At 39.4% G+C, this 72,089-nt stretch overlaps 1 protein-coding gene across 3 annotated transcripts; it reads left to right on the plus strand.

Moving 5' to 3' along the window:
• The first annotated feature begins 5,398 nt into the window (after positions 1–5,398).
• Positions 5,399–40,367, plus strand: LOC105035862 (uncharacterized). Of its 3 annotated transcripts, XM_073256674.1 has the most exons (5): positions 5,399–5,749; positions 11,038–11,142; positions 11,522–11,695; positions 39,211–39,554; positions 39,652–40,367. In XM_073256674.1, exons 2-5 carry the CDS (start codon positions 11,100–11,102, stop codon positions 40,159–40,161), a joined length of 1,071 nt encoding a protein of 356 aa, XP_073112775.1. In that variant the 5' UTR covers positions 5,399–5,749; positions 11,038–11,099; the 3' UTR covers positions 40,162–40,367. The 3 variants fall into 3 exon arrangements, with proteins under 3 accessions (XP_073112775.1, XP_019703024.1, XP_019703025.1); XM_019847465.3 differs by lacking the exon at positions 11,038–11,142 and having other exon boundaries at positions 5,404–5,749; positions 39,018–39,554; XM_019847466.3 differs by lacking the exons at positions 11,038–11,142; positions 11,522–11,695 and having other exon boundaries at positions 5,404–5,749; positions 39,018–39,554.
• Positions 40,368–72,089: the final 31,722 nt, after the last annotated feature.

Consider the following 72,089-nt stretch of genomic DNA (forward strand, 5'->3'; position numbering starts at 1 on the left):
AATCAGATTTAATTAGAGAATCAAATCTGGAGCCTATAGAGGTGCCATTAAGGAGATTTGGTAGAGTACTGCATCAATCGAATAGATATTATGATTTCTTGATCTGGAGTGGTGATCCTATTGAACTAGATGAGAACGACGAGGATCCGATCACCTATATAGATGCCATACAAAGATTTGACTCTGAAAAATGGTTTGATGCCATAAAATTCGAGATGGAGTCCATGGAGATCAATGGTGTATGAACATTTGTTGATCCACTCAAAGGGATTAAACCCATAGGGTGTAAATAGATTTTCAAGAAGAAAAGAAGAGCGGATGGAAAGATGGAGACCTATAAAGCCTGTTTAGTTGCTAAGAGATATCGTCAGCATTATGGTATTGACTATGACGAGATGTTCTCTTCTGTAGCAATACTCAAATCCATCCAAATTATGCTTGCAATAGCAGCACACTTAGATTATGAGATTTGACAAATAGATGTCAAAACTGCTTTTCTTAATGGAGAGTTGGAAGAAAAAGTGTATATGATACAACCTGAAAGGTTCACATTCATAGATAAATCTAAAGTGTACAAGCTAAACAGATCTATTTATGAACTGAAGAAGCATCTAGGAGTTGGAATATATATTTTGATAAGATGATCAAAACGTATGGCTTCATTAAGAATGGAGAAGAGCCTTACGTCTACAAATAGATTAATGATTTTGTAGTCATCTTTCTTGTATTGTATGTAGATGACATACTCTTAATAGAAAATGATATTCTTGTTTTACAAAATATAAAGTTATGGCTATCGTCACAGTTCTCTATGAAGAATTTGAAAGAAGCATCCTACATCCTAGAGATGAAGATCTATAGAGATAGATCTAGAAGATTGCTTGGCTTGTCCCAATTCAAGTACATCGATATCATGTTGAAATGATTCAATATGGAGAATTTTAAAAGAGGCTATCTTTCGATAGACCATAAAATACTCTCTCTAAGAAAGATTGTCCGACAACCCCATAAAAGAGAGAGCATATGAGTAGAATTTTATATACTTCAGTAATGAGATCTATCATATACGTCATAATGTGTACGAGACCGGATGTGGCCTATTCACTAGGGTAGTGAGTAGATACCAATCTGATCTAGATGAAAATCATTGGAAGATTGTAAAGACAATCTTTAAGTATTTAAGAAATACTAAGAACTAATGGCTTATTTATGGAGACACTAACTTGAAACTTGTAGGATATACTGATTTTAGTTTTCAGTCAGATCATGATGACAGCAAAAGTATGTTGGGCTATGTCTTCACCTTGAATGGAGGAGCAATATGCTGTAAGAGTTCCAAGCAACAGACGGTGGCTGACTTTGTATGCGAAGTGGAATATATTGAGGCATCCAATACTGTAAAGGAGGCAGTTTGGATAAGAAAGTTCATCAATGAACTTGGGATGGTTTTCTCTATTGATGGTCTAATTTTACTATATTATGATAGTACTGGAGCCATAGCTCAAGCTAAGGAATCCAAGTCCTATCAGAGAACCAAATACATTTTGCGATGCTATCATCTTGTCCATGAGATTGTGGATCGAGGTGACGTTGAGCTACAGAAGATGATGGAAAGGAGAACCTGGCCAACTCCTTCACTAAAGCTCTCAGGATCAAAGAGTTCGATGATCACAAGTGGAAGATGGGTATAAGATACTGCCCCGATTGGCTTTAGTCTAAGTAGGAGTTGTTAGAAATTATGTTCTAAAGCCAATTAGCTTATTATAAATAATTAAACTTTGTATATGAATTATTAATCAATGAATAAAAATTATTTTGGTATGTTCATTATATTGACATCTTCCTTATAGAACTCTTAATTTTATGATGAAGCCCTTAGAACTATAATATAATCGATAATGATTTATCGAATAGTTTCTAAACGTATTCTCGATCAAATGATACGTCATTAATAGGATGATGATCTTTATCGAGTATAAATCATTGTGTACCATATAGATTAGTTATCCTCGTAATCAAAGAGTGTGGAGATATCGGTATGATATACAGGTGAGATGTAAGAGTACATCATCACTGAATAAGTGACTCACCTACCAAGCACTCTGCTGTCAAAGGCAGCTCACGAAAGGTATGGGTATAAGTATCTCTCAGATCTAAGATCACCATGGTGACTTACAAGTAATTCACTGTGCTTTAGTGTTGGACTATCTACATGTCTAATGTAGTAACGGAAGGCTATTGGGTACAGTCAAGTACTTGCAAAATCTGTGTGTGAGTCAAAATGGGATTGACCCCTCTTGATTATAGGAGTTAATGCATCATTATATTTTAATTTAATAAAATCTTGGCCAGGATAATCTATGTGATGAATTCGAAAGGTTGAAATATAATATGGATGACACATTCAGAGTTGACAGTAAACCCTAAGTTGTCCTGAGCATTCAGGGTCAAAGAGATGAATTATGTAGTAACCATATGCCTAGGTTCTTGAATATTGCTTTACAAATATTCGACCTATCTGGATATCGAAAATCATTGCTAGATGGTAACTTCGATTAGTATAGAAAATAGTTCCTATACTACTGGCTTAGAGTTCGAAACTATGGAGTCATGCACAAAGTCAAGCAACGTAGGAAAGAATTAGTCTAACATTAATGTATTCAATTTAGAAGTATATGACTTAATTGAATAAATAGATTAGCTTAATTGAGAATTAAGTTGGAGATCATACGAAATTAAATAGTTGACAATGTCTAGGTAGCACTGGACACGAGGTGTAGGTTTAATTTTGGAGATGATAATGATCTGATCTATGATCCAAGAGATTCATGAGAAAATAAATTCAAGTGCTGATTATTTTAGATTAGATCTGATTTCATTGGACTTAATTTAATTAAGACTAATTGGATTAAAAATCTAAGTTAGACTTAGACCTGAATCCTAATCAGATTGGGACTGACAGTCTATTCGAATTTGATTCGAATCAGGTTCGAATTGGATTCGAATTGAGTCTAATTTGGATTGGATCCATAGAGTCCCAAAATCCTGAGACTCTCTCTTATCATCGGCCAACCAAAAGAGGAGGAGGCGCTAGATATTTTCGCTCCTTATATGTGCATGCATGAAGATTGTTCGCATGAATATAAGGCATCCTTTCTTCTCTCGATTTCTTATTTGGATAAGGTTGGAAATCAATTCAAATCTGGTTTGAATTAAGAGTCCTAGCTAATTGAGTCTTGATCAAGATAGGGTGGCATCATCTATATAAAGGGGAGACCTCTAATCACCAAAGTGATGCTTTGATTTGTGCAACAAAAGGAGAGAGCAAGATGAGAAGAGAGGGTTATGCGACAACAAGAAAGGGAGGCATCCATCTTCTTGGCATGGACAGTTCTTGGCATCTTGCCTTTGGGCGTGAGGACCTCATCCAAGAAGATCTTTGGGCGAGTGATTAGATCTCTTCTCTTCCCTTGCTGCTCTTCAGAAGGAGTGATGCATCTAGGATCATCCCTCTTTCTTACAGTGCCTGGCGTGTGCGCGAAGTAGAGGATCTACACATCCAGATCTCGTGAGGCATCTGATTGAAAAAACCCTTAAGGATCTTAATCCCATCTCTGCTGCACATCAGATAATCATAATGGTTATGAAAATTTTAGAATAGGAATTTGTTTAGATGCATCCTGGCAATCCGATCTTGATCAAAAAATTTTCCTTCACATATTTTATTTATAAGTATAGGGCCGGAAGGAGAAGTGGGTAGTGGAACTCCAGTCTATCCCAGCTACCTCCCTTGAGGGTGGCGATGATAAATGCGGTGGCATTGGCCTCAGTGTTGTTGTGGATTGGGAGGTGATGCTCTCTGAATCGCCACCTCCCCTGGGTAGGAGCAGACATTTCTTAGGTGGATCATGGGCGATATTGATGACCTTGCGGGGCTCAAGCACCATTAGATTCTCCTATCGGAGCTTGACGGTGGTGGCACCATTGGTTGTGCCTTCAGCCTCATTGATTCGAGCTTCCACCTTGACCCTATTGGCAGTTTCGATGGTGGGGGAGTGGAGGGCCTCAATCTCCACCTCCAATCCTTCTCCATTGGCATCCTCTATTACCTCTGCTAGTTTATTCGGCCCCACTAGTAGCAGCAATAGCATTGTCAAAGCTTTGACCTTTAGGGTTGCAACCTGGACAAATTCTATCGTCTTCCCTCTAGGGCTGGCAAACAACCATCCTCTAGCATGCTTCGCACCGCTAGATGTCTTCTACCAAGAGTCAGTGGAGGAGCCCCTCTTAAGCTCGAGCCTTCTCTTAAGCTAGTACCAGCAATTCCAAGCACCATAGAACCCGGCGTTCTTCCTCCCCCTCCCTTAATTCGATTCCCAGCTACTGGCCCACCTTCTTCCACTCCAGCCAAATTGCCACCACCCCCTCTTTATTGACCAGATGGCCCTGAAGCCCCCCTTCTCTAACTAAGCTAGCTTGGAATTCTTCCTCTACCGTGGCCAGCCCCAGCAGCAAGCCTTCCCACTGCTTAATATCGCTCCTTTCCACCTCCAGCAGTGCCTAAGGTGACCTTCGATGGTGAGGTGGCGGTGGCATGGCCAATTCCAGCAACAGACCTTTTCATCGCTTAATGTCACTTCTTTCCACCTCCAGCAGTGCCGCAAGATGACCTTCAGTGGCAAGGCGGCTACCACCACAACCGCCCAATAGTAGTAGCAACATACATTGGTCGAGCAGCTTTTTAGGGTGGCAGAGCTCGTTGAGGTTGGGAACACTGTTAGCGCTCGTGAGATATCGTCAATGAAGACGAGACGGCTAGAAGGGGTAAAGACGATGAAAAGTGGTTGACTTTCACTGGCTTCTTTTTATTAGACATTTATGGTGATAATATTATCATTTCAAAATTCTAAAATAGTTTGAGTAACACCGTAATAATACAGGAGTGTAAGTATAGGTTTTACAAATTAATAAATGCAAGTGTAATAAAAAAAATTTTAGAATTTTTTTAATTTATTCTTGATTTTATTGGTCAATCGATTTCTTATACGATACGTTTGAAGGAACAGGAAAAACATTAGTCTAACAAATGTTCGTGTTGGTCCGGTATACATGTGAAAATTTATGTGCCAATTTAAATAGAACCCACTATTAATTTGGCAATTGATAATATAAATACCAGTCCATTGAATGATGTACAATGGGTGTAACGGCTTGAAAATAACCCCGCCCGCTGCTAAGCTAAAAGCCTAAAATCACCTACTTCCACGTCGGACTGCTGAATTTAGCAGTAACCAAGCCGGCGATCTTTAGCATTTTTTGGAAAAAAAAATAACTCCACCCGTTTTCATATACGGAGAAAACATGGTTCAGGCCTACTAGTGGAGTGGGTCCGCCGGACCCATTTGCAGGGTGGGGAGCACAACGGGTGTTGAGTTCCAGGAATAACAATTCCATGTGTACCGTAGAAGCAGCACATCCTGGGTTTATTCCAGCAAAAAAGCATTCATGAAAGGCGTAATACCTTTACCAATTCCTATCTCTATTCTCCTTTCCTATTCGCTTGTGCCGTAGCCCTCGTCCCCTCCCCCGTGGCCTCCTCCCACCTCGAGGAGACCTAACCCCCATCCCTGTTCCTCTTCCTACTCCTATCCTCATCGTTATTCTCCTCATTACCTTCTCTGAGAATATTCGCAGCGGCCGCCGATTTCTCTCTCCAACCCGCCTTCCCTCGCCGCTGCCGACCTCGCAAGTAAGGGTTCCTCCCCTTATTATTTATTTAATCAGAAGTTTTCCCGGGCTCTGACTTAGATAGAACGGTTTCAGCCTGTGGATTTTTTTTTTTTGGGTAAACTTCCACATCTTTTGACTGATTTTAGTTTTTTTTATAGTTTGAATCTTTATGTTTAATCTAATTTAGGCTGGTTGTGTTAACTGTGGCTGTTTGTAGTGGTTCTTGCTGAAAATTGGTTGAATATATGATTTTTTTTAATATATATATATAGAGTGAAACTTAGTCCTGAAATATGATTTTCTAGTGCTAACATGTTATGTTAGTACTTATAAAGGACTGTGACAATTTAGAGGCTAGAAAGATTGATACAGTTGAAAATTTGCATCATTATGGACAGCATGTACAAAAAAATGAGATTTACTATTGGAGGTGGGATTGGGTAAGACAATGTACGTCTGGAAAGATATTGGTCATTTGGCTCTCTTCCTTGCTAATTACTGTCCTATTATCTCTTTGTACTTAAGTTTAGTGATTTTTCTGGGTGGAAAGAGGACAAGTTCCAGTCTTGTTTGAAGCTGGTCTAATTTTTGTTTTGTTTAACTGTGGTGCTTCATGTCACCTTTGTTTTTTTCGAAAATACAATGGGCGTTGTTTATGTTGTTTATTTCAGGTTTGGACTCAATGTAAGCCCAATTATAGTATTATTTTTTTAGAAATTTCTTGTTCTCATTTGAGGAACTGGCTTAGTTCAAGCCTTAGTTTTTTTTTTTTTTTTTCTTTTTTTTTCCTTCCCAACCCAAGCCTCAATTTCATGTTCATTCAACATTTCTCTTATATTTATCTGCAGATGTCACATATAGTTCTTTGAACTCGTTTATATTAATCATTTCCAGTTCCCATTCTGGAAATGAGAACTGACTTGATCTGAGCCATGATTGCAGCCTAATTTGTGTCCTCAACCTGACCATTATGTGTATCTCTTTGCTGTTATCATGGCTAGTGCTGTGAACTCATTTAAACGTGACAATCTCATTTATTTTTATCTCGCCACATTGTGCTATCAGAATCTGTTCTGTTACATGATTTCTTTTATGCTGGTCATGATGCCATGTGTATATATGGTACCAAATATTAATGTTGTTCTTCTACGGCATCCATCATTGACATCTATTGTATAATCATATTGTTTTCTTTCATTCTGATAATGTTATGTGCCTTTTTTTTAAAAATGTTTTTACTCATGGCTCAATCTGTGCCTTCTGTTTCTGCTTTAACACTTATTACACTTCTTGACTAGTGATCAAGTATTTTTCCCATATCTTACAAGATACGAATTTCAGTTTTACTTGCTGTATTCCAGTTATACATTTTGCTATATAGTATTAAATTTGGAGCTCTATCTTGGTCTGCTGTCTCCGTTGGTCTTTTACTTTTCCTGAAAGTGTAGGACTAGTGATCGCAAAGATTGATCTACTGCTAGTTTCTTGGATCTTTGCAAGTGCTGCAACTGCATTTGCTACTGCCATTGGGTTATTGTCAGATGTCAAGTTCTTGAGAGTCTCCAGGAATCCCCTATCTTCTACTAACTCAACACTTATATCATAAAGTTTAGCTATAAAAATAGCTGCCGTCTTTCGAACATAAGGATCATTATCCTATTGCAATTTATTTAGAACTCATGACCAGGAAATTACATATAGCAATGCACAAATGAAGATGCAAGAATTATTACTAACTATGAAAATAATAGAGAAACCACATGTTGTAAGTAAGAAAACCTGATCTTGATGCAGCATGCTAGCATACCATGCGTGGTACATGTACCTGTAGACAAATAATACTTGCTACCAAGAATTAATAAAATTAATGGATAGTGAAAGAGCAATGGGGAGAGAGAGAGGCAGCTGAATCAAGAGAAATATAAGAAGACATGGAGACATCTCTGAAGGTGGTTGCACAGAAATTCTGTGATTTTGTCAACATGGGTGCATCTTTTCATCCTCACAGCTAAAGCTCAAAATTGTTGGATTGGCATCTTGTGATTCCTACGAAGATGATTTAATGTTATGGTTACAATAATTATTTCAAATTAATTGTTCAGCTTTGAAGCACTTGCCAATCATCTTACTAAAATCCAAAGAAATCGGCGAGAATCATTTCTTAAACCTTGATCATTTGTCCACAATCCACATACAGTACAGCGAAAAATTGGCACTCTATGAAAGTAATTTCCATGCTTGCAATGATATTTACAAACAGAATTTGGACTCTCATTCACTCACAGCACCCACATGCATGAATGCATGTGCACACCTATTGAATGAATTATTGCAATAATCATCTACAGGACTTGCACTGCCCAAAGCCTAAGGATCAGGCTTTTTGTTCAGATCTTCTATGCAATTGCCAAATCATGAACAGAATTTTCTGCCTCACGAATCATTCTCTCATGGCAGCATTTCTTTACACTCTCACTGTTAAAAATAGAAGATCCACCTTCTATCAGAGGAAAGCTTGCTTTCAAGTTTCTACTACAGGCTATAAAACTTGTACTATAAAAATGATTTTCCTTATGCAGCATCCATTCATCTGCTGGATCCCTATTTTTTAGCATTAATCTTCATCTAGTCAATATCTAAACATGGTTATGAGAAACTTGATTGGAGAGGACTTCATGCAATCAATTAACTACTTTCTGCAAATCATGCATAATGATAGGGCCTTTAACGGCAATGCTGCAATTGCTTTCACTTAATCTGTAACTCCTTTAGTTAACCTTTTGAATCCTGAGTGATCTTCTTTTCTTCGTAACCCACTTCTTTAGGTAGTTCTTTTGATCATGCAACCATGTTTCTCAGGCTACTTACATCATGTGCAGATAAGGAATAGATCACATAGTTGACTGCGGGCAGGATGTTGCTGTTGTTGCATCTAGACATGATGGAACCGCTTATAAATGCCCCCACCCCCCCAACAAAAAAAAAAAAAAAAAAAAGAAATTTAAGATTTAAATCCCTTAGTGCCAAAGATTTTTGCAACATGCAGGAAGAATTAGAAGGCAATGATTGCAAGCCTTGAAATCTAGTAAAGTTCATAATGATGCAGTCATAGACAACCTGATCAGATCATAACTGCAATGGAGTGATTGAACAATGATCATGGTGCCAGTCATTATTGAATGGTCATCATTCCTGATTGGGAGACACCTCAAGAAAATTGTACATGATGATCAATTGGCAGCTTATCAATTTGAGATCCAAGGGGATGCTTCTGTAGTTTGTATATTATTTAACTTCAAGTTATAATTTTTGAATTTATATTAGGGTCAATACTGAGTAAACTGTCACCTGACTCATTTAGGCCATGACAAATGTTTAAAACATAGATGCAACCAGTTTAAGTTGAACTCCACCAGTCATCTAAAAAGGCATAATCTGTTGGGCTAATCTGTAATTCAAAGACAAGTTTTAGCCATGGGCATCCATATGGATTCTTTATTTGATCTGAAGACCTGGATTAGTTTGGTTATTACGTTAGCTGGATCTGTGGATCGAACTTCCATATAAGATTTATCCTTTGATCAATCTTGTAGAATTTTAAGAGGGACAGGATACTTTAACAAAGAATTTACTATGCAGAAGTTGGTAAGAAACTGAGAACCATCTCTCTTTGCTGGAGAACCAAAATTTTAAGTGACAATTCTATTACTCTAGATGATGGTTTAGAGTTTATTTACAAAAGACCAGGTCACTCATCCTCTTGCTAGGCATGTTATTTATAGCTATGAGAACTCAACAAGGTATAAATTTTGTATTGTTCCTTGCTTGCAAATCAGTTCTATGATCAGTCATATGCATCCTCAAAAGCAACTTCCCATCATTTGTCATCTTCAAATCATACATACGTATGTGTGTACATACATACATACATATGTATATACGTTTCGTGTGTAGACATATGTGCGTACATATGTACATATATACATGCATGCAGATGTTCATACATACGTATATGCATGTATGTATTTGGTACTACTGCTGCTGCTAGTAGTTCCTCAACTTTGTCTGACCTTTTTACATTCCATGTTTATCATTTCCCTTTTCCTAAGTTCTTTCCCCCAGTTTAGATGAAATCAGGAGGTTGTTCTATTGTCATGTCTAAAATTGTAGATGACTTTGTTAGATCCCTTCCTCTAATCACTTGTTCCAAGTTCGACAAAAATAGATCCGTCTATAGAAGGCTTCACTTCCCTCTTTTCGTCGATGCCTGTTTTAGGGTTTCCGCCATTTCTTCATATCCTCTGATTTCATGGCAATGCTGCTACCTCCTGTCTTTTCTCTGACTAATGCTTCCTTTTGCTGACTTGGTAGCGCTATCTTCATTGCAGTCATTGTTCTCTGCAACATCAACAACCCAAACTTCCTTGCTTCACCACATCCACAACTTCTTCCAACCTCATCTCATCATTGCCTTTACACTAGCCACCAGTCTTTGGTACCTTTCTTTGATTTAGCCATGCCATGGATTTAATGCCCTTCAACATCTTTGTGCATTGTTATTGCTAGACCTACCAGTCCAAAAACACTCCACCTGTTTGACAAAATTCCTTGGTGAGGTTACTACCTTGATATCTAATATGTTTATTTACTAGTTCCACATTACACATGTATATGTAGTACTTCATTGTTTACATGTTGTGCGGCTAATATACTATGTGGGTTTTGCTTGTTGTATTCAGTGTTTTAAAATGTAGTGCATTAGGCCACATATGCGACCACATGTGTATCCTGTCCCCTACTGCACCGCATTGCTTATGTGCAGTTACGATGTACAGTCATACTGCAAAAAGGCTGAAAGGCAGTTGATTTAGCCTCACATCTATATGTGTGGCTCAATTAGCATTGTATGGCTACATATGTTACTGACTTTGCATTATGGAACCAAATATGTGCCCCATTCTTATGTGGGCTTGTGTGGATGAAATGTGTTCAGACTGATGGTCAAGTCAAATGTGGGGTCCGTGTATGTTGTAACTATTATTGTTAGTATAAATACTAAATAATAAATACTAGGTGTTAATTGTTACTGTTAATAATATTGATATTAATTTTCCAGAAAATATTACTATCTACCTTGCTGTTTTTATTGTACTTAATATACTTTTTATTTTAATATATTTACATAGTTAAAAAATACTAACTGTATACGTACCTGCATATGCAACCCATATATGGTATATGCACTATGCAGTCTCTTGACTGCCCAAATACCATGGCCACTTTTTAAACATTGGTTATGTTTAGCAGGATTGTCGTGTGGTTGGGGAAATTTTTCCATTGTTGTTCTAATCCACCAATTAGTTCCCTGCATGTCTCTTCTCAGCAGAACAGATAAGATCCATTTATTCCGAGGTGTCTTTCACTTACTAGCTATTTACATGTAAGCCAAATTTTATTTCTTGTAAATGTCCCACTCCCAGGTTACTCTGCCTGCACTGCCATGGCTCTCTTGGCCAATGACTTTATATTCCGGGAATCCAGTTATAGCTTTTTCTCATGCTATTGGCTGCTATATTCCTCCCTCACTGCCTTCCCTATAAAACCTCTGGATACTCATTCTATATGCCTTCTTCAGTCTTTGCTGCCTTTTGTTTTCCAGTTGCATGTTTGTTGTCCCTTCTCAATTTTTCACTGCAAGGAGCTGTACACACTAAGTTTCCCGATTTGAATAATATCTCTTTTTTACTGTTGGTCACTTAAGTGTTTCTTTTGGTTTTTCTATTGTTGTCAGCTTTACAGTTGTCCTTTCTTAGCTATGTTGTCTTCTTGCCGCTTCTTCGAGTTCCTTTTTTAATTCCCCTGCTGTGTCTTCTGTTGGAAATTTGGATTGGATTGGATTATGGGAGGCTGCTTTTATGCGCATTTGCTACAAGTTTAAAACCGCTTCCACATAGCTTGCTATCAGGTAACACTACACAATCTGATAGGTTATGCTTGAAAATAATCTTAAATCATGACTGCTTGCTCACCTTTTGAAAGCATGATGTTAACAAATATTTTTGTGGATTACTTCATTTGCTACTTTCAACACATCTCTTGCATTTTCATGATAACAAGTAAGATGCACATAAAATGGCTGATACTTGAGATTTGACTAGGTCTTTATGAGAAGAATATTTATGACTTATGAGAGCTCATACATGTGTGGTCAATCTTTTTGCCGGTGTTTGTGTTTTAGTTTTATTATTATAAAGTCCTTTAGTTAAGGAAAAGACTAACCAACATCTCAAACTTTATAAGAATGACTATTTGAACATTGCAATAAACAATGATAAACAGCAACTACGCTAAGAACTATTACAGATATTGTCAATAATCATATAATTAAAGAGTTCCTAAATAAGATGAAAATCTATTAAAGTTTTTTTTTGATTGGGACCTTCTTGTTATAGTGCCTAAGTCTAGACTCTAGATGAGCTACTGCACTTGATTTTGCTTCTGAGAGAACAAAAGGACATGGAGTTTAAGAGTCTAAGGCTGGCAAAATATGACCCAACCCGCTAACCTGACCCGTATTCGACCCACCATAAACAGGTTTGGGTTAAGCTAAATGGGTTTGGGTCATAAACGGATCGACCCATTTAACCCGTTTAATAATTGGGTCGGATATGGGTTTTAGATATTTGACCCGTTTAACCTGTTTAATATTCAGGTCGGATTGAGTCAGATAACCCATTTAACCTGTTTAACCTATTTCTGACCTATTTAACCCGATCTGTTTAACCTGTTTAACCCATTTAAGATTCGTTTAACCTGTTTAAAACTTATTTAACCTGTTTCTGACTCATTTAACCCGACCTGTTTAACATGTTTAACCCATTTAACCTAATTTGACATATTTAATAAACGGGTTAAACGAGTCGGGTCGGATTACTTGTTTAATAAACAGGTCGGATTCAGGTTTGAATTTTTTGACCCGTTTAATAAACAGGTCGGGTTTGGATTGATGATTTTCCGACCCGACCCATTTATGACCCGACCCGACTCGATTGCCACCCCTATTTAAGACATGTTACTGAGGTCTATAATCTGGTTCATGCTTGATGTATACATGAACTTGGGGTTGTTTGTTGGTCAAGAGGCAGTGTGATATAAATGAAACCTAAACCTGTGCAGTATCTATTGCATTGCAGTGGCGTATTTTTTCTTTCTGTTCTTTCTCTTTTCTCACATTAGCAAAGGTGCTCCAAAGTTAACAGGTGTTGGGTTATCTGAGAATGCACCCACTTGTTCCTTTTGGCATGCAGTGAGGAATGAGAGCTTGTCAAATTTGGATCTCTCCTTTGAGTCCGAGTTGTCCTATAAATCTAATCAGCATCTATATTATTTTATTAAACTGAACTACAAGGACCATATAGGGCCCCGGTCTAGCATGCCCTATGGATTCTTAAAGCTATTATACATTTTTGTTTACATGCAGATGGGTGCAGTTGGAGGTGGGACCAGCGGGCCTCTTAGGCAGCCTGTTTCAACCTACTTGGCATGGCTGTTGAATGAAGTTTAGATATATTACTTTGAGTTGTAGAGGAGTAATTCCATGATGTTTGACTCAGGAGTTCTGAACAGTCTGTCAAATAGACCCAAACCACTCAGTTTGGGGCTTACTGACCCGAATCAGTGCAGAACTGGGTTGGTTTGGCTTCTCAGTTCGGGAACCAATTCAAATTGGTCTGAGCCACTCTGAACCAAACAGAATCACCCAGTTCTGTTTGATTCGAAGTACTTCAGGTTGGTTCGGGCCATCCTATGACCAAAAGAGAGGAAAAGGCCATGGGATGCCATTCTCCTCTTTTTTCTTCAGAGAAGGGAATGGTTGGTTATATGAGGAAATGCTCATATTCGACCACATGATTAGGGGCATGATAAAAGTTTAAAGTCCTTGCCCTATTTAAAAGGCACTGAAAGGAAGATGGTCCTGAGCGCAATTAGTTTCCAATTCTGTGCATAATAAGGAAGAGTAGGACATGTAGATCTCATATAGATCCCTATGAAAGAGATTCTCTTCAGTTTATCTGGAAGAGGGATTATTGTACGCACAACCACTACATTTAATATTTAAAAAAAATCTTGCCCACCATTAATTACCTTTTTCATAATCTGTGTGCCCTTAAATAAAATAATCCGCTACCATTTGTGTTGGTTGATTGAACCATCAACAAATAAAAACACTTCCATGAACAGTGATTGGAGAAAGCAACCTCTGGTACATTAGTATGTTGAAGAACAAAATGCAACTTAAAGTATAGCCTTTCATCATTTAGGAACCTTAGAAATCCTCTTTTAACTTGATCTTTGGGTGTCAAGTCCACCTATATATTGGGATAATGTAGTCCAAGAAAATCTATTAAATGAAATCCGAAAAAAGAAAAAAGATAGAGTTAAAAATGAGGGAAGGATGATAAAAGTCAAAAGAAAAAGTTTAAAAAGAAGGTAATGGTTGAAAGAAAGATGTAGATGATGAAAACAAAGGCATATTTTTGTGAAGGTATATAGCAAATGTGTTCAAAGAATAGTGAAACCATAGAAGGCTTAAAAATTGTCTAAACTAGGTTTCATATTTTTGATATTCAAATGGTCAATATCGTATCAAGGGTGGATAGCAGATATGCTCAGAGTTGGTGACACCACAAGAGATTTTGTAGTTTGTCTAATCAAAGGATCATATTATTGATTTCTCCTGTACTCGAGAGTTGAGATTGTAGAACAAGAACACATGTAATGTTAGGAGGAAGAGAAATAGATATATAGTTTAGAAATGGGAAGATGACTGCTAATTGAGTTGTGAAACACCTATAAAAACCATTGTTGTAGGAAAAATTTGGTGAACTTCTCGTTCAAAGTTATGTCATTCCTAGCGCAGGATCAAATAAGATAGCAGCAAAATTGAATATATGATAGGTGGCTGCACACAGACTATTTTGTTAATGTAGGTTAAGACAAAAGACCTGTAATAAACTGCACCAAGAGAAAAAAGGATACGAACACATGACTTAACATAGGCCCCTGCAACCACAATTGAAAACCTTATAAAGCAAGTGCAGAATATACTAAGGAGCTCTCCTTTTAGGCCTGTTAGTTATTGCTAAATGTTGCATTAGAAAGGCCTTCTCTTGTTGATGTACATGATCAAATAATCTAAAGTTACATTGTAGAATCTTGCCCTCTATTAGTGCAATTTCCATATTGATTTTTCTTTCTTCAAAATTAAACTTTCCATCCAATCTTTACATTGCATTCAACTTAGTTTCTTATTTGGTCCTAAGAGACCATATGTTCCAAATGTGAATAAGATCCTGAATCCCTAACATCTATGGCACTACATGAGGGATTGGAAATCCGATGGGCTTTCAGTGAAACTGGCACTTGGTGGTGATGCCCTAAGGTTGTGTGAAGAAGCGGAAGCAAAGAGTAGGAAGACCTAGGTCATACCTTGGCTCTGGCAAACTCTCCGGCCTCGATTTCCGACAGGCATGGTAATGGCATGCCATGAATTTGAAGGGAGAAAAGAGGAAGAAAGAGATCCAATGATTGCTAGTGGAGAGCCATAGAGGGGAAGGGTCCTATTTATAGTGAACTTCTTAGGGTTCCACTCAAGTCTGGTAGCCCTAGGAGTCCTTTTCCTTTCCAAACTCATTGGAGAAAAACTCTCATCGGGAGTCTTCTTCCAACCTTTTTTTTCCCTTTGGGTGGGGATTTGGGCTGACTGATGATGGACTGGTCCAATGGATCAGGCCATCACAAAACTAGGAAGCAATAGCTCAATCCACATGGCCTTTTTATTGCCCTTCACATGCATAGTATCTGTTGGTTAGAGTCTATATTCTCTCTTTGAATATCTCCGATATTCTCTCCTAAAATATCTTTTTACTATATTGGATAGAGCTGATATTTTCTCCTTGAATATCTTTGATATTCTCTCCCAGAATATCTCTTTTTGAATTTTAAATTTCTGATTCTCTCCTTATATAATCTTATAATTATTTCTTTTGATTTATTTCCTTAAATATAGGGGTTTGAACCATTAGAATGGTTAATCTCTCATCTATATACTGTATTATCTGTAATCAATCAACAATACACACAATATATAGATTTCTCAACATGGTATCAGAGCGGGCATCATCATCCTAATCTGCTCACCATAATCGGCCTTTGTTGCTGAGTAGTCGACTGCCCTAGTCAATCTTTATTGTCGATTCTTTCATTGTCTTCAAAGGGATTTGGCTTGTTCATAGTCGATCCATTCTTTCGTATGCTTGACCTTCATTGTCGAGTACACAAACTTTTTGATTTGGTGATTTATTTTTCAATCCGTTATAGAAGATGTTAGAAGTTTCCAACACTTCTAACCCAATTGGGTCTGCCTTCGATCATCCTCCTAGTGGATCGAGTGGGGAACTTCAGAGTATGAATTCTTCCTATCGCCTTGATGGGAAGAATTACCTCCAATGGTTACAAATAGTGAAGACATTTCTGAAGGAAAAAGGCAAGCTAAGTCATCTGAATGGTACGGGTCCTAGCCAAGAGGATCCAAAGTTTCAAGCATGGGATAAAGAAGATTCCATGATCATGTCATGGTTGTAGAATTCGATGTTATCCGAAATTAATTGAAACTATATGTTTCTTTCAACTGCTAAAGACATTTAGGAAATAGTCAGACTGACATACTCGAAGAAGCAGGATGCAGCAATGCTTTTTGAATTGAGGACCAGATCTTAGCCACTAAACAAGGTACTCTCTTTATTATGGAGTACTACAATCTATTAAATGGTCTATGGTTGGAAATTGACCACTATCAGGATCTAAAAATGAAATGTATTGATGATACACAAACACTCCTGAATTTTGTTGAAAGTAGCAGGATTTTTGAGTTCTTAGCAGGTCCGAATGCTGAGTTTGATCCAATGAGAGTCCAAATTTTAGGCCAAGAGCGACTACCATCTCTTAATGAGGTGTTCTCTATTATTCGGATCGAGAAAAGTAGAAGAATGGTGATGCTCGAGTCACGGCCTATTGAAGGATCAGTATTACTCTCTACAAAGACAACTGATGGTGGAAATAAACATGTAGGAAATCAGAAACAGCAAGTTAATAAAGGGTCCAATAAAGGTGGCCTTTGGTGCACATATTGCAAAAAACTATGACATATAAGGGAAACATGCTTTAAATTGCACGGAAAAGAACAAGTCTTGAGTTTAATGGGAGGTTTTAAGGGACAAAGAAGCCAGGCTCACTTAGGAAACCAAGATGGAGGCTCTCAAGAGGTTTCGGTTTCCACTGATAATGATGTCCGAGACTTTAATAAAGAAGAAATTGAAAAGCTGCGAGATTTACTCGAATCTCTTTCTAAATCTTCTAGTACATGCTCATTTGTTCAGCGTGATAAGTGCCTTATTCTGATTCTATTAATATCTTAGATACAGTACATTCAAACTCATAGATTGTTGATTCAGGGGCACCATAGCCCTACAAAATTTGTTACTTACAAATCGAGCCCCGTAACCCACAAAATAAGTGGTTGATGGATCATCAATCATGATTGCTGGTCAAGAAAACATCCAGTTAACACTCTCTCACTGCAAAATGTCCTGCATGTTCCCAAACTGTCTACCAATATGATCTCCATTCATCAAATCACAAAAAATTTGAACTGTCTAATCATTTTTTTTGACACATTGTGTTTTAAGATCGAATTACGGGGAGGATGATTGGAGTTGCTAGAAAAAAGAATGGGCTCTACCATTTAGAAGACATGAAGGGAATCATGGAGAGGGAATCGGTTGATGCTATCTCATTCACAAGGTGCCCTCATTAATAATCTTGTCACTTCAAATAAATTTGAAACTTGGCTTCAGCACTATCATCATTATCATCCTCCTTTTAGTTTACTTAAGCTTATTTTTCCACCATTGTTTGAAAATATTTCTGTTAAAAACCTTCACTGTGATGTTTGTGAATTTTCTAAGCACCGTAGAGTGCTCTTTCCTTTAAGTTCAATAAAGTCTGTTGAGTCATTTTTTTTGATTCATTCAAATATTTGGGGATCTTCAAAAATTCCTAATATAATTGGGGCAAAATGGTTTGTGACATTTATTGATGGCTGTACCCGAACAACTTGGTTGTTTCTAATGAAAGAAAAATCAGAGGTGACAAACATCTTTTTAAATTTTCACAAAATGATTAATATTCAGTTTGGTGTTGGAATAAAGAGAATTAGAACAGATGATGCTAAGAAATACTTTAATCAAACTCTTCCTATCTTTTTCCAACGAGAGGGAATCTTATATGAATCCTCATGTGTGGACACATTTCAACAAAATGGGATAGCTGAACGCAAAAATAGACAATCTACTTAATGTTACTCGCTATCTATTATTCCACTCATGTCCCTAAAAGGTTTTGGAGAGAAACTGTTTTGAGAGCTACTCATCTCATAAATAGAATGCCTTCTCGCACCTTAGGAAATAAGAGTCCGATACAAAAATTGTCTGACTTTTATCCAAAAATTCATGTCACAAGTAATCTTCCACCTAAGGTGTTCAGGTGTGCAGTGTTTATCCATATTCACAAACAATTCAAAAGTAAACTTGATCCTAAAGCGATGAAGTGCATTTTCATAGGCTATTCAAATAGCAAAAAAGGCTACAAATGCTTCTTAGATGTATGCCCTAGAAGCTAATCAGGCTGACAAATTAATTTTTTCTAAGACAATTTCGTACTTGACCTAATTATTTAGGACAGTTAATTGCCATTCATGTAGTGTGTCCATGAATCGTTTAATGAATTAACAAGATAATGACACATTTTCAAAAGTTGAGAATTTGAGGCATGTGTCATTGACGGTTAATTCATAAACTATTCTTGACTGTAGGATCATCACGGAGATGGTGATCAATCCAGATATGTTGGTGCATGGATCGTTTCATTATGGATAGACGAGTCTCGAGTATACAGTATGGGGCAAGGTTCGCCATCTCGGTATCGACGGTTGTTTTGGCTGGCCGACGGTATGGTTCGGTTTTGCACCGTACCGAATCGATAGCAAACCGACGAAGGTACCAGACCCGAATCGGGAGAAGAAAAAGAGAGAGAGAGAGAAATAAAGAGAGGAAGAAAGAAAAAGAGGGAGGGGAAGGAGGATGCAGGGCCGTCGGACGGCCTTCGGCTGGCCGTCGTGGTCGTCGGATGGCGCAGTCCATGCGCGCGGCACTGCGGGTATGAAACAGGGGCGACGCCTCTGTTTCATAATTTTTTTAAAAAAAATCAAAATTTAAGTGAAGCCGGCAAACCATTTGTCGGCTTCATTGCTTTTAATTTTTTTAAAAAATCTTTTAAACAATGAAGCCGGCAAATGGATTGCTGGCTTCACTGTTGATCTTCATTTTTAAAAAAGGAGATCGTGTGAACAAAAGTGACAGTCTTTGTTCTGCGATCGCAATGCTGCCCGTGCTGCTTTTGCCACCCCTCCTCCAGCCCCGACGAGCTTGCATCCGCGACTGCGATGCCACCCACTCCCATCTTCGGTGATCTCCCCCCTCTCTCTTTTTCTCGCTCGTTTTAAAGCCCTATCGGGCGAACCGATGAGCCGCGGATGCTCCACGGCCCTCTGACGGCCGTAGTGGGCCACCACCGGCCTCCATCGGCTCCCGCATCCCTTCCTCTCCTCTTTCTCTTTCTCATTTTTCCTCTTTTCCTCCCTCCTTTGCCGATATACCGTTTGAACCGATCTAACCGTGCTGGTTCCCCAATGGTCCGGCTCGATATGTGTAGGGTTTCAGGGACAACATGCACAGCGGAAGCATAATGGATTTCAAAAAATTTAAAGTATGAAATCCTAGATATTAAATTCTTAAACCAGCACCTTCTTGATGATTAACAATCATATATAACATATTCATAATATAATATAAGGTATAGAAGAATATCTGCAACGCTTATTCCAAAATTCCGATAGAACCTCCACTAGGCACCCAAATGTTCGCCCTCCAATGGTGATCCACACAGGGCTATGGTCAGAACACCAACTCCTTAGGATGATTCCTCCAAAATTCTCACTCTAAGAATTTTCTTAGACAGCAAAACCTCAAGACCTTCCTCTCCTCTTAGCCTTCCTATCTCTACCTTTCTAGTCTCCTTGTCTTTCTTAAATCTCTTTCTAGGCCCTTGTCCTAAAATCGGACTTGTCCTTACTATTTTTAGACTTATCCTAATAAGGGAAGAGACTAATTGGACAATAGAGAGAGGATGTTAGAAAGAAGAGATAGGATTAGAAATCTGAATAAATAAAATCTCCAGCGCCGCTCCCTTTAAATAGTTAGCGACCGGATGCATTCAGATTTTCTCGCGCCCTTTCCACACGACATCTCGCGCCCATCCAGATTATCTCACGCCCTAAGCCAATTTTCCATGCCCATCTAGAAGCATTTGACACATGGCAAACATCGGGAAAGGAATCTGAGAGATGCTTCGTGTAGAAAGACTCTTCGGAATAATTTTTTCGATGTTTCTTCGATGCATTACGAGGCTTCACTGGGTGCAATTTTTCTCCACCATTCATCAATGCTTTTTGGCCATCCAAGGGACCACAATTGAGGCACTAATTCCATGATGGCGTGGAGAAAATTCAGATATGAGAGGAGGCGTGACAATTAGATAAGAGTCCTTAACAACATGGACTCTTTATTAGGTGCATGGATTAACTTGGCTAGGTTTTCAAACTTTAACAAATTTCCTCATTTAAACCACGAAGTGTTTTAGCCACAGAAGGACTTCTCTGTGCCTAAAATCAGATCATAATTCTTCGAGTATTTTTTCAATGTGGAATAAAAGGGATAAGGATGAGGGAGATGGGACGCCATCTGGTCTTTTGTGCTAAAAAACAATCCCATATGCAAGAAAAAATCCTTGGCGCATGGGAACCTGGTTATATGGTGCCTAATCTCTGGTTCATCTAGCCATGGTTTGACCCAACTCAAACCCAAAATTGGTTTGAATTAATTTGGATTTAATTAGCCCAATCTAGAATCAATTTCGAATCCGATTCGAAACAAAGAGCTAGGATTTACAACATGTGCTAGCATGTCAATTTTGCAAACATGATCTAATCCAATTAGACCCCTGATCAATTCTCTATGTGTGACCTATTGGGTTCCACATCTAGCCAGCAGTGGGTCCGAGTGCAAGTCGATTTGATTTGATTAGAATTTAATCTAATCGATCTAGGTCCAATCGAGCTAACCCGATTGCAGCAACTAAAATTTTTTCTAATTGACAATCGAATTAAATTCTTTAATTTGATCAAACCCATAAGACAAGATTGACGTCTAGCAACGTATCATATCTAACTAGAAGATATGAAATTTTGATAGAAATACCAAAAATATCCTTCAGTGAAAAGTTACCGTGTAATTTGATCCTGCGATCATTCTGCATCTCGAATATGACTCTGGATATGGAATGATGTCAAATCCAATATCATATTTATATTTCTCTTAATTTTTAATGATGATTCGATTAATGAAACATTAAAAATTCTTTTTAATTTTCATCCTGCTTTGATCAAAGACTTCCTGAATCATCAATCGATCAGAGCAAGTAGGATGCGATCTCCTCTTATTAGGAGTGATCGATTCTATGTTGACTTACTCACAACCTTCATACACATTCCATCATATCCAAATCACCTCCCGTACATGACTAAATCATGAATGAGTATGAACCAAAATACGGATTTATGTATACAAAGTTCTATGGTAGTCTCAGGTCAAAGGATTACATGCATAACTCTCACTGTAAGAAAATATTTTTTGATGGGTAAGTAGATTTCATAAGATGTTTCTTAAGTCGGATCAATTCAGTGAACTCATTCTCTAGTGAGCATCCACATCCTTGTATTAGTGTCTTACACAAGTAGCTTATGAGATCAGCCACCTTCTCTATCGAGCATATATAGGAAGTGCAAGTCTATCCGAAATATTGATCTCCTACTCAATATTTCTATGATTAGAAATATTTTAAATTAAAATTTTAGATCTTATAGGTATAATCTCATCATAACCCTAAAGTCATTGTCCTGATTTATGGAGTTCATCATAATCATTAAAAATAAGATGCAGCATATGACGAAAAATAAATGCCTTATATTTATAAAATGTCGATTATATGAGTCTGGAAGATTACAAGAAAAATCCATCAAAATATAAATTTCGATTGGCTTGTAGGGCATATTCTTTTCAGTATGGAGTGTACTATCCGGTCCGGCTCGATACGGGGTGTATCGGTTGGTCCGACACGGTACAGCATTTCATGGTGGGGGGACATTAGGGCAAGTGTAGATGTTTGTTAGAAAACAAAGATACCAAGCATGACCAACACGAGAAGTCACTTGGATGTCTACTCACTCGTCAGTGATATTCTCGATGCTGTAGTAGTGTGAATAGTTCTTTGACTTGCGGTGCTTTGGTTGTTCATCATAAGGTTGCTGTAGTTTGACTACATAACTCGATCTCCTAGCTATACGGAGTCTTGAGGTGTATGTTGGCTGCAGTAGGTTCATTGTAGGCATAGGGTGTACATTAGATGGGATCTATCGACTTTGGTAGAAAAGGAGAAGTCCTATGCGATTCGCGAGATTGAGTTTAGAAAGTTTATGGTCAAAGCAAGTGTGAATACTGAAAAAGAGTTTTATAAAAATTCACAAATGAACTTGAGTCGAGCTAATCTTACATATGACAGATGATGGAGTTTGACGAATTTTTCATAATCTTCATCTTATCGGGACACGATAGAAGAACTGAATCACACGGTAACTATATCTAGAGGTTTATTATTTTCATTATGTTGAGTTGCCATTACATACTGCTAGGTATCACTGGTGGATCATGAGACTCATCAAACGTCGTCTTGATGATCGATGATCTTTGATGGATAAAGTTGGAATTGTACCAATTCATTGAAAGGAGTTTCCATGATATTTTGATGGAGATCAAAATATATCTCACTACCAGACAATAGAACCCATGAGGTTACACATAAAAGAGGTACTGACTAATCGGAATGTCGAATAGCATTTTGAATCGTAATAAGATTCAATTATCAATTTGATTGATGATTGGATTAATATGTAAAAATTGCATGAAGGACTTACTAAGAGTTAGTAAGTTATCGGAGGACTTAATTGCAAATATTGTTAATTATTTGATTTGTCAAATGTGGATCAAATTAAATCAGATCTAATCTAATTAGATTTGGTTTAATTTGGGTTTTCTAGTCTAAATAGGATTTACACTTAATTCCTAATTGGGTTTGACTCAATTTAGATTTGAATCAGATTCAAATTAGAATGAAATTGAGTTAGGAAACTAGAGTCCCATTGGACTGAGATTCTCTTCCCTTATCCATGCCTTATAGGGGATGCCCAACCTGGTTTTACCATGGAAAATCAGATTAGTGTGGAGTTAAGGTGCTAAATAGGATGGCGCACAATGTAGGGGCGGCACAAGAGTCCTCTCTAGAAGGACTCTTAACAAACTCCACAAAATCGTATTTGATAAGGTTTGAAAAGGGGGTGCCTCTACTAATCTGTACGTGGAGAGCATGTTGGCGTGAGAAAAAAAAGGGAGCATGGCATGAAAGTGGTTTGTGACGCACAAAAGGAAGATGAGGGCGTGGGGTTGTTGTGACTTCTCCTCCCTTCTTTCTTACAACCAATGGTTGTTGAGGGATTCTTTCATCTCTCTCTTTTGTCCAAGAGTTGGACATGGCTCTCTCTCTTCCTTCTCCTTCATAGATGTCCAAGAGTTGGATAAGCTTCTCTATCTCCTCCATAATTATTAGTCCAAGAGTTGGACGGGAAGAAAAAAAAGAGATTTGATCTCTTATTCTTTTCTTTAGATCTTCATCTTTCTCTTGAGAAGAGAAAGGAAAAAGAAATCATATTAGATTTGATTTTTTGATCCTCCTATAGATCTCTTTGATTCTTTGAGAAGAGAATCAAAAGAGACATAAGATTTGACAATCTAAGGAGCGATCTTTGCAAGAGAGCTAGCATCTCAGTGAGATCGAGATCTTCTGATCAGATCAGCTTTATGTGGATATCTGTAGAGGTCAGATACTTGTGCGGCTTCAAAAGGATCTTAAAGATATCTATAGATCATCGGATCATGGCTTCAACGGATCATGAAGATATCCATGGATCATCGGATCGCAGTGAAGATCTATCCACGCAAAGATAAAAATCAGATTTTTATTTTTGCTTGTATCTTAATCTTGTATATATGATGATGCCTGGCTTTATATTAAGATATGATCTCTATGTATGCTTGATTAGATTAGATCTAATTAGAGATTTGTTTTAACATCGTTCTGACATAAGATTGTTCTGGCATAACGTTGATACGTTATGTTGCATGGTTGTCTTAGAATGATGTTGAAAAAATTTTGAAATTCCCTTACGTTGCATATTGAAAAATTTTTAAAATCTCTGCATACATACTGGATCTCCATGTGATGGTGTTTCCTAACAATGTTATCACCCTCAAACCAAAAATTTTTTCATCTCAATGGATGTGACATTTAATGAAGTAGAACCCTTCTTTTTATCTTTAGACCCTCATTTTCAGGGGAAGAAAATTGTGCAGAGAGAAGATGAGGGCATGGGACAGTTTCTTCTTGACTCTGCACCATATGAATCTGTCCGGCCTTTATCTGAATTTGTTTAATCTATACCATCCAAATCTCTCCAGCTTTCATCTGAATCTATTGAACTTGTGATTGCTTTATCTCCTATTGTCCCATCTTCACCTGTTGAACCATCACCTATTTTGGTTCAACAAGATCAGCAGTAGGCCGATCAATAAGATCAGCAATAGATCGGTCCCGTCTCCATGCCAACTTCCAGACCATCCTTGAAACAGGTCTACACCAGAAGAGAGAAGCCCATTCTGGATCAGAAGCAACTTCAAGAATCCGACCCGATACAAGGTACAAAATCCTTTCACTCTTCAGGTTTCCTCTACGAATAATTCTGATTTGTATGATCTTAATTTACCTATTGCCTTGAGAAAAGGGATCAGAAAATGTACTCAACATTTCATATCTCAGTTTGTGTCTTTCCATAGATTATCCTCATAACGTAAAAATTTTCTTGATTCCCTGGATTCTATTGACATTCCAAAAACTGTACATGAGGCATTAAATGATAGGACTTGGGTAAATGCCATGGAGGAAGAAATGAGTGCACTTGAGAAGAATAAGATGTGGGAAATGGTTCCTCGGCTTAAAGAGAAGAAAGTAGTGGGATGTAGATGGGTTTATACCCTAAAGTACAAAGTTGATGGGATATTGGAGAGGTATAAGGCAGGGCTAATCGCAAAGGGTTACATACAGACTTATGGAGTAGATTATCAAGAGACGTTTGCTCCTGTGGCAAAGATGAATATAGTAAGGGTCTTATTGTCATTAGCAGCCGACTTCGATTGTGACGCAGATGTCATAGCGATCAGATATATAGATTTGAGGGATCGGACTTGAAAGAGTGTGAAATCGACTTGACAGTACCGATTCCTGCAACGTTCTGACATTGTTGAGCTAGAACGGCCATAACTTTGTCATCCGATGTCAAAATCCTTATTATGACCCCATTTCAGAAAGCTCTTTTAGAGCTCTACGAGGTTGGTGCTTCGCCGCCACTATGAATTTCGGAGGTAATTCAATTGTCTAACAGGTCAATGGGAGCGCGCAAGAGCCCTAGTCTGACATGGAGTCTAATTTTGATTTATTCTTTATTTTATTTTGTTTCGAATTCTTTCTTTTAATTGAATCAGGACTTTTAGTCTATATATAAGGCCCTCTGGCCAACGTTGTAATTAGTTAATTCGAATTATTGAAATAAAATTCTAGAGAAGAGAGAGTTCTTCTTCCCTATTCCGTTTTTTCCTTTGTTTCGTGCATCTTCTTTCTCCTTTCCCATCGAAACGTGGCCCTAGGCTGCGTCAGATTGGGATTTGCAGCAATTTGATGTGAAGAATACATTTCTACATGGAGATTTGCAGGAGGAAGTGTTTATGGAGCCACCATCTGGATTTGACACGAACTTTGGTCCGAACAAGATTTGTCGCTTAAAGAAGGCTCTTTATGAATTGAAGCATTCTCCGAGAGCTTAGTTTGGAAGGTTTACAAAGGCAATGTTAAGGATGGAATATAAGCAAGGTCAAGGAGATCACATTTTATTTACTAAACATTCGAAAGAGGATAAGCTCATTGCCCTTTTAGTCTATGTGGATGACATTATTGTAACAGGAGATGATATGGTCGAAAGGGAACGCTTGAAAAAGCAATTGAAGCAAGAATTTGAAATAAAAGATCTCGGGAGGCTTAAGTACTTGAAATTAAAGTGGCCTACTCCAAACAAGGGATATTTATATTCCAATGAAAATTTGTGCTTGATTTACTTAAACAAACAGGGAAACTTGGGAGTAAAGCATCGAGTATTCCAATTAACCCGAATCATAAGCTATGCAAAAAGCGAGAAGCAGTTGATAAGGGCAAATATCAAAGACTTGTGGGAAGACTAATTTACCTATCTCATATGAGGTCAGATGTTGGTTATGTAGTTGGGTTGGTTGTCAGTTTATGCATGATCCGAAAAAAGAGCATCTAAATGCAGTTTATAATATTCTTCAATGTCTTAAAGCTACGCCTGGAAGAAGAATTCTATTCAAGAAGGGTAGTGAGTTAACAAAGGAAGCTTCTACTGATGTAGACTTTGCAGGGTCATGATTGATAGGAGATCTACCACAGGTTATTGTATGTTCCTAGATGGGAATCTAGTAACATGGAGAAGTAAGAAACAATCGGTGGTTGCTAGATCTAGTGTAGAAGCATAATTTAGAGCAATGGCACATGGAATTTGTGAACTCTTATCGTTGAAAATAATTCTGAGTGATCTCAAAATTGGAAGAGAAGGACCCATGAAGCTATATTGTGACAACAAGTCAACCATTAGTATTGCTTATAATCCAGTTCAGCATGATTGGACTAAACACATTGAGATAGATAGGTATTTCATAAAGAAAAAGTTGGAGAATGGTCTAATTACAATTTTCTGTATCTTCAAGTAATCAGTTAGTTGATATACTAAGGGGCTGCCTACAGCACGATTTCAAGAAATCACTTGTAAGCTAGGAATGGAAAACATCCACTCTCCAGCTTGAGAGGAAGTGTTGGATAGAGCTGATATTCTCTCCTTGAATATCTCCGATATTCTCTCTCATAATATCTTTTTACCATATTGGATAGGGTCGATATTCTCTCTTTGAATATCTCCAATATTCCTTTCCAGAATATCTCTTTTTGAATTTTAAATTTCTGATTCTTTCTTTATGTGATCTTGTAATTATTTCTTTTAATTTATTTCCTTAAATATAGGGATTTGAATAATTAGAATGGTTAATTTCTCATCTATATATTGTATTATCTGTAATCAATCAACAATACACACAATATACAGATTTCTTAACAGTATCTATGCTTTGTTGCTTAGAATTTTTGCTAAGAAATGCATGGGAATCTGCATCCTGAATGGTGGTCTTGCTTTTGATACATCCCTAGAGTCTTGCTTTTTTGCTGCTGAAGGTCTCAAACATAAATGCAATCTGGTTGCCACCTTTTCCTACTGCCTCTTTGACTGACTAGCTCTTCCTTTATCCTACATTTGCTTTTGTGGACATGCAATTAGAATCCAACTTGAATTGTGAGGATCCAAATTGAGCCCTATGCTTGGCAGCCTCCTGCCTCTACCATTGATCATTTAGGCTCTTCTGTATAGCAGCCTAAATTTGCACCTCCTCCATGCCATCTATATTTGATGCTTCATAGTGCTCCACATCCCTAGAGTACTATGAAGGTAATTCAGCTGCCCAACATTTGATTTTTGCTCTAGACTTGTATGCTTGCTCTCCTTAAAATTGGTGAAGTACTTTTTAAACATTTTACAGACCTCATGTGGACATTTTCCATAAGCAATCAAATTGGGATAACCATCAACCAGATGTTGCTTCGACCTCTTCACCCCCTCTCCACTCCACATTGCATCACTTGCACCTCTAGTAGTGCTGGCTAAAAATCATCAGCTTGTGCTCTCAATCTATGCCATGCTCTGCTTGCTTTGTCTTTCATGGATCCATTGCTGCAAGTTTTTAATGAACACATATCATATTTTTTTAGTTAAGATAATAATTATTTGAATAATTATTTTAAATAATTGTTTACAAATTATATAATTTATATAAGAATGCAAAAATAGCTGAATTGCCTCAGAAAGTAATGCAATTTCTGTACATGATGCTAATTAATCACAAATTTTGTATTTTTTAAATATTTTTAATTAATTTTTAATTAATAAATTAATATTTAATAACAAATATCAAGAAAATTAGTTTTAGTTATAGTACCCTATCTGGAGTGCTATATATATATATATAATTTTTTTATTTATTTATTCAGACCATGGGTATTCGCTAGTCACCATATTTTTTTAAAATTTATTTAAATTTAGGCTTCAGTTTGCGTAGCCATGGTCATGCCCAAATTTAAATAAATTGCAATCAAATTGAGATGCATTCAAGTATGCTACTGATTTTATAGTATTTTTTGACTATTATTTTATTTTCTATTATTTCTAATCCAAAAATATAGTTTTAATCTAAAAATTATATGATGAACAAAGAATTTTGATTTATTTGATTCTTAGGTGGGACATTGAATTGATGACTAAGTCCAGGTGGTTGGTGGGTGGGTGGATTCTTGAAATTCGATATTGGTTGGCTCAACAATTGATCTGGTTCTCTCCTTATGATGGCCTTAGCTAACTGTCCTATTTGAGCTTCTAGTCTGACGATAGATTGCTGTTAGATCATAATCAGTTGTTGAAGTTGAGTAAACCTATCGTCGGCTAGATTGGTTTGTTGAGAAGGTGGGTATGATAGCTGATTATAATATGGTAGTTGGGTAGGCTGACTAGGCTGACCTCTATTATAGGCATAATTCTAATATTGAGATCGAAAAAAAAATTTTGCACAGGAGGAATTTGGGTCTGAGCCTGAGTCGGTTGGGATCTCCAAGAAAAATTAGGATGGTTCTTCTAATCTGGATTATATGTATTCGCGAATGGATCATTAACAGGCTTAGCGTAGCCTTGAGTAGCTTAACTTGTTCTTGGATGAAAGGTAGAAACTGGACAGCCGAAGGAGACAATACTAATAGCAGCTGAAGAAGCAGCCAAATTCAGATTAAGAACAACAACAGTGGTTTGCCAAAGTGTACGATGCTGCATACCAATAGTACTAGTATACACAATACCAATAATCCAATGATCACCCAAAGAAGGGGTAATAACACGAAAAAATAATTTATTGATCAGAATGGATGAGATCTAGAGCACTAAGATCTTTATGCCAAAAATCCAAAATGCCACTCGATAAGCCAATAGAGGGCAACATAAATAAATTCCAAGGTGGCTCTAAAATATGCTCTACCCTAATCCTAGTTACATTAGACAAATGAGTTTTCAAAATATGACAAACATCGAGCCGATGAATCCGAACAAGATTCTTAAGATAATTAGCAAAGGGACGCTTAGGAGCTCCCCTACAATTGAGAATGCCAAAGTAATTTTCGAGCTTAGAAGTGGTAGGATTCTTAAGGACCCATACCAAGACCAGGTGAGAGAGGCTTGTATTGATACTAGCCAAAATGTGAATTTAGAAAAAGAGGTTAGTATTGAGACTAACCACATAGAAGAATCTGAGTCCGAAACTGATACTGATGCTGGTTCCAATCTCAGTGAGAAAGATAAAGAAAAGAAGAGAGCGGATGAGTTATTCAAGACATAAACCTAGAGTCCCATTTCCTACGGTCCTCAGAGTTGGTTCTTCCTTTTTAGAATCACCACCTCCAGAATTGAAGTCGTCCTTAGTCACACCTGAGTACGTATGTTTAGAATCAAGTGACATCCTTCCGGTATCCATTGCATCAAACTCAACTCCTAATCCAAAAACTCAATTCATGAGCATTTTAGAAGAACAAATAGAAAAAATTTTCCACAAACAAGGGTCTGCGAATGGGTTTATAAATTATCTTCTTAATATTGAAAAGATGAAACAGATTAAAAATGGGATCGTGAGCTACTTTTTGGAGATTGGCAACAAAATACTAAAATTTATCAATAAAGGGATCGTAGGCCTTCTTCTTGAGATTGGCAATCCAAAATCATTGAAATTTGTCAATCCAATATTTGACATAGGATAGGTAAAATCTACATTGTGTTTGACTGAAGACGGTACACTTAACACTTTCTGGGAGACAATCCAGTTTTTATTTTTTTGATATCTTTTGCATTTTGTTTAGGTTAATCGAGTCTTGCTTAGTATCTTTTGTAGGGATTTGAAGACAATGTCGGTTAAGTTGGGAGAAGAATCAATTTTAAAAAGATTTTTGGATCAGGTGATATCTCTCCTTTGTCTTTTTCTTTGTATGCACCCTTTATTTTTCTACTCCATTAAGGATAATGTCGATTAAGTTGGGAGGGGATAATAATTTTTTTTTAAGTCTCGAATAAGTTAGTATTTAGCATTTATTACGCTTAAGTATCGAGTTGAACCAAGTATTTTTTTTTTAAAAGTAAATTGATACACAGATAAGAGAGTTTGTGAGATATCGAGGGATCAAGTATTAAGAAAATCCACTAAAAAGTTAAGTTTAGAATATAAACATTTTTTTTGAGCATTTCTAAATCCTCCTACTAGTATCAAAAAAGAGTTTACTTCCTATGGGCTTGTGTAGGATTACTATATATTTTTTCATACAAAAAAAAATAAAAAAGTCTTCCAAAAACTTTATGCTGAGTTACCGGGTCTCTTTGCCTAAGCAAGCATTGAGTTTCATGTCAAAAGGTATTGTTGGGTATAAAATACCCCCCCAGCCGAAGTTCATGACAGGAGTGACCCTCCAGGGGTCCTACTGACACCCGACCTTCGATGACATCTTTCCGAACCTCTCCGGCGGCCGAGCCTCCGCAACGTTCCTGAGCTCTGCCGACGGATGAACCTCCACCAGTGGGAGCCGGACTCACCACGACGGGCGGACTCCACCCAAGTTCAGCGGTGGTCAACTGCAAGAAGACTTCGTCCGGACTCCCACGGGAGCCGGACTTCGTCCCCGACTTCAACTGCTGGTAAGCTTCGTCCGGACTCCTACGGGAGCCGGACTTCGCCCCTGACTTTAATTACAGGTAGACTTCGCCCGGACTCCTACAGGAGCGAGGTCTCGCCTCCGACTCCAGCTGCAGGAAGACCTCTGCAGGAAGACTTCGTCTGGACTCCCACGGGAGCCGGACTTCGTCCTCGACTTCAGCCGCAGGGAGACTCCGCCCGGATTCCTACGGGAGTCGGACTTTGTCCCCGACTTCAACTGCTGGTAAATTTTGTCCGGACTCCTACGGGAGCCGGACTTCGCCCCTGACTTTAATTGCAGGTAGACTCGCCCGGACTCCTACGGGAGCCAGGTCTCGCCTCCGACTCCGGCTGCAGGAAGACCTCTGCAGGAAGACTTCATCCGGACTCCTACGGGAGCCGGACTCCGTCTCCAACTTCAACTGCAGGTAAACTTCGTCCGGACTCCGTCTCCGACTTCAACTGCAGGTAAACTTCGTCCGGACTCCTACGGGAGCCAGACTCCGTCTCCAACTTCAACTGAAGGTAAACTTCGTCCGGACTCCTACGGGAGCCGGACTCCGTCTCCAAACGTCAACTGCAGGTAAACTTCGTCGGAACTCCTATGGGAGCCGGACTCCGTCTCCAACTTCAATTGAAGGTAAACTTCGTCCGGACTCCTACGGGGGTCGGACTCCGTCTCCAACTTCAACTGCAAGTAAACTTCGTCCGGACTCCTACGGGAGCCGGACTCCGTTTCCAACTTCAACTGCAGGTAAACTTCGTCCGGACTCCTACGGGAGCCGGACTCCATCTCAAACTTCAACTGCAAGTAGACTTCATCCGGACTCCTACGGGAGTCGGACTTCGTCCCCGACTTCGACTGCGGGAAGACTTCGTCCGAGCTCCTACGGGAGCCGGACTTCGCCTCTGACTCCAGCTGCAGGTAGGCTTCATCCCGGCTCCCACGGGAGTCGGACTTCCGCCCTGAACTCCTGTTGCAGGTCTCGGCCGAGATTCTTCGACAAATGATCCCCATCCGGGCTTCTGCGGAGATCGGACTCCAATCGAACTTCGGCCAACAAGTCTGGACCCTTTGGCAGGCCGCAGTAGCGGCCACGACTCTGCTCCACTCTCTGCGGCAGATCCTACACGGCTCCATCACTCCCTGGCAGGCCGCAGTAACGGCCACGACTCTGCTCCACTCTCTGCGGCAGATCCTACGCGGCTCCATCACTCCTGGCAAGCCGCAGTAACGGCCACGATTCTGCTCCACTTCCTGCGACGGATCCTGCGCAGTTCCACCACTCCCTGGCGAGTCGCGACAACGGACGCCGCTCCACTCCCCGCAACTGACTCCACGTGGCATGTCCCGAGGATGGCCACGATCCCACTCCACTACTCTTCGCAACAAACTCCCCCTGACCCTGGGCAGTCCACCGCCAGACGGTTACAGACATCGCTATCAGTCTGTTGCCCCCTCCGCTTAAAAAAGGGGGACCCCAGATACGTTATTCTCTAAGCTTAAAATTCTATCCCAAAACTCTGCTAAATTTTTTGTTCGAGCACTCCATTCTTGTTGAGGCAGAGAACTGACTTGAGCATCGGAGGGTCTTGCCGGAGCAACCCCAACTCCGGTTTAGACTTCTTTTGCAGGTCCCGGCAGGCGACCGCGACCCCACGACTCCAGCTTCTCCGACGCAGGCGGATTTTTGCACCAACAGGATTGGCGCTAGAGGAAGGGGCTGTGTCTTCGCAGCACCCTTGTTCTTAAAGGAGCGCTCAACGGGACCGCCTCCGGTCATCTTTTCCAACATCCACTCCTCCTTCCCCCACTTGATCTTCGCTCGATGCCTCCCCGCAAAGCATCCACACGGCCTCCGCGGCCAGATCTCAGGCTCCGGCCTCACCTCCAGTCTCCCAGCCTCTACCCCCTCCGGCAGTGGCGGTTGGCGCGGAGCAATTCGACCTACTGGTACAGCAGGTCAGAGGCCTTACTGAAGCTGTGCAAGCCATACAACAGCAGCAGCAGCCACAGGCATCAGTGCGACCGGAAAGAGCGTCGCCGGAACTCTAACATCCGGCGGTGGGACGGGCCACTTGGGCCAGCCGCCCTGTCTTTCTCGGAAAGACGAATCCAAGGGTGGAGAGCCCTCTATCGGACCACGATTCCACCCCCGGAAGATCTCTGCCTCCATTCTGCCAAAAGACCCTCGAGACCCGTAGTCGAGAGGATTTTCTGGACCGGAGGCTCCAGGAGATGAACCGACGGATCGAAGAACTCCGCCACGCTCCCCCCGCTTATGGTGAGGACATTTGTACTGATCCCCCTTTTTCTCAGATGATCATGCAGGAACCGATCCCGCCGAACTTCAAGCTCCCTCAGTTCGAAAGCTACGACGGGACTTCGGACCCAGTTGACCACCTGGAGGCCTTCCGGACAATGATGCTGCTTCATGGCGCGCCCGACGCCATTCTATGCCGAGCCTTCCCATCCACCTTGAAGGGAGCGGCGAGAAACTGGTACTCGGCACTGAAGTCGGATACCATCTTTTTCTTTGATCAGATGAGCCACCAGTTTGTGGCTCATTTTGTTAGCAGCCGACGTCCCCGGAAGGGTTCGGAGTCCCTCATCAACATCAAGCAGAGGGAGGGAGAGTCCATTCGGGCCTACATCAACCGTTTCAACATCGCCGCGTTGGAGGTCCGAAACTTGGACCAATCGGTAGCGAATGGGTTTATAAATTATCTTCTTAATATTGAAAAGATGAAACAGATTAAAAATGGGATCGTGAGCTACTTTTTGGAGATTGGCAACAAAATACTAAAATTTATCAATAAAGGGATCGTAGGTCATCTTCTTGAGATTGGCAATCCAAAATCATTGAAATTTGTCAATCCAATATTTGACATAGGATAGGTAAAATCTACATTGTGTTTGACTGAAGACGGTACACTTAACGCTTTCTGGGAGGCAATCCAGTTTTTATTTTTTTGATATCTTTTGCATTTTGTTTAGGTTAATCGAGTCTTGCTTAGTATCTTTTGTAGGGATTTGAAGACAATGTCGGTTAAGTTGGGAGAAGAATCAATTTTAAAAAAATTTCTGGATCAGGTGATATCTCTCCTTTGTCTTTTTCTTTGTATGCACCCTTTATTTTTCTACTCCATTAAGGATAATGTCGATTAAGTTGGGAGGGGATAATAATTTTTTTTAAGTCCTCGAATAAGTTAGTATTTAGCATTTATTACGCTTAAGTATCGAGTTGAACCAAGTATTTTTTTTTAAAAAGTAAATTGATACACAGATCAGAGAGTTTGTGAGATATCGAGGGATCAAGTATTAAGAAAATCCACTAAAAAGTTAAGTTTAGAATATAAACATTTTTTTTGAGCATTTCTAAATCCTCCTACCAGTATCAAAAAAGAGTTTACTTCCTATGGGCTTGTGTAGGATCACTATATATTTTTTCATACAAAAAAAAATTAAAAAAAAGTCTTCCAAAAACTTTATGCTGAGTTACCGGATCTCTTTGCCTAAGCAAGCATTGAGTTTCATGTCAAAAGGTATGAAGGGCAAAGAAGCTCTGTTATAAAGTTAGTTTTAACTCGTAGCCTATTTAATTCGAGCAAATAAGTCCGAAGGATATTGTATACCTAGTGCCCTAAAACCATCTGATTCGGAAGTCATTGGCAAACTCACTCTATGGGTCAGACAGAAAGCTTAAGGGGTTAAGACATTCAATAGCGGTACAATCTTAAAGAAACATAAAAAAAGATGAAAAAAAAAATTCAATAAATGAAAGGCGGAAGTAATAATACACTTGTCCATATAAAAGTTAATGATTTGGAGATAAACGTAGGAACAATTAAGAAAAAGTTCAGAAAATGTTTATTGTTCTTAGCTTAACTTTCACAATGATAAGTACTAATACTTCAATGACATATCTCACACTCTACTAAACATTGGTGGCCCTTTTTAAAAATTGCCTAATGAAATTTGAAACTCTAAGTTAAACGGTATTTTAACTCTAAATCCTTTCTTTACTCAAAGACGAGCAAAGGTCAAGTTGTGGGGTGTGATAAGTACATTAAATATACCCACAAAAGCATTAATTTTTAAATTAATTTATATTTATTCATTAAGAATTGATGCTTTTGTTTGTGTTTTGCAGAAAAAATGATCGTCAATGAAAAGAGTCCGATTTGTAGGTTAAAAGGAAGAAAATTTGAAGCAAATCGAATTTAAAATGGATCCCGAATGGAGACCTAAAGGCAAGCTCAAATCCAAGTCAAATTGGGTTCAAAATCAACCCAAATTGATCCAAAAACCCATCCAAACTGGTTCGATTCGATCGCTCGGTGTACCATGGACCAGTGCTTGGTCCATAAAATTTTTGTTGCCGTCCACAGAAACAGGCTTGGGTCTTTGTCATGGTCTACAGAGGGCAGAAGGCTCTTGTGCGCCATTGGATGGCTGAAATGGATTTAAACATCTGATCAACAGTCCAGAATGCGGAAGGCTCTGGTGGCCCACATTTTGTGCACGATCTGATGGCTCCAAGCAATTTTGAGTGAGATCGGATGGAATCTGGGTTTTGTGCTGGCAGACGGCGCAGATTGAATTTTAAGGATGATCTGACGGTCGACGTCGTTGCCAGCTAAGAGAAGGGATCTTCATACCAAAATGCCAAATTTTGACATGATCTTTTCTTATTTTCCTCTTTTTCTGCCAATTTTAGACTTCAAAAATTTTTGAAAAAATGTGGGAGTGGAAAGGGAAGAGGGAATTTTGCCCATTGAGAGTTGACTTTGGATGAAATCTACGAAGCTCAAGGCTTCTATAGTGTTTTTGCATCGAAAAGAAAAAAATGAGTGGGAGGGCTCAAAAGGCATGAGCTTGCTTCGTCATGCCTCTCTATTATTAAGGGCAAGAGCGGCCCCGAACTAGCTTGAAACGACCTTACCAAGCACAATTGAGGACATCCCATCAGGGATCGCTGACTCGGAACCAGACTCTATGCCTGCCGACTGGCGGTACAAGTCGGTATGCCCTCATACCAGATTGTACTGGATCCGAATTGATATGAAAATAGAGGATGAACTAGGAAGTAGAAAAGAGAGAGGGGGGAGGGAGGGAGAGGGATGGAAGGATAAGGAGGCCGACAGAGACACCTGCGATCAAGATTTTGAATCCTTGGGACGGGGCTGTCTTGGTTTTTTCATAGGACGTGACATGCTGCCTTCTACCTTGTCCCAACACTTAGGACGGAGGATGTTCCAAGATGTCCCGATCGGGAGATTACGATGCTAGCCGGACAACACAGTCTCGACACATGAGATGGTATCCTATCCCGATATCCTGTGGAACATTCCATTGGGACCTGAATCCTTGCCTGCAATGGCCATCGGAGGACCACGGGGTTGTCGGAGGGCCATCGAGGGCTCTGCAGTCCTTCACGAGAGAAAATGAGAAGAGAGAGATAGAGAGAGGGGAAGGGGAAGGTAGCGGAGAGGTCGTCTGAGGGCCATCGAATTATTGTCGTGGTTGCCAAACAGCCCAAAACACCCCTGTAGCCACTGCATGTTCGAAACAGAACCATAAGGAGATAAAGAGCTAATGCCCTATTTTGGTATTTTGATTGAAGTACCCATAAATGGTATTTTACATAGAAATAGTATTCTTGCTTATTTTGATGATCCATGATACAAAAGAAATAGTTTAAGAATTACTAAATATGGGACCATAGAGGTAGATTCAATCATAAAAAAAGAAGATTTGATTGAGTATCGAGGAGCAAAAGAATTTAGTCCAAAATACCGAAAAGTAGATCGATTTTCTTTCATTCTCGAAGTACATATCTTGGTTGGATTTTCGTTCATAATGGTCTTGTTTTGAACCTGTGACAGTCGTGGGGGTGTTTTGGGCCATCTGATGGCCACTCGACAGCCCTCCGATGGCCTTTCCATCATCTTTCCCTCCCTTCTCTCCCCTCTCTTCCCCTCTTTCTATCTCTCCCCCTTTTCATTTTCTCTCATGGAATATTGCGGAGATCCAGAGTCTCGGTGGCCCTTCTACGGCCTTGGCAGGCCATCGTCGGCCACCGTGGCCTTCCCCTCTCCTTCTCTCTCCTCCTCTCTCTCTCTCCCCCCTCTTTCCTTCTCCCTTGCTTCGTTTTCACTAGTGTTCCGAATCGGATGGTTGAACTGCACCGGTTAGCTGCCGGTATGGTTCGGCACACCCTGCACTACTCGATTCAGGCCGGTTCAGTGAACCCTGCATCCCACCTTGATTTTGAGTCAGAATAGTTCAGGTACTTCCTAAACTGAGTAAGTGGTAGGATCGTGATTTTTGGCCCTGACCCTTGCCCTCTCTCCCATGGCCTCTTGAGCCCTCATCACAATCCCTATTCCTCGTTCTTCTCCTTTCCTTATCCCAATTCTTTTCATTCCTTCTCTGAAAATATCCACAGTGGCTGCCATTCTCTTCCCATCCTGCCTTCCCTTGCTGCTGCCAACGTTGTAAGTAAGGGTTCCTCTGTTTGTTTGTTCATTTTATTTACCTAGTTAGAAATTTTCTATGGGCTTTGGTTGGTTAGAGCTGTTTCAGCCTGTAGTTTTTTATTTTGTTTCTTTTTTGACTGATTTTAGTTTTTTTATTATGGTTTTTGATCTTGATGTTCAATCTAATGTAGGCAGATTGTTTTAACTGAGATTGGTTATAGTTGTTCGTGCTGAAAATTGGTTTATTTATGATTTTCTATGGTGAAAGCTAGTCTGAAAATATGGTCTTCTAGTTCTAATATGTTAAATTAGTGCATGGAAAGGACTTGGACTTCTCAGATGCTAGAATGATTGGTGCTGTTGAAAATTTGCATCATTAGGACATCATGTACAGAAAAATAAAATTTACTGTTGGAGGTGGGATAGGAGAAGACCATGTTCTGTCTGGGAAGATAATGGTAATCTGGCTCTGTTCTCTACTAATCTTTGTCAATTTGTCTCTTTATGGTTGAATTTGGTGAGTATGGTGTGGGTGGATGGGAGCTAGTTCTGGTCTTGCTTAGAGCTGGTCTAATTTTTTGTATTGTCTAAATGTAGTGCTTAATGTTACTCTTGCTATGTTTTGATAATAGAATTGGCCTTGTCTTTTTGTTCATTTCAGGTTTAGCATCAATAGAATCCTATTCTTTTCTTTTCCCTTTTTTTCTACCAGAAAAAGAATTTTTTTTGTTCTTATTTGAAGAACTGGTTTTTTCAGGCCTTAATTCATAATTTCCCTGATGCAAGCCTCAATTTTGTGTTCAATCTACACTTCTTTTATATTCTCATCTGCAGCTATCAGATTCTGTTCTATGAACTCATTTATATTAAATTCAGGCCTTAGTTCTTAATTTTCGCCAGCTGAAGCCTTGATATTGTGTTCCATCTACACTTCTCTTATGTTCATTTTTGGCTGTCAGATTTTGTGCTTTGAACCCATTTATATTGATTATTGCTTATTTCCAGTTCCCATGCTGGAAATGAGAACTGGCTTGATTTGAGTCTTGATTGTAGCCTCATTTATGTGGGCGCACCCTAACCATTTTTTGTATCTCTGCTGTTTTCATATGTGGTGATGTGAAATTCAGATGTAGATCTCCACTTGGTGCTACAAGAATATATACTGTCACATAATTTGTTTATGGTGGTCGTGGTGCCATGTTATATTTGCTACGAAGTTGTGAATATTCTTATATGTCATCCATGATCACATCTATTGCATACACTTGCTGTTCTTTTTTTTTTCATTCTGATAATGTTCCACATCTTTAGTTTTATTTATTATTATTATTATTATTATTTTACTTGTGTCTCAATCTAAGCCTGCTATTTATGCTAGTTTACCACTTATTATGCTGATTGACTAGTGATCAAGTATTTTCCTGCATTTTGCAAAATATAAAGTTCAGTTTTACTTGCTGTAATCTGGTAACATATTTTGCTATATATTCTATTAAAATTTGGGGCTCTTTTTAGGTCTGCTGTCTGCTTTGGACTTTCGTTATTTCCTTTAGGAAGAGATAGAGAGAGAGAGAGAGATCTGCCTGAATTTTTGCTGGTATCTTTGTTCTATGTCGATTGATTTATCATACATTTTACTTTTGCTGCTATATAATGCTGCTACGATTACTTCTTGCTGTATCTGTTGTATTGGTATATTTGATGTTAGACATGCCAACAAAGAGAGTTGCTGCAAAGTCTGTTAGGGAACGCACTTCTAATTGGACCAATGCACTTGATGAGACCATGTTGAGGATATTGAAACAGGAGTACATGTTAGGAAACTATGTTGCAGGACAATTCACAAATGATGCCTGGACACAAATAGTCTCAGCCTTTAATCTTCAGACAGGCTTAACTTACACTAAGGCCCATATCAAGAATCGTTTAAAGGTCTTAAAGAAGTCATTCTCATTGTACCACACCCTTGCAACCAAAAGTGGATGGGGATGGGATCCAGATAGAAATATGCTGATCATTGGAGATCTTTCGGATTGGGAAGACATGATAGAGGTAGGTGTTTATTTCATAAGTTATCCAGCTAGTAGCGTGGTTCAATCTGTAAATCCTTTTTACCATCCATTTCATTTGGTGTTCTTTTTCAAAATAGGCAAATCCGCAATATGCCAAGTGCAAGGACAGGCCTTTCCCGGCTTTTGCGATCCTTGAGTTGCTTTGTGCAAATACAACAATTGCAAAGCATCAGGATAAAACAGTTCTAGATACAAATGACAGGGATAATAGCTCTAACACATCCCATGACGTCTCTAGTTCCTCAAATCCCAGGAAAAGAAAAAGGACTGTCCCAAAAGCCATACCAGAGCCTGTGCAGACTGGAAGGAGGCGACCAAAGATAGCTAAAGAACGGCTCCGTTATGAAAATGCTGCCGGACTGAGGGTGTATTCAATTGAAGATTGCATTGACAAGTTGGAAACACTGCCTAACATCTCCTCTGAAGCATTCCTTTCTGCCTGTGAGGCTTTCAAGGACGAGCATGATAGGTCCATTTTTATGCGACTTAATGGACCTTTGCTTAACATGTGGATTGATAGGCAGGTTGCTAAGCACTCCATATCAGCAGTCCAGGCAGTACTACCCGCCCAGCAGCAGTCAACTTAGTAGTTCTGGTCAGACCATGGGCAGCAATGCTGCCAAAATTACTACTTCCCTTAAAGGCAGGAGACTGTTTGATTTTGACATAGTTTTTGTTTTTCGGTTATGTATAGTTCCCCACACTGGATGGTGGGATGTCAACTTCAAATTTCGTGACATCTTAATTGACCATTTTATTATCATCCTACTACTAATGTTATTTTTGCACTCAATCTGTAATTTATGCTTGAGGTGTTTTTGATTTGATTATATATGAGGATGAACTCCCTGTCACTCCAAAATTGATAATAGAACTTTTCAGTCAGAAGGGTGAGGGTGGGAGGCCACCATCTATGTGCAATTAAAGAGGGATGAATGAGTTCATGCTGCTATACGTTGGAGGCATTTTCATATGAAGTCCTTTGATGCCCACAACCTTATTAATGGTATTTTGAATGACGCCCCTAGGAGAGGGTGTAATTTGAAGATGGATTAGCAATGATATCATGACAATGACCTGCTGTATTTCCTTGTTCTAAACTGCAGGGTTCATGCCAGGGTGAAGTGCCCCAAGTTGTATATTTCTCAACATTACTATAGAAACTTTGAGCAGAGGGTCACTAGTTTCCAATAAAATGCCCATGGTACCATTGCAAGCATTTTATTGCAAACGAGTTTAAATTTTTAGATAACTCTGTTCTTGGAAAAATAAATGAAATGTTAATCTGAGACAAATGCAATATTGTAAGGTTCACATTACTGTGTACAATAAAGAACAGCTTGATTGCTTGCGATGTATCCTGGTGAGACAATGCTACAGCCAACGCTTTACTTGAGACATGATAGCCTTTTTTTCTCTGTATCTCTCTGTTTTTTCTTCTATTATCAGAAAGCGGTTCTTTGAATGTAATGTCCCAAAAACAAGAGATTAAGACGGCCTTGACACTGACCTACTGGTAGCAAGTTTTAACATTATTGTCGTACATGAAAGTCTGTTGAATTGCTTGTACTGCAGGTCATTCTCTAACTATGTGCAACCCTACTTCCGTCATGTATCATGCAACCCTACTTCTGTCATTTATGTGCACATGAGCTCTGATCATTCGGATCTCCGTGATTTTTAAACATAAGGTGGCGAATTACCTGTCTTAATTTTCTAAAATATGAAGAATACAAAAGACTTTGGTCGAAACTAAAAATAAAGAGAGTAAAACAGAAAACTGAAGGGGCAACATCGAGAAGGATGCATGCGGTACATGGAACCTTTCCATCTGGAGAGGTTCTCATTTGATTGTAAGAAGGATGCATGCGGTACATGGAACCTTTCCATCTGGAGAGGTTCTCATTTTATTGTAATATTAATTACAACAGAAGAATAGACGTTTCCTGTGATGATGATGTCTGGTTGAAGGTAAGCAACATTGAGAGGACGATCTTCTCTTCATTCTTCCATAAAACGCTTATACAAGACACAAAAAGCAGTTTGTCCAGCAGCTATTATTTCAATTGGATAGCACCAGTTTTCTGAAAGCTTGCATTGGATGAGCTCCAGGGTACAAATCCTACTGGTAGTAAATCATAAATTGATATGCTATAGAAATGTTTAGATAGTTCATAACTTGTTAAAATGCATGTGTAAATCCACACGGCTATAACTAAAAATATAAGTTGCATTTGGCATCCTTGTCACTTTTGTTTTTTTTTCAGATTTTTGACAACATAAAGCATGTTTGGTTCACTCTCTTCCATTTTATTTTTTATTTTTACGAGGGCCGCATGTGAGAGAGGTAGAGAGGGGGGTAGGATGGAACCAGCAATATGATCGAGGATGAGAGAGAGCTTGAGGTCATGTGAAGAGGTAGTCAAGGGAGTGGTAGAGAGAAAAAAAGTGGGGATGGGATCAACAACATGGCCAAGAAGAAGGGATAGCTTGGCATTGCTGGAGAGATGGCCAATGATGCCCAAAGAGCCGGCGTGGTTGGGCAGGGGGGATGGGGTTGAGGATAAAATTGAGTAGAAGAAAAGGGGTTGGAAGAAGAAGGATGAAAACTCACTTAAAAAGAAAATAGAAGTAAAAATTTTTCCCTTTCACATTTTTCCAAAGTTGATTGAAGTTGTTTAAAAGAAAAAAGAAACAATGCAGCCAAACATGTTTTTTGCATTGGATTCTATGTTTCTGTTTAAAAAAAGAAACATGAAAAAAAACAGTACCAAAAGGCTGTTAGCATAATTTTGGTTCTAATGCACTTTCCTCATGAAATTATTTAAGGTTTAATAAAAATATCAGGTTCTCAATTTAGCTAAACTTAAGTTTTGCCGTGACTAAACAAATCATTACAAATTTGGGACTCAAATTCTTTTCCAGAGTCCAGCAATCCAATGAGGATCAATATGAAGTTAGTGGGCTCTAGTGACCTTGTGTTACATGGAAATACATCTAGGAATGCAATTTTACAATTTGTTAATTGAACTTTAAACTATTTATATGTCTCTAAATTAGAAGTTTTGCATAAAGCTGGAGTTGGCAAAGCATGCGGGCTTTACCAACTAATGGAGATTTTGAGAAAAGTATTATAGTTCCTATTTAAAACTCCAATTACTTATGAATTTCTAAGTACAATCTACACGCAAAATCAGTTGGATTTGGCAAATTCTGAATTAATGTGTTCAGAAAAAAAATCTTTTTATATCCCTAATTGGAAAAACAGAGATATACGTATCCCCAAGTTTTATATAAAAGCAAGCAACAACTAATAGACAGAAAAAAGTTTGTATAATACACTTATCTGCCACATTATGAGTGTTGGAGCATGATCCCGGCTCCTCCCACGGACCTTGGGTGCAGCGGAACCAGCAACGAACAAATCTGGAGACTTCTAGACTCGATTAAAGGCCCTTGACGAAATCAGCCTGGTTGCTGTCTTCTTCGTCAGCCTTTCGTTCCAGATGAAGAACGCCTCTAAGATCACCTCTTAAAAATTCAAGATCTGGTATCCAACCAGATCAGGCCTGGATCGAGGTCTTCCAATTCGTAGATCCCGAATCGGGACGTTCTAGATAGAGAAGAAGGTAGATAGAATCAGACCTTGCAGATCTGTCCTGCTGCAGCCTTTTCTGTAGATCTGTTGATGGAGATCTCACCCACGCCTCAAACGACCTCAGATCAACTCCAGATCTGAGAGAAACTTGTACCAACCTCGTAGCAAGAGATTTCAAGTCCTGGATCTAATGTTTGGGCGGCTGCAAGAGAGGAGGGCTGCAATATGGTTGGCGGCACAAAGGGGGAGGGGCTAGCGCCTCCCCTTGTTTCCTACCTTTTTGGGACCTGGTGGCAAGAAACCCTAGGGTTTCTTGCTCCTGGGGCGTGAAGAATAGCTGGAGAGAGAGAGAGAAGAGAGAGAGAGACTTGGGAGAAAGAGTTTTCATATTCCTTGGCTTAATCAAACCTATACAGTACATGTATATATAAACACAGGGTCAAGTGACCCAAACCTAAAACTCCCTTGACCAACTCTATGGGAGCTTAGGTTAACCCAAGCCCATGTACACCCATGACTCGATCTAATCTCATCTATCCTGGGCCCAGACCTAGTCCATAAAGAGTTGGTCCCTTGAGGCCCACATAACCTAGACCTCAAGAACCCGAAAGGCCCACAGCCTTTCAACCTAAGGCCCAACTAGCCCTAAAGCCTCTATGAAGCCCTCATGAATGATGGACCTTGGCCTTAGCCTTGGTCCCCTGGGCCTTGGGCACACCACCTGGATCACAACAATCTCCACCTTGGTGTCCCAAGGCCTCAACCAGCTCCACTCTGTCCATCAGCCGAATCAGCTCAACACATCTCTGAAAGCTGTCCCGTGGAAGTACCTTCGTAAGTGCATCAGCTGGGTTCTCCTTGGTGTGTACCTTTACCAACTCCACCTTGCCATCCTCCACAAGCTCCCTGATCCGATGATACCGAATGTCGATGTGCTTTGTCCTTGCATGATAGACTGAGTTCTGTGCTAGTAGAAGTGCACTCTGGCTGTCACAGTGCACTCTAATGGCCTCCTGAGTAAGGCCCATCTCCGTCAACAAACCTTTCAGCCAAATTACCTCCTTAGCTACTTCTGTCAGCCCAATGTATTCTGCCTCTGTAGTGGATAGGGCCGTGATAGGCTGCAGACTCGATCTCCAAGAAATAGGACCTCCATACAGGCTAAAGATGAAGCCTGTCGTAGACCTCCGGGTATCCACATCTCCACCGAAGTCTGCATCTACATAACCGCCAATCAGCCCCTGAGCCTCCCTGGACATGTCAGAGTATCTCACTGCACCTCCTCGCTATCCGTAGCATATGCCAACTCCAACTGAACCCGTCAGGTATCTGAATATCCACTTCAGAGCTCTCCAGTGCTCCCTACCAAGCTGCGCTATGAACCTGCTAACCTGACTCACTGCATGAGCGATGTCTGGCCTACAACAGACCATCGCATACATCAAGCTCCCAACTCCTGAAGCATAAGGGACCGTCTCCATCTCCTGAGCCTCCACCTCAGTCTGTGGCGCTATGGTCTTCAAGAGTCTGAAGTGACCGGCAAGTGGCAGCTCCACTGGCTTTGCTCCCTTCATCCCGAACCTCTCTAAGACCTTCTGTATGTAGCCCCCCTGAGATAGATGCAGCACCCTCCGGGCTCGATCTCTGAAAATCTCCATGCTTAGGATCTTCCTTGCGGGGCCCAAATCCTTCATCTCAAACTCCCGAGATAGGGATGCCTTCAGATCCGGCACAACCTTCCTACTCTTGCATGCTATAAGCATGTCATCCACATACAAGAGTAGGAACACCCTAGAACCATCCTCAAGAGACTGAACATAAACACAGGGATCAAACTCATACCTGAAAAGTCCAATGCTGCGCACATAGGAGTCGAACTGCTTGTACCATTACCTCGGCGACTGCTTCAGCCCGTACAGTGACTTTGCAACAAACAAACCTTTCCCTCTGATCCTAGATCCCTGAAACCGGATGGCTGCTCCATGTAAATCCTCTCCTCCAAATGCCCATGAAGGAATGCCGTCTTGACATCCATCTGCTCCAGCTCTAAATCCTGAGCTGCTACAATGCTCAGCAACACTCTGATGGAAGTATGTCTGATGACCGGAGAGAAGACCTCGCTGAAGTCGATGCCTTCCTTCTGGGAGTATCCCTTGACTACTAACGTCACCTTGAATCTGATACCTCCCTGCTTTGAAGGCCCTTCCTTGCGACTGTAGACCTATTTGCAGCCAATGGGCCTCTTCCCTTGTGGCAACTGCACCAATCGCCACGTCTGGTTCTGGTGGAGAGACTGCATCTCCTCGGACATCGTCTGGACCCACCGCTCTCTGTCTTGGCTCTCAATAGCCTCCTGATACGTATATGGATCTCCATTCGCTGTCACCAGGGCATATGACAGCATCTCCTCGAAGCCATATCGGTTCGATTGCTTGATGGTCCTCTTGGGCCTGTGTAGGGCAACACCGATATCAGTCCTCGGTCCAGCTCGCTCATGCTGGACCTCTTTGCCTCGATCATCTGTCCGAGTCCTCTCCACCTGTGGAGACACCTTAGGTAGGTGCTCCACCTGAATGTCATGTCCTCCAGTAGTACCTGCAAGAGGCAAAATCAAAGAGGCAAGCTGTCCAGCAGCGCCCTGCTGGACCTCCTCCTGCTCCTGCTGCTCCTCCATGCCTACTCGCCTCCATAGGACTGACTCCTTATCAAAAGTCACATCTCGACTAATGATGACCTTTTTTCCAAGGGATCCCATAGTCTGTTTCCCTTGACTCCTCGCGGATAGCCTAGAAACACCGTCTTGCGTGATCTGACGTCTAGCTTGCTCCGCTCACCAGCTCCAATGTGCATATAGGCTGTGCACCCAAATACCCGTAGATGGCCCAGCCTAACTGTCCTCCCAGACCACACCTCCTCTGGAAGCCTGCCATCCAACCTGATGTGAGATGACCGATTGATCAAGTAACCCACTGCGTCAACTGTGTCAACCCAGAACTCCTTTGGAAGCTCTGCCTGCAGCCTCATGCATCGTGCCTTTTCCAGAAGTATTCTGTTCATCCTCTCGGCCACCCCATTCTGTTGTGGAGTCTCCTTAACTGAGAAGTGTCTCCTAATCCCACACTCCTCACAGTAGTCTTGAAACTCTCTGCTGGTGTACTCCTCGCCATTATCTGACCTCAGACACTTCACGCTCCTCCCCTGCTCCTTCTCCACCTCAGCTCTCCAGATTTTGAACTTGGTGAAGACCTCTGACTTCTCTCTCATGAAGTAAATCCAGAGTTTCCTTGAGAAATCATCAATCAGGGTCATGAAGTATCTGGCCCCATTCCTAGCTGAAACTGGGGCTGGTCCCCACACATCCGTGTGTACTAACTCCAGAGGGGCTGCACTGCGGGTTGTACTGATGTTGAACTGAACTCTTCTCTGCTTTCCCATCTGGTAAGGCTCACAGATCTCCCCTGTAGCACCATCCTCCAGATCAGAGATGAGTCCTCTCCTGCTCAACTCCCTCAGCCTCTTGTCACCCATGTGGCCTAGGCGGTAGTGCCATATCCTGTAAGCCCCCTGCTGGTCCTGTGTTGCAACTGCTGCATCAGACTCTCCGGTCACCACAGATCCCTCCACGCGATAGAGATTATTGTCCAACCTCCTGCCTCTCATCACCACCATAGCTCCATTGGAGATGTTCAGTACTCCGCTTCTAGCCTTACTGCTGAAGCTGTATCCACTGTGCTCCAAGTAGCCTAGTGACACCAGATTCTTTTTCAGCTCTGGGATGTGCTTTACATTTGTCAATGTCCTCACAATCCCATCAAACATCCTCACCTTGACTATCCCTATCCCAGCCACCTTGCAAGGATGATTGTCGCCTAGAGTCACTGATCCCTCATCTGTCTTGGTGTATGTCACAAACCAAGACCTGTGTGGTGTGTAGTGATGTAAGCACGCAGAGTCTAGTGTCCACTCCTCTGTGTAATGCCTGTGACCATCTGATATCACCAGTAGATCATTCTCCACCTGCTGCCCAGCAACTGCACTCACTGATTCTGAGCCACTTCTTTCTCCCTTCTTGCTCTTCCATAGTGGACATTCTCGCTTGAAGTGCCCAAACTCGTTGCACTTGAAGTATTTCATCTCTTTCTTTTCCTTCCTGGACTTGGACCGCCCCCTGGACTTGCTTCTGCCTCTGCCTTTACCTGTCCTCTCCCCTACTGCTAAACCCTCCTGGGGAGCCCGATCTTTGGTCAACTTTTTCCTTTGCTCATTAGACCTCAGCACCGAGACCATGTCCTCATATTCCAGAGTCTCCTTGCCGTAGAGCAGTGTAGTCACCAAAGAGTCATATGATTCTGGCAGCGAACACAAAAGCAACAGGGACTTGTCCTCCTCATCCAGCTTCACCCCGATATTCATCAACTCCATGCACAATTGATCGAACCTCTGAATGTGGCCAATCACATCAGATCCCTCCTGCATCCGAAGACTGTAAAAGCTTTTCTTCAGCATTAGCTTGTTGCACATATTCTTCCCCATATACATGGTGTGCAACTTCGACCAAAGGCCCTTCGGGGTCTTTTCTTTCAGCACCGAATACAACGCCGCATCCGCCAAACATCCTCTGATCACCGAGCATGCTTTCTTCTCCAACGATGCCCACTGTCTATCTGTCATTCCCTCAGGCTTCTCATCCAAAGTCTGATCCAGATCTGCTTTCACCAAAAGATCCTCCACCCGGATTTTTCACATGGAAAAATTTTCCTTGCCATCAAACTTCTCGACATCGACCTTCATATTGCTGCCCCTGACTGGATCCAAGCCAAACAAGCAATATAAAATCAAGAAGTATAGAATATACCTTGATGGTACCTTGCTGAAAATTTTCAGCATTTGGGATCTTCAATTTCTCATCCTTGGAACCGCTTCCTCACCACTGTGGCTCTGATACCAACTATTGGAGCATGATCCCGGCTCCTCCCATGGACCTTGGGTGCAGCAGAACCAGCAACGAACAAATCTGGAGACTTCTGGACTCGATTAAAGGCCCTTGACGAAATCAGCCTGGTTGCTGTCTTCTTCGTCAGCCTTTCGTTCCAGATGAAGAATGCCTCTAAGATCATCTCTAAAAAATCCAAGATCAGGTACCCAACCAGATCAGGCCTGGACCGAGGTCTTTCAATTATAAATCTCGAATCGGGATATTCTAGATAGGGAAGAAGATAGATAGAACCAGACCTTGCAGATCTGTCCTGCTGCAGCCTTTCCTGTAGATCTGTTGATGGAGATCTCACCCGTGCCTCAAACGACCTCGGATCAACTCCAGATCTGAGAGGAACTTGTACCAACCTCGTAGCAAGAAATTCCAAGTCTTGATCCTAGTGTTTGGGTGGCTGCAAGAGAGGGGGGCTACAATATGGTTGGCGGCACAAAGGGGGAGGGGCTAGTGCCTCCCCTTGTTTCCTGCCTTTTTGGGACCTGGCGGCAAGAAACCCTAGGGTTTCTTGCTCCTGGGGCATGGAGAATAGCTGGAGAGAGAGGGAGAAGAGTGAGAGAGACTTGGGAGAAAGAGTTTTCGTATTCCTTGACTTAATCAAACCTATACAGTACATGTATATATAAACACTTGGTCAAGTGATCCAAACCCAAAACTCCCTTGACCAACTCTATGGGAGATTAGGTTAACCCAAGCCCATGTACACCCATGACTCGACCTAATCTCATCTATTCTGGGTCCAGACCTGGCCCATAAAGAGTTGGTCCTTTGAGGCCCACATAACCTAGACCTCAAGAACCTGAAAGGCCCACAGCCTTTCAACCTAGGGCCCAACTAGCCCTAGAGCCTCCATGAAGCCCTCATGAATGATGGACCTTCGCCTTAGCCTTGGTCTCCTGGGCCTTGGGCATACCACCTGGATCACAACAATGAGCATCTAATTTTTCACACATAGACCACATTATTTGTGGATATAGATCCACTCGCGTCCACATTGTTTATAGATATAGATCCACTCTAGTCAAGAAGCACCATTTCTACGTTAGATGTAAAAAGGCTAAGAATTAGGAGAACCACAAGCTAACGGAGAACCCTTTCGGAGTCTCCCCCAAGCAATGTTGCTTAGTAGCTTGTAGGTTTTTGTTTTCTTTTCTAAATTTGGCATCCAGATTGCAAGTCAGGAAGTAGGGCTCCTTGATCTGTCCCCATATAGGTTCCTAAGAATCAAATCCACCAAAGGCTTTGTCTGGGGCTATAATCTTGATAAGAGCAGCCAGGGAAGGCCTAACTCTTTAGCTTCAGAGTCAAATAGTGAAAGAGGATAATTATCCTAACTAAGATACTATTTAAACCTAGAAGTTGGAAAGCAAGAAAATTAATTTGTGGTGTTGAAGCACAAGGCAGCTAGATTTAATTGCTAAGGGATACATGGTAGCTCATTCACCTTGGCACCAAGGAGCCTTATTGTCGCCAAAGACTCCACCAATTAGCAGCTTGGAAGCAAGTCGCAACCAAGGGCTCCACCACTTAGCCTTGCCGTTATCTCTAGGATCCGTTGGGGCCTGCAAAGAGGAGCAAAATTGCATCCAGTTTTGCATCCAAAAAAACAAATTTTCATTCATCAATTATAATAGAGGTTCATAAGCGATATTTATAGGCTCTAGGATCCTTTACAAGTGAAAAGGTTGACCAAGTGTCTTTAGAGTCCAAGGAAAACTCAAAACTAGGTTAGAACAAGTGAACTCTGTTAGAAAAAAATATATATTGGAAAATGGATTGGAATAAAATTGCATGATTGACATAAAACAAGCAAACCACCCCATCGTTCTAGGCTATGATGCCATCATGCAATATATTTTGGGCTTTTGAAATATTAAAATAAATTCACAACAAACTCACCACAGGGGATGCTTCTAGAAGCAAATAAATCCGGCAAAGAATTTGCTATACCATCCAAATTGATCTAACAGCATTCTAGCTGTCATCAGATTGACCTGGACCTGATTTACTTTGATTTTGACGAGTCTGGGACTCAAAATGGATTAGATAGTAGGATTATTAGCATCTAAACTGATTGGATGACACTAATACTACCATCTGATTATATAGCAAACACTTTGCTTTTTGGTTTTTGCCCTAAGATTGCCGTAACATTTTTTTTGGTATTTTGCACCTAATATCTGTACTAGAGTTTTCTGATTAATATCTGTACTAGAGTTTTCTGATTGAGGTGCTTCAAGTGATGTTAGAAATCTTAATGTAGACACAATGGAAGTTGTTTGACCTTGAAATTAAATTTGGCTGATTACGATGAAGCCATTTTTCAGATCGATATGCACTATGCTGCACCTAACACTATAGCTTGACCTAGTTTTACAAAATGCCGAGCCATTTGGACACTTTTTTGAGTCATTTGGACACTCTTTTGAGTCAAATGTCACCTTCAATTTACCTTTAGCTTCTGTAAGGGTCATCCAGTTATCATCTGGAAGTCTTGTGAATGCAAGGGGTTTAGTTCCAACCCGCATATTTGAATGGCTCAATTTTGACAAACTGCATGTTCAGTGCTCTTTGAAGAGGTTTGTGCCCAGGATCTATAGGCCTTTCATGATGATCCACAACCTCTCATAATTGGATAGAACCTTCCAATTCACCAAAAATTTTTGGTAGCACCTGCTCCTTGTTAGCATGATTTCATCATCGAGGGTGGCCTCAATCTCTTGCTTCTTCTTCTTTCGAAATGGTGGCATTTGTGGGCCATGCATCTCATCAATGATCACTTATCCTACCAAATATGGTGAAAGATTGGTAATGTTGAAGGTGGCTTTGAAGTGGTGATCCTCGTGTAGATCAATATTATGGACATTATCTCCCATAGGCAATGATCTGGAATTGCCCAAGATACCTAGGTTGAGTTTGCTATGTAGTAGATAAGAATTTCACCAAGCTCATTATCACGCTCCCGATTTAAGATCTATGAGCTAGGGGTCATAACAACCACCACATACTTTTGAAGAACTCCTTCCACAAGTATGCAAGGCATTCCAAATAGATATCAATGCATCACAGTGGAATTCATAATAAATTAAGTCCCAAATTTAATTAACTAAAATTAACTTTAATCTCTTACAAAATTTCAAAATAATATTTAAAAGTCTTACTATTAGATGTATGCCCTAGAAGCCAATTAGGCCGACACATATAATATTTCTAAAGACATAATTTATAATTTTAACTTATTAATGAAATAAAATTAGATTGATTTTTTATTCATATTGTGTAATGTGTCTATGAATCGTCTAATGAATTAATAAGAGTGATGACGCATATTCTTAAGAGTTGAGAATTTGAGATATGTAACATTAATGATTAATTCATAAATTATTTTTGATCGTTGGATTATCAGAGGGATGTTGATTGATCCAAATAGATTAGTGCACGGATCGCTTTCCTTTAGGGTAGATAGATCTCAAATCTATAGTGTAAAGGCACTAGAGCAAGAGTGTAGGTGGTTGTTAGAGAACAAAAGTACCGAACGTGACAAAGATGAGTAGTCACTTAGATATCTATCTTCTCATCAGTGACATACTCGATGCTGCAGTAGTATGAATAGTTCTTTGACCTGCGGTGCCTTGGCTATTCACAATAAAGTTGCTATAGTTTGACTACACTATAATTCGATCTCCAAGCCATACAGAATCTTAAGGCGTATGTTGGTTGCAATAGGTTCATTGTAGGATTAGAGTGTGCACCTAAATGGGATCTATCGACCTTGGTAGATAAGGAGAAGTCTTATATGTTGAAAATTATATCCCAAAGCCAATCATCAGTCTGTTTATGGTTGAGCTTATTCATGTAATTGTATATGAATTAATTAATAAAATATTTATTTGATAATTTTTCATCATAAGCTTGTACATCTTCTATACCAAACTTTTGTGTTATGATGAAAGTCCTTAGGACTATTTTAAATCGATAAAGAAGGATTTATCGTTTAGTCTTTAAATAAGTTTGCAATCAAATGATATGCTATTACTAGGATGATAGACATATCAAGTGTAGGTCGTTGTGTGCTATATAGGTTGGTTGTCCTCTTAACCAAGGAGCATAGAGACGCTGATATGGTATGCAGGTAAAATGTAAGAGTACATTTTATTGAATGTGACCAACTCTGGAGCACTCTACTATCAAGAGTCACTCCGAAGGGATATGGATATAAATGTCCCTCCGACCTGAGATCACCATGGTGACTTAAAAGCAACTCACTGTGCTTTGGTGCCGGACTATCTGAATTTTTAATTCTGGATCGAAAAGTTTCTGGGCACAGTCAAGTCTTGTGAAGTCAGTGCGTGAATCAAGATAGAATTCACCACTCCAAAGAATTGGAGAGCATACTTTATGTTTCAATTTAGTAAGACCTTGGCCAGGATAATCCTTGTGAGGAGTCACAGAATTTATTAGGTTAAGATACATAATGGATGTACTGTTAAGAGTTGACAGTTTAAACTCTAAGTCATTCTAGCATCAAGGGTCAAAAGGATGAATTATATGATAACTATATCCAAATAGGTTCTTGAGTATTGCTTTGCATACATTCGACCTATCTGGACATCGGATACTATTGCTAGATGGTTACTCTAATTGGTACAAAAATCTATTTCTGTGCTATCAGATTAGGTTTGAATCTATGAGGTCACACATATTAAAAGTTTCTCTCCGATCACATGGCTAATCTGAAGAGTCTCAATGGACGGGGACTATGCTGAAGAGTCCCACTGGATGGAGACTCTGGTGAAGAGTTTCACTGGACTTGGACTCTATCATTAATAGAGGATTAATTAGTGATTAGATCACTAATTATCTTAATTTGATTGAGCATTAAAGTCTGGATCAAGTCTGATTGAATTAGATTCAATTAGGTCAGGTCTGATTAGGTTATGAGATGACCTAATCAGTAAGGGAGAAATGATCCTGATTTGATCGGGTCTATGGCTCAATTAATTTATTGATTTGATCAAATTTAATTAAAATTATAGGAGCTTAATTAGATTAGATTTATCATATTTTATTTGAATCTAATTGGATTGAGTTTGAAAGAAATTCAATTGGTTAAACCCTAGAGTCCCAGATGAATGGGACTTTTTCCCTTGCGCCACCCAAAAGATGTCACACCTTTTCTCACCACACAAAATTAATTTGTATATGAGAAAATTAGAAGCTAACCCTTCTTTTATCACCCATTAAGGATAGGATTTGATTGGTTTTGAATTTAATTCAAAATGATTTGAATTTCAATCTAAAACCCTATCCTTATCCTTCTACACGTTGGCTTCTTTTGAAAGTGCCCATTGTGTGCGAGAAAAGAAAGTGTTTCTGATTATTTTTTATACCTAAATTTCTCTAGTAAGTCTCTATTTAAGTTAGAAAAGGGTGAAAAAAATTTGGAGTCAAATTAAAATTTAAAATGGTTTGAATTGTAACAAACTCCAGCTCTTATCTTATCTAATTTGGTTTGTGCGACAAACATAAAAAGGCCACAATTTTGTACACCAACAAGAGAGAACTTTTCACTGTGAGATACCAAAGGGAAAGAGGGGCTAAAAACATTCTTTGGGGCATAAGGTTTGGGTGGGCTTCTATCTTTCTTGGCATGAACAAAGGAGGAGATCGATCTCCTCTTGAGTGAGAGACCTAGAACTGTTCTAGAATTTTTAGGTGAGGGAAAAATCAAAGAGAAGAGACTCTTCATCAGATTTTTCTCCACCATTCAGTATCCTCCTCTGATCTATCTTCGATATCAAAAAGGTTCGAGGTGATCGAAGGAAGAGATCAAATTAAATCTACCATTAGAAATCGACTGGACGAGCTAGCACTCCCATGGAGAGCTGATCGGTCCAAAAGCTTCGTGTAGACCATTCGTAAAGGCCAGACACTTGTGCGGCTATAAGAGACTAAAGAGGACTTCCAGATCTACATTCTCGATCATGAAGTTTGACTATCTATGCTCAGATATTGGGTTTGAAACCCTAGAAGTGGTAGATTAGATTTATTACTAAATGCTGTTTTTTTTTTGGTTCACATGCTTGTCATTTTAGATTCAAATTTTTATGCATATAAATTCATGTCATAGATCTATTTATAAGAGTTTTAAGATTAGATCTTATGTATGTATTTGTAGATTAAATAATTTAATCTAATATTCTTTCGTTAAAAATTTTTGAAATGCATGCATGAGACCCCTGCGTAACCTTTCAATGGTATCAGAGTCAGGTTTTCTTATGACATGAATTTATTTTTGCATATAATCTGATTTTAATTATTTAGATTAGATTTAAATAATTAATTTAGCATCTAAGTAATATAGTAATATGATTGGATAGATTCTCATAGCCGTTCGGTCATAAAAGAAATCAGAGTTTCGCAACTCTATCTACCCATTCGATGGATCTCCTATGGCATGTAAGGGTGTTGCACGATCTTTTTCATGATGATAAATAATAAAAAAATTTTTAAAATTTTATTTTAGATCTGAAATAATATATATTAGATCTAAAATTAGTATTTTGATCATTAGATGATTGATTCTAAAAATATTTTATAAAATTGAAAATTATTTTCAAACACCGAACCCGAACCTATGTCAGCCCAAAATTTAATTGAGAATTAAGCGATCTAGATTTGAGAATCAAAGATCTAAGGCATTAATTTCATAATTCATGGGTTAATGGGTTAGCTCGAGTTAAATCCATTTAACTCATTGATAATGGATCATGTTAGTAATTGATCAAATCTAATTAAAAGTTAATTCTGATTGGATCAATTTCTTCTCTTAATCAATTTCAATAGTTATAGTTAGTCAAGTCCATATCTTTGATTAGACCAATATGGATTTTGATCGTGGCTTCGTGGTCAAACCCAAGTCTATAAGTTGATCAAATTAAAAATGACTAACTAGTTGGTATCTAAGATAAGTATGGCAGCTTTGATCGGTGGTCATTAATTGGGAGCTATTCGCATAGATTGAATCTATGTCGAGTTAATGGCATATCCCTCCCACTGATCTCACTTACTTGGCCAACATGGTGAATTATGTTTTGATTAGATCACTTAATGATTGGGGTTAACCCATACTAACTAGGAAATCAGTATGATTGATTTAGGTGTCCTTAGTTCAACTTGCCTTGAGTTCTCTTTATGACTTGGTGAAGTTAGTAGGAGGATTTATGATTGGTTGATTGGACCAGCTTATGCTTGATCTTCTTTAATTTGACTTGGTGAAGTCAGTGGGAGGATTAAGATTAACTGATCAAGTCTCTTCTCATCTCTCAATTAAATCTTCTAAAATTATTAGGTCTTTAAAATAAAATAGTTATGGTGATAACTAGATCATAGCCTCCCATTAAGTTGGATGATAATGAGTCCAATAATTTAGATGATCCTTGGAGGTGCCACATGCCTGGTGCTCATCTGACTGTCAAAATTATCATTCATAATATGTTGATTTAGTTGTGTCTTTCTGATGATGGTCAGGTTGATCGAGCCATACTCGGGTCTAGTCACTCATTTGTCAGATGTACTAAATTCTGACATGTTAATGGTTGGACCTAACTAGAACTTTCAGTGGAGGCGCCACACGCCTGCTGAAGAGGTGTCCGAGGTAAAATTGAATGCTAGAAATTGTTTGATGAAATAATTGGTTAAGAACCTACCCATGGATGCATAGGGGTTGGCCGAGCCACACTCGAGCCCATGTGTAGTCCATATGGATTCTAGTACCCACTAAGAAATTAGTGTAATTCTTTGAATTGGAGGTAGAGGCTATCAATTTGAATAAAATAGTGGGAGAATCTTTAGACTAAAATTCATATCTTTAGGCTTAATCAATTCATATACTAATTAGGTTTTAGTTATTTTTTTATAGTTATGGCCACCACCTTGTCGCTCTGATCACTATTAGATAGTGATAAATTGATGGGATCAAATTTTGATAGCTAGTATCGAAAGCTCAAAATAGTTCTGGAGCACGAACGGATCTTGTATGTATTGACGGATCTGGCACCCGAGGAGCCAGCTCCGAACATGCGTAGCACGGTTAGAGACACGTATAGAAGTGGCTCAATGATTGAACTACAGTTCGTTGTATTATACTGGTAGTAATGAATGATGAGTTCAACCATCGTTTCAAGAATGCTCAGCCACAAGACATGTTGTAAATGTTGAACGAGTCTTTTGGCACACCCGACGATGTTGAGAGGCACAAGACTAGTTGTGCCATCTTCAACACTCGAATGAGGGAAAGAGCATCAATCATCGATCTTGTACTATACATGATCAAGATGATTGAGTGCTTAAGTAAGCTCAACTTTTTTCTGTATGAGCAGCTGGAGAAAGATGCCATTCTGAACTCTCTGTCCAAATCCTACCTCCCTTTTCTTACTCATTTTTGAATGATAAAGTCTGCGGTCAACTACCATGGTTTACTGAATTTACTGCAGAACTTTGAGAAGGATTACCAGCTCTACAAGGAGTGGTGAATGTAGTAGGAGGGTCTTCTTCTAGACGTCGACTCTTTAAAAAAGAAAAAAAAAAGAAGAACAAAAAAAGGATGCAAAGTGCCAGGGCACCCAAGTCCAGTCAGACTAAGAAACTCAAGTCCGATTAGAGTCAGGCAGAATACTTCTACTACAAGAAGCAGGGGCATTGGAAGACAAATTATCCTCAATACATTGCCTCCTTGGTCCGAATAGGCCGAGAAAAAAGTAAGTTGTTGCTGGACAAGGTAATTATATGATAACACCTTATAATTTTTAATTTATGATTCTACTATCTGGGTATTAGATACCAGAAGCTCTTTTAATATTTACAATTCATTGGAGGGTCTGCAGATCAGTAAGAGATTTGAAGAAGATGAAAGATTTCTCAATATTGGAGATGGAAGATCAGTTTCAATTCTAGCGTTAGGAATTATTAAGCTTGTATTCAAGTCGAATATAATTATTCTTAGTGAATATCACTTTTGTCCTTCCTTTTTATTGAACATTATTTTTGTAAGCCTCTTGACCATGTACGGTTATAAAATTTTAATAAAAAAATAATTTTAATATCATTATGAATGGTGTTAATGTGATGAATGGATAGCTAAACAATGGTATTTACATATTGTTACAACCTGTTAGTGTAATATACATGTCTAGCAAATGTCCTAGAATTAGTGATGTCTCCGATATCTATCTTTAGCACTATAGGTTAGGTCATGTTAACAAGAATAGAATTATTGAAAAAAATGATGCAGGGGTAAAATGATAATTTTAAAACTTTTTTAAAATTATAATTTTACAGTAAAAATTATTAATTAATCTAATTAATTAACATGTATTACCCTACACAAGAATCTAAATATGATATAAATAGCAAGCATTTAAATTTAAATTTCGAATTCTCTACAGTAAATATTTTACTATTATGTGTTCAGAACACTTTATCTTCGTGCGGATAGTCGATCGTCGTAATCTGATCACCATCAAGAGAATCTGATCATCGCAATATAGCCACACAGTGTGTCTGACCTCTGTGAATCATCCACACGAAGCTTCCGATCTGATCGGTTCCTCACGAATGCTAGTTCGTTGCAGAATCTTTTCGACGGTTGATGCTGATCGAACTCCTTCGATCTTGATCTGTCGATTCTTCGTATGCTCCAGATCATCAACAAATATTCTTGAGAGATTGATGAAGCTCTCTCTAAAATTTGGTGGGCTCACGACACTCGTAGCTCACCTTCTCACTTCCCGAACCCTAGGCAGAAACCCTAGGGTACTCTCAGAAAACCCTGTGCCTACTCTCTTTCTTTTCTTTCCTCTCGAAATTTTTGAACTTTTCAAAATCATGCAGAAAACTTCCTCATGCCCACTTTTCTTTCTCAAAAATCTCGTACGCATGCCCCACCTTCTTCTCTCTTTTAAAACAATGCAAGATGCATCTTAAACGCGTAAGAGGATAAAGCTAGGTGGTTGCTTATTTGAATTCAAATCGAATTTGAATTCAAATGCCAACCAACCCATCTTTATCCACTCTTGGCATGAGAAGAGAAGTGCGTGGGCTCCCTTGTGCATGGAGAATTTACATGAGAAACTCTTTCTCGTGTAGATTAAGTGGCGCACAAGATAAGGTGTGGTGCATGGAGTTGGTTGCCCATTCAAATTCAAACATCCTTTGAATTTGAATGGCCAACTAACCTATCTTTATCCAGATAAATGGCGCACAAGGGAGGGTGTGGGAAGGCTTCTGCATGGGAGAAAATTCATGATAAGTTGTTTCTCGTGAATTCAAATGGGTGCAGATAAGTGAGGTGGCGCAGGGAGAGAATTCAAAAGGTGGTTTCAACCTAATTGAACCAACCTAATCAAAATAGATTAGGCATAATTAGACTAAGTTAAACCTAACTTAATTAAGCTTAATTAGGCTCAATAAAATTCTAATCAAATTAGGAATTGACTAAGCCCAACTCCTGATAAAATCAGTGACCAAAACACCTTAGCAATTTGGTCAACACTTAACCTAATCGAGTCAAACCCAACTGAATCCAATTCAATTGGACTTGATCTAAAAATAATTACTCAATCAAATTGAGTTAATTAGTGATCAAATTACTAATTAAATCTCTCATAAATACTGAGTCCAAATCCGATGGGCAATCGGGCATCAGAGTCCATCGATATGAAATCCTGATCAAAAAGTCCCAAACCAATGGGACTCTTGATCCCGGTATCCAAAATGTGTGGAACTCATGATTAGAGAATCCTGATTCTCGATCATAGAGTTTCAGATACATAGGACTCAAAGTTTATGAGCATTAGGACTCTTCACCAGCCATCAGGTCAGATAGGAACTCTAATGTGTGTGACCCCGCAGGTTCGAACCTAAGTTGGTAGCACAGGAACCAATTCCTGTACTAATCGAAGTGACCATCTAGCAATGGTACCCGACGTTCGGATAGGTTGAAAAGTCACAATCGCAACACTCAGAACCTATGTGAATATGGTTACTGTATAATTCATCCCTTTTGACCCCTGTGTGTAGGATGACTCAGGGTTAAACTATCAAACCTGATTAGATCATCCGAATCGTGCTCAACTCAAACAGTCCTGTGACTCCTCACTAGGACTACCCTGACCAAGATTTTGCTAAATTGAAATATGACTATACACAGCTCTTGAACTGGAGTGGTCAATCCCATCTTGAAACATGCACCGACAAGTCAAGTACTTGACTACACCCAGCAGCCTTCCGTCACTGAATTAGAAATTCAGGTAGTCCAGTGCCTAAGTGCAGTGAGTTGCTTGCAAGTCACCGTGGCGGTCTCAGATTGGAGGGACATTTATACCCATATCCCATCGGAGTAAATCTTGACAGCAGAAAAAGCTCCAGAGTCAGTCACGTTCAGTGCAGATGTACTCTTACATCTCACCTGCATGCCATACCAGTATCTCCACACTCCTTGATTAAGAGGACAACCAATTCATATGGCACACAACGACCTATGCTTGATAAACATTGTTGTCCTTGGTAATAATGTATCATTTGGTCGCGAATTGGTTTAAGGACTAAACGATAAATCCTCCTTTGTCGAGTCTAAATAGTCCTAAGGACTTCACCACAACACAGGAGTTTATTAGAAGATGAAACAATTTGTGATGAAAATACCAAAATAATTTTTATTTATTTATAATTCATATACTAATAAAAAAGAGCACAATCATTAACAGGCTGATAATTGGCTTTGGGATACTATTCCCAACAATCTTCCACTTGGCCTAAAGCCAATCGGTATAGTATCTAATACCCATCTTTGACTTGAAATCATCGAACTCCTTCACCGCAATGGCTTTACTGAATGGGTCGGTCAGGTTCTCCTTATCGTCGATCTTCTAAAGGTCGACGTCACCTCGATCCATAATTTTCTGGATGAGATGGTAGCGGCACAGAATATGCTTCGTCTGCTAGTGTGCCTTTGGTTCCTTCACTTGAGCAATGGCTCCAGAGCTGTCACAGTAGAGCAGAACTGGACCAACAAGGGAGGGTGCTACTTCGAGCTCAGTGATGAATTTTCTTAGCCACACCGCTTCTTTGGCAGCATCTGATGCAGCGACATACTCTACCTCGCAAACTGAATCAGCCACAGTGTGCTGCTTGGAACTCTTCCAGCAGACAGCCCCACCATTAAGGATAAAAACAAATCCCGACACACTCTTGCTGTCATCGTGATCAGACTGGAAATTAGAGTCTGTAAACCCTATAAGTCTCAAGTCTGATTCACCATAAACAAGCCACTGGTTCTTAGTATTTCTTAAATACTTTAGGATGGTTTTAACAACCTTTCAGTGATTCTCCCCTGGATCAGATTGGTATCTACTCACTATCCCTAGTAAGTATGCTACATCTGATCATGTATATATCATGGCGTACATGATAGATCCCACTGTCGAAGCATATGGAATTCTACCCATACGCTCTCTCTCTTGAGGTGTTGTCGGACAATATCTCTTCGAGAGAGAAATTTCATGGCCTATCGGTAGATAGCCTTTCTTGAAATTCTTCATGCTGAACCTCTTCAGCATAGTATCAATGTACGTGGACTGGGATAAGCCAAGCAACCTTTTAGATCTATCCCTATAGATCCTCATCCCTAGGATGTAGGAAACTTCTCCCAGATCCTTTATGGAGAACTGTGATGACAGCCAAATCTTTGTTCCCTGTAATACAGGGACATCATTCTCGATTAAGAGAATGTCATCCACATACAATACAAGAAATACTACTACTGGACCATTAGCCCACTTATAAATGCAGGGCTCTTCTCCGTTCTTAATGAAGCCATACGTCTTGATCGTTCTATCAAAACGTATGTTCCAACTTCAGGATGCCTGCTTAAGTCCATAAATGGACCTCTATAGCCTGCACACCTTGGACTCATCTGTGGATGTGAACCCTTCAGGTTGTATCATATACACCTCTTCATCCAGCTCTCCGTTTAGGAAAGCTGTCTTCACATCCATCTGCCAGATTTCATAGTCTAGATGGACAGCTATCGCAAGCATAATCTGAATGGATTTGAGCATTACCATAGGAAAAAATATCTCGTCATAGTCTATACCATAACGTTGACAATATCCCTTGGCAACCAGATGGGCTTTATAGGTCTTCACCTTTTCGTCTGCGCTCCTCTTCCTCTTGAAGACCCACTTACACCCTATGGGTTTTACTCCTTCGGGTGGGTAAACCAATGTCCACACATCGTTGACCTTCATGGACTCCATTTCGGATTTCATGGCCTCTAGCCATTTCTCAGAGTCAGGTCTCTACATTGCATCCATGTAGGTGATCGGATCCTCATCGTTTTCATCAAGTTCGACAGGATCGCCATCTCGGATCCAGAAATCATAGTATCTGTCCGGTTGACGTGGTACTCTACTAGACCGTCTTAAGGGTGCAGGAACAATGGGCTCCGGATCTGATCTAACCAAATCCGGTTCAGGTTCAGCAACTTGTGTTGATTTTTCCACCTGTCGAACTTCCTCAAGTTCGACTTTAGAGGCAACAGTTCCTTCACCAAGGAACTTCTTTTTCAAAAAGATTGCCTTAAGGCTGACAAACACCTTTTGCTCATCAGCTAGGTAGAAATAATACCCTTTGGTCTCTTTTGGGTACCCTATGAAATAACACTTATCAAACCTAGGTCCAAACTTATCCATAATTAAACCTTTAACATAAGCCGGACACCCCCAAACCCTAAGGTGCGAGAGCACTGGCTTACGTCCTATCCATATCTCATATGGCATTTTGGTTACAGACTTACTCAGAACCCTATTTAGAAGGTAACAAGCCGATTCGAGCGCATATCCCCAGAGGAAGATCGGCAGACCAGCAAACTCTATCATGGATCGAACCATGTCCAACAAGGTCCGATTCCTCCTTTCAGACACACCATTATGCTGTGGTGTTCCAGGAGGTATCCACTGAGAGAGAATTTTATTCTCTCCAAGATATGTCAGAAACTCATTGGAAAGGTATTCACCTCCTCGATCAGATCGAAGAGTTTTAATATACTTTTCAATTTATTTTTCTACCTCATTTCGAAATAGTTTGAACATTTCAAACGACTCTGATTTATGCTTCATTAAGTAGACATACCCATACCTCGATAGGTCGTCTATGAAGGTTATGAAGTAGAAATATCCACCTCTTGTACTTGAGCTCATGGGTCCACATACATCAGAATGTACCAGACCCAAGAGTTCATTGGCTCGCTCACTTTTTTCAGTAAAAGGTGACTTGGTTATCTTCTCAAGAAGACAGGACTCACAGGTTGGAAGTGATTCGCAATCACCAACTTCAAGAATTTCTTCTTGAGCCAATCTGTTTATCCTGTTCTTATTGATATGACCTAGCCTACAATTCCAAAGGTAGACTTCTGATATTTTATCCATTCTAGGGCGTTTACTGGAGGTTTGAACCACATTAACAGGCTATGATAGTAAGTAAATTCTATTATTTATTATTCAACAAATATTGTAACACCATTCAAAATGATATTACAAATATTTTTTTTATTAAAAATTCATAACTGTACATGGCCAAAAGGCCTACAGAAATAATATTTAATAAAAAACTTGGACAATAATGACATTCACTCAGAATTACATTATGAGAGTTGATTACAAGGTTCATGATTCCTAAAGCTAGAACTGGTGCTTCCATCTCCAACGTTCAGGAACCTCTCACCTTCATCAAATCTCCTACTGATTTGCAGACCCTGCATTGAATTACAGATATGATAAGGACTTTCGGTATCCAATACCCAGGCAGTAGTACACAAATAGAAAAGTTGCAAGGTGTTATCATATAATTATCTTGCTTTTTCTTCGGCCTGTTTGGGTCCAGAGAGGCAATGTATAGAGGACAGTTCCTCTTCCAGTGCCCCTGCTTCATGCAAAAGAAGCACTCAGCCTGGCTCTGGTCAAGCTTGCGCTTCTTGGTTTGACTCTGTACTGACGTCCCAGCATGTGGCTGCACTTTCTTATTCTTCTTCTTCTTGTTCTTCTTTCCTTTCTTAAAGGATCGACGACCAGAAGAAGACCCTCCCACAACATTCACCGACTCCTTATGGAGCTGGTGGTCCTTCTCAAAGTTCTGCAGCAACCCTAACAAGCCGTGGTAGTTCACTGCAGGTTTTGTCATCTAAAAATGAGTAAGGAAGGGGAGGAAGGACTTGAACAAAGAATTAAGGATCGCATCCTTAGCGAGCTGCTCGTGCAAGGGAAAGCCCAGTTTACTTAAGCGCTCAATCATTTTGATCATGTACAGTACATGATCGATGACTGAGGCCCCATCCCTCATCCAAGCATTGAACATGGCACAACTAGTTTTATGCCTTTCAACGTCGTCAGGCATGCCAAAGGAGTCGTTCAACATTTGAAGCATCTCCTGCGGCTGGGCATTCTCGAACCTACGATTGAACTCATCATTCATTGCCGCCAGCATTATGCACTGAACGATGGTGCGGTTGTTGAGCCACTTCTGGTAAGTGTCTCAGATCGCTCCTTTAGCATTCGAAGCTGGCTCCTCAAGTGCCGTATCCGTTACTACATAAAGGATCCGCTCATGCTCAAGGATGATTTTCAATTTTCGATACCAGCTATCAAAATTAGGTCTCGTGAGCTTGTCATTATCTAATAACGATCAGAGCGACAGAGTAGTGGCCATAGCTATATAAAGAAAAATCAGACCTTTATTAGTATATAAATTATTAATACTAAAGACTTGGACTTTAGTCTAAAGTTTCTTCCAGTATTTTTACTAACTGGTAGCCTCAACCTCCAATTCAAGGAATTACTTTAATTCCTTAGTGGGTACTAGAATCCACACAGACCACACACGAGCCCAACTTTGGTTGGTCAACCCATGTGCATCTATGGGTAGGTTCATAACTAGTTGTTTCTCTAAACAACTTCTAGTAATTAATTTTGCCCCAGAACCTAATCAGTAGGCTTTGGTCTCCACTGAAAAGATCTGGTTAGGTCCAACCATTAACATGACTTGATTTGGTGAATCGGACCAATAAATGATCAGGCCCGACTTTGACCGGCCAACCTGACCACCATCAGAAAGACTCAACCAAATTATCATATTATGAATGATAATTTCATTAGTCAATAAGCACCAGGCCTTTGGGCCTCCAGTGATTATTAAACTAATGGACTCATTATCACTCACTTAATGGGAGGCTATGATTTAGTTATCACTATAACTTAATCATTTTTAAGGATCTAATAATTTTTAAAGATTTTATTAAAAGATAGAAGAGAAAAAATTAACCAGTCAATTTCAATCCTCCCACTGACTTCACCAAGTCAGATTAAAAAAGATTTAATTAAAGTCGGTATTAGGAGCACCTAAATCAGTCACACTGATTTACCTAATGACATGGGTGAGCCCTAATCACCAAGTGATCTAATCAAAACCTAACTCATCAAGTTGGCTAGGTAAGTGAGATCAGTGGTGAGGATATGCCATTAACTCATCAAAGATCAAATCAATGCGAGTAGCTCCCACTTAAAAACCACTGGTCAGACTGCCGAACTTACCTTAGACACCAATCGGTTCATTAGTTTTAATTTGATCAACTTAGTAAATAGGGTTCCACCGCGTAGCCATGAATTAAGTCCATCTTGGTCTAGTTAAAGACATGGACCCATTCAACTATAACTATTGGAGTTGAGTCTAGAGTACCCTTGACCTAATCTAATTCAACTTTTAATTAGATTTGACCAATTACTCTAATTGGATCTATTTCTTTAAGCTAACCTTAGGTCTAACCCAATTATAGACTTAATCCATCTAACCCTTTGACCCACAAGTTTATGCAATTGTCTTAAGTCTTAATTCACAATTCTAGACCAACTAGACAACACTTAATTCTTTTAATTAAGTATTTGGGCTGATGGATCAGAGTTTGGCATTTCGAAAATAATTTTCAAATTTGAAAGGTTTTATTTTCTGTTCACCAAATGTGTTGACTCATTTCACAAACGGATCAGCACATTTCATAAACAGCAATCCTATTGCTAATTACTTAATAGAAAATAACTCAATCAAAATAAATCATAAATATTCCTTTAGATCTAATCTAACACATTCATGATAAATTTTATAATTGAACCTTTATGTTGCTCCTAGATTGATTTTGATGATTACAAAGCAGATTGAAGGGATACAATCAATTGAAAAAGTCCTTATGCTCTTCAAGGGCAAAATCATAATTTCACTAAAATCCTGATTTGATAGTACCATTTGGTAGAACAAATGATTTGAAATCTATTGGTGAAAATTTCATTGTGTTTGGACTAATATTTTTGAAGTTATGAAGGTTTGAAGTGCATGAGTCGACTCATGAGTCAACTCATGGCACTATAAGCTGAATGGCACGAAAAAATTCCCATGGCACGCTGGATTTTTGGCTTGGCACGACCTGTGAGTCGACTCATGAGTCGACCCACAAGGCATGAGTCGACTCATGAGTCGACCTCTGCTGATTTGAGCCAAAAAATCCAGAAATCAGATCTTCTGGTCTGTTGCAACAGAAGTCGACTCATGAGTCGACTCCTGAAGCATGAGTCGACTCATGAGTCGACCCCTGCGATGGGAAATGTCAGCAACGGCTATTTTTTTGCCCGTTTTAATTGCCATTTATGCTTCCTAAAAATCCTCTAACGGCTCTTTATCTGCCTAAATTGTTTTCTCTTGCTTCTAATGCTACAAAATGCTTTAAATGATGAAAAAATTGCAGATTAAATAGCGGATCAAACGTGAAATCAAATGTGAAGAGAAAAAGAAGAAAAAGAGAAGAACAGAAGAGAGGATCCGAAATTTGCAAGAAAAAGCCTGAGATCAACGAAATATCCATAGAAAAAGAGAGAGGATCCACAATATACCAGAGAGATTGTGAAAGAGAAAAGGAAGATCTTTCAAGGAGAGAATTCTTCACGCCTATTGTTTTCAACCTTGATCTAGAGATCGTTCAAAGCTTTCAAGAGATCTTCAATCAACAATCAACCTCTTCTCAAGCGTTCAACCGTTCATTCATCTTGAGAAAATCTGAAAAAGGGGTTCTTCATTTGAGTAAAGCTTTATTGTTATATTTGCTCATTTAAGGAGCTGTTATTGTATTCATCTGTGCTCTAAATATTCTTACTCTTTGTGAGTTTTTGCTCTTATTTTTGGAGGATTTCCAAAACAAGGAAAGGTTGATCCGAACCTGAAATCGGAGTGTTTTGGGTTTGCTTGTACCCGGGAAACAAGTGTTCTAGCTTGGGATAGCTAGGGTCGGAGTTTCCGACATCTTGTATTCTAGCTTGGGATAGCTAGTGTCGGAGTTTCCGACGTTTTGTATTCGGGTTGAATACAAAGGATAGTGGATTGAAATTCCCAAGTGGGATCTTGGGGAGTGGATGTAGGTGCAAGGTTAGCACCGAACCACTATAAATCCTTGTGTTTGTGGTGTGCTTTATTGCTTTATCTTATTTCTTTATTATATCCTTGCAATACTGCTTTAGGTAATTAATATTGATTTAAAGCCATTGTTTTGTTCTTCATAAATTATCTGTTGGGCTTAAAATTTTTAGAAACCCAATTCACCCCCCCCTCTTGGGTTGCATAGCTGGGCAACAAGTGGTATCAGAGCCAGTGCTCTAGCCCTTCTTTGATCTAACAATCAAAGAGCCAAAGATCTATGGCAACCCATGTTGGAACTTCTCTAGCTGAAGGGCAATCAACAAACCGACCTCCACTTTTCAATGGGTCTAATTACACCTATTGGAAAGCTCGGATGAAGATTTTCATACAAGCACTCGACTATGATATGTGGAGTATCATAGTGAATGGTCCTCACACACCCACCAAGATTATAGATGGTGAGGAGTCAACCAAACCCGAGAAAGAATGGGATGAGGTTGACAAGAAATTGGCACAATTAAATGCCAAAGCTATGAATGTTCTTTATTGTGCACTAGATGCTAGTGAATTTAATCGCATTTCTACTTGTGCATCTGCTAAAGAAATATGGAATAGGTTAGAAGTCACCCATGAGGGAACAAATCAAGTAAAAGAGTCTAAAATAAACATGCTTGTACATAAATATGAATTGTTCAAAATAGAGCATGATGAGTCCATAACTGCTATGTTTACTCGTTTTACTGATATAATCAATGGTTTAAAGAGTCTTGGCAAATCTTATACTAACAGTGAACTTGTAAGGAAGATTCTCAGGTCACTGCCAAGAACTTGGGAAGCCAAGGTGACTGCCATCCAAGAAGCAAAGGACTTGAACACTCTACCTCTAGAAGAGCTTCTTGGATCCTTGATGACTCATGAACTTAGCATGATGCAACATCAAGAGGATGAAATCAAAAAGAAAAGAACCATTGCCCTCAAATCCACAACTTCACCTGATTATGAAACAGATGACTCTGAAGATGAAGATCAGGATGAGGAGATGGCTCTCATCACCCGGAAATTCAAGAAGTTTCTAAGAAAAAGGAAACAGGGGATGAGAAAGAAATTTACAAAAGGGGATCAAAGCATAGAAAAGGAGAAAGATCAAACCCCTATATGCTACGAGTGCAAGAAGCCAGGACATTTCAGATCCGAATGTCCTCAATTGAAGAAAGGTCCAAAGAAATTCAAAAAGAAGCAATGATGGCGACCTGGAGTGCGAGTGATGACTCAAGCTCCGACGAGGAAACCTCAACCGAACAAGCCAATCTGTGCCTGATGGCACATGAAAATGAGGTAACTTCTGAATCCACTAGTGAATTTACTTTTGAAGAATTGCATGAAGCTTTCTATGATTCAATTGATGAATTAAAGAAACTAGGGAAGAAAAACAAAGAGCTGAAATTGAAAAATCAGTCCTTAGTGAATCAAGCTGAAATTCTTTCAATTGAAAAATTCACATTGATTCAAGAAAATCAAAACTTTAAGGATGAAATTAACAGGCTGAAATCTATAGTAGATAAGTTCACCTTAAGTTCAAACAAGCTAAATATGATCCTTGATAATCAGAAAGCTATATATGATAAGGCTGGACTTGGTTATAAACCCCTGAAGAAACAAAAATTTTTGAAGGATATTTATGCAAATTATTCAAGCAAAAAGCCTACAAATATTACTTGTTTTAAATGTGGAAGAATAGGACATAAATCATACACATGTCTTATTAACAAATATGCAAACACAAAGAAAATATGGGTTCCAAAAGGAACCATTCTGACTAACCTGAAAGGACCCAAGAAAGCTTGGGTACCTAAGACAGAAACTTGATCTGTGCTTGCAGGTGTGTCTAGCATCCCAAGAAGGAAACAGGAAATGGTATCTTGACAGCGGATGCTCGAGACACATGACTGGTGATGAATCACAATTCATCACGCTTGATGCTAAGGATGGAGGGATGGTCACCTTTGGAGATAATGGCAAAGGAAAGATCATCGGGATAGGTAACATTGGTATCACTCCCTCCAAATACATTGAGAATGTTTTACTAGTTAAAGGTTTAAAGCATAACTTACTTAGCATCAGTCAATTTTGTGATAAAGGAAACAAAGTCATTTTTGAATCTTCATAATTAAATCAAATCCTTTTAAATCTAAAAATTAGCATGTTCTAAAATTAGAATGATTAAAAATTTACATCAAACTGATATAAGGTTGTCCTGATATAGGGTTTACCCCCTATACTGTAAAGGTTGTCCTAGTTTGATGTGAATCGATTTTTGAAAAGATATTTTTAAAATATTTTAATTATTTTTTAGATATATATTTGATATGTGTAAATTTAGTTTTAGATCTGAAATTTGATGTATATGTGATGCATTTTTATTTAGATCTGAAACTACATATATTTGATATATGAATCATCTATTTGCATTGTGACTAGTCCTATCAACGATGGCATTAAATTTATAGGACATAGGCATGGCAATATTTATATGGAAGACTTGAATGATTTAACTAAATTAGATAATTTTTAAAGAAAACCCCCTATGAACTTTGGAAAGAAAGAAAATCAAATATTGCATATTTTCATGTTTTTGGTTGCCGATGTTTTGTATTAAATAATGGCAAAGAAAAACTTGGTAAATTTGATGCAAAATCAGATGAAGCAATCCTTCTAGGTTACTCCTCCACTAGTAAAGCATTTAGAGTGTTCAACAAAAGAACCTTAGTAGTTGAGGAGTCCATACATGTTGTCTTTGATGAATCTAACGATCTTCCTTCAAGGAAGAATAAGGGTGTTGATGATGCAGATCCACTAATAGAAGGTATGAAGGAGATCACTCTAAAAGATTCAGCAACTCCAGAAGACAAGGATCAAGAAGATGAACAAAATGAGAAAGGTGAAGAAATTCAAGAACAACCTCAAGGTACAAATGACTTACCCAAGGAATGGAGGTATGTTCACAACCACCCTAAGGACTTAATTATCGGTGATCCTATGCATAGGGTAAAAACACGTTCTTCACTTAGAGATGTACTTAATCATTGTGCTTTTGTATCTCAACTTGAACCTAAAACTTTTGAAGAAGCTGAAAATGATCATAACTGGATTAATGCTATGCAAGAAGAACTCAGTCAATTTGAAAGAAATAATGTTTGGACCTTAGTGAAAAGACCTAAAGATTATTCAATAATTGGCACAAAATGGGTCTTTAGAAACAAATTAGATGAGCATGAAATGTAATTAGAAATAAAGCAAGACTGGTTGCTAAGGGATATAATCAAGAAGAAGGAATTGATTTTGATGAAACCTTTGCACCTGTTGCTAGATTAGAAGCCATTAGACTTCTACTTGCTTATGCTTGCTTTATGAAATTCAAACTATTTCAAATGGATGTTAAAAGTGCATTTTTAAATGGATATATTTCTGAAGAAGTATATGTAGAACAACCCCCTGGATTTGAAAATCATGCTTTTCCAATCATGTCTTTAGATTAAATAAAGCTTTATATGGTCTAAAACAAGCACCTAGAGCATGGTATGAAAGGCTAAGCAAATTTCTACTAAATAATGGTTTCTCAAGAGGCAATGTGGATATAACTCTATTTATTAAAAGAAACCAAAATGATATGCTAATTATACAAATTTATGTTGATGACATAATTTTTGGGTCTACTAATGAATCCCTTTGTCAAGACTTTGCTAAGCTTATGCAGGGAGAGTTCGAGATGAGCATGATGGGAGAACTCACTTTCTTTCTCGGACTCCAAATCAAACAATCAAAAGAGGGAATCTCCATCACCCAAAGCAAGTACACCAAGGAACTACTCAAAAGATTTGGAATGGAGAACTGCAAACCTATTGGCACACCAATGAGTCCCTCAAGTAAGCTTGACAAGGATGATGAAGGTAAAAGCGTAGACTTAAAATACTACAGAGGTATGATTGGCTCATTATTATATTTAACTGCAAGTAGGCCTGATATCATGTTTAGTGTTTGCTTATGTGCAAGATATCAATCTAATCCTAAGGAATCTCATTTGAATGCTGTTAAAAGAATCCTTAGATACTTAAATGGTACACAAACTATAGGGTTATGGTACTCTAAGGACTCACAAATTAATTTGTTAGGATATTCTGATGCTGATTTTGCTGGATGTAAATTAGATAGAAAAAGCACAAGTGGAACTTGCCAATTTCTTGGAGTTAACCTAATCTCATGGTTTAGCAAGAAACAAAATTCGGTGGCACTGTCTACGGCTGAGGCCGAATACATTGCAGCCGGAAGTTGCTGTGCTCAAATCTTGTGGATTAAGCAACAACTCGAAGATTTTGGAATCAAACTTAATGAAACACCAATAAGATGTGATAATACAAGTGCTATAAATCTATCTAAAAATCCAATACAACACTCAAGATTGAAACATATTGAAATAAGACATCATTTTATAAGAGAACATGTTCAAAACAAAAATATAATTCTTGAATATGTTTGCACTGAAAATCAATTAGCTGATATCTTTACAAAGGCCCTTAGTGAGGAAAGATTCTGTGAAATTAGGAGAAATCTAGAATTCTAGATCCATTTATCTGAAATTTCTCAATTTCCAAAGAATAGATGTCAAAAACTCTTAGAGCTCAATTTTCAACATCTATCCTGGTTCCAAAAGCTCAGTTTTATCACTCTAAAAACTTATCATTGAGCAAAATTCTTTCTCCCAAAATTTTGAATTTTTCTGGAATTTATTTGCATTTTTCCTGATTTTCTGAACTTGATGAGTCGACCCCCATGAGTCGACTCAATGGCAAACTTGTAAATCCCACCAACTTCCATCGGGTTCATTGTTTTTTAAAACGGGAAACCTTGTTTATGAGACGACTCATCTTCTCGTCGTCTTCCTTCCGAAAGCCGTCCTCTCCAACTCTTTTTGCTCCAAATCCAAGGATCAATTCTGAGGCAATTCTCCCTCCTTCTCTCCACCAAAAATGCCTCCTTGAAAAGGATTTTTCTGTGCTTTCTCGCAGTGTTAGGCGCGGGTGGAACGTGCCCTAGAACTTCACCGTTCATTCAAAATCCACTTCTTTTCTCCACCAAAATTCTTCTTTACTCTTTTGTGATCCCTCCTCCACTGAATTCAAGTCTTCTTGTCTGCTACCTTATTGGATATGGCTCCAAAGATGAAACTTCCCCAAAGAAGAAATCAATCCGAGAGCCTGAGGAAATTGTCCGAAAGAAAAGGCATGCTCAGTCTTCCACTGTTCCCAATCCAGTTTCAGTACCTGCTCAAGGTCCCTCTCAACCCTCCATAAGCCCCAGTGTAAATCTTCTTTCTGATAGAAAAGTAGAAACCGGGAAAAATATAGATTTTCGGTTCTTTG

The sequence above is a fragment of the Elaeis guineensis genome, chromosome 4 (genome assembly GCF_000442705.2).
Source record: "Elaeis guineensis isolate ETL-2024a chromosome 4, EG11, whole genome shotgun sequence".
NCBI classification, from domain to species: Eukaryota; Viridiplantae; Streptophyta; class Magnoliopsida; order Arecales; family Arecaceae; genus Elaeis; species Elaeis guineensis.

Bases quoted from the DNA above. Each gene is read 5' to 3' on its own strand.
- LOC105035862 (XM_073256674.1), top strand. From the start codon at position 11,100: ATGTCTCTTCTCAGCAGAACAGATAAGATCCATTTATTCCGAG. The intron at 11,696-39,210 runs GTAACACTACAC...ATTTGATGTTAG, and splicing joins TCCACATAGCTTGCTATCAG to ACATGCCAACAAAGAGAGTT. The intron at 39,555-39,651 runs GTAGGTGTTTAT...TTTTCAAAATAG, and splicing joins ATTGGGAAGACATGATAGAG to GCAAATCCGCAATATGCCAA.